Raw genomic sequence first — 72,089 nt, forward strand, 5'->3', positions numbered from 1 at the left:
CATTCCAGAGGAGACAGCGATTTATCGCCCGTCCAAACAAAGGATTCACAGGCCCTGGAGTCGCGCGCAGAGAAAGGAATGCAGGAGAAAGAAACATCGCTTCACCGAGCTGTTTCCGTGGAGGAACTAGCATCGGACGACGCAAGGGAAAACTGCAGTGCTCCAGAGAATTTCAGTGCATTGGGATTCAACTCAGCACCACCCTCAGCTCTTCTTCAGAGCCCAGGACAGGTGAGAAGCTCTGAAATAATTCGGGATGAGACTATGGGTTTGCCAGAAGAGGGAGAGCAAGGGATTTTCCAAAACATTCAAGCAATTGGTGTGACCGAGAGCCCTCACATCAGCTTAGAAGCAACAGCAGTTCAAGGGGGAGTAAGATACCAGCAGGATGATGTAATAGAGACTCAGCTCAATTCTTTGTCAGGACTTGTGTCAGCAGATCTTGATGCATGTCAGATCTCAAACAACCCCCCTTCTCTTAGCCCTGAGGGAACAGTGAAATCAGACACTGTTAGGTTGGCAGGGACCCCGTGTACTTCATGGCAGTTTGGGAGTAATGAGATTTACCATGGGGGTGGCCTACTCAGTGCACAGGAGCAGTCTGCTGAGAAGGCTGGAGGAGTGAAGGTTTTTTCAGAGTCATTGCCAAGTGCCATAGAAGTTGATCGTGGAGCGGTTTTGCAGCATGGACTTTCACATTGTTTCAATAGTACAAGTGAATGTGGGGCTAATTCTGTAAGCTTGCTTAAAGATAAGAAATTGCATTTAAACCTGTCAGATTGTGGGACTGTTTCTAACACAACCAATGAAGGGGGAAGCGCTAACTTTTTGGGATTACAAAGTACTGATGTTTCTCCAGAGACTGAAATCATATCTGGAAACTTTGGCCCAGTACCACAGTTAAACTTCTCAGAAAGATCTTTAGAAAGAAAAGCAGAGGTTTGGGACCATACTTATTTTCAACAGCCTATTTTCCAAGGAAGTGGTAAGAATGCTGATACTGTTTCTGAGGCTATGCAGAGTACTCCCGAGGGAACTTTGATGCAACAGCGGCCTCTTGTGACCAAACCTGATAGCACAGCTAATTCAGCAATACAGGTATTCAGGGGTGTGGCATTTCTGGACCAAGGCGTTCCCAATATTGTACCTGCGGTTGCAGAGGTAGACAAAGAGAATAATGAACAAGGTGGAGGAAGTGATGTGGAGGTAGATACTGGCATGGAAAGCATTGATCAATTTAGCCCAGGACAGATATTGGAGTCTGTGTTAGCTAATCACCAAAACGTCTTCTCGAATTCACCGGGAGAAACTAATGTGGTGAAACATTTTATTACAGTCAAGGATGGTTTGACTGCTGTTTCTATTCCTATGGACCTAGAAGGGACTAAGGGCAATTTAGTGACTGGAACTGTTGAAAGTCTTATTTCACAAGGGGTGATTGAACCATGTAGAACAGCTGTATTCAATACTATTTCAGTGTGTCAAGGCAAACAGGATGGTCTCAAAGTGGAATTAGATTTTAGCCAGTTAAATAAGTTCACGGAGACTGAGACAATTCCTACAATCAATGTTGAGACGTTGGTAGAAATTGTTGCAAATGCTGAATACATTTCTGTGATTGGAATAAAAGGAGGGCTTTATCAGATTTTAATTAAAGTGGAACATCGCCCTTATACATCATTTACTTGCCCTCAGGGAATTTACCAACTCAGAAAATTAGCACCTGGAATGGAAAATACCTATGTTACTTTTCAGAAATTGGTTGATGACCAAGACTTGGTTTCGAAGGGCCAATGAGGAGCCGTTAACAGGACAAAAGGCCTGCCCCTACATGGTTGACACCGCTCCTTTTGGAGGGAGGGGGACAGGTAGGCCTTCAGGCAGTGGTGGGATTCAAATAAATTAACAACCGGTTCTATGTCCTAATGATAGATAGATAGATAGATAGATAGATAGATAGATAGATAGATAGATAGATAGATAGATAGATAGATAGATAGATAGATAGATAGATAGATAGATAGATAGATAGATAGATAGATAGATAGATAGATAGATAGATAGATAGATAAATAAATTAATAAATAAATGCCCAGGACAGTGGGATCTGATGAGGGTTTCTTCCATAGTGGTCTCCCTACTGCCTATTATCACAACTACCTCTCACATGATTAAGACATCTGGATAACTGTACTGTATCTCTTTGGGCATACCACTGCTGTTACCCTCACCATGGGCTTGTGCCAAAAACGCACACACAAACACACACACACCTCACAGTGAGTGCTTATGACCAAGTTTGACAGAGAACTGACACATCTTTCCTTTACCTCCAATTTCGCCCTATAGCTCACCAGTAAAAATTGCTTCCCTCCCCTTTCCTGCTCCTGAAATGACTGATAGCTCAGTTTGTTGTTAACTGGAGGCCACCTTTGCACACCTGCAGAAGTTGTTGCTGACAAATCCATTAAAGCTGTTAATCAAATTTCTATTCCAAAGAACTCGACCTCTCCATTTCCCCCCATATCAAAAATCAAGGAACTGTCATACCCTAGTGACGAACCCTGTCACATCTGCTCTGTGGATCTCTGTACTTCTACTGCAACACACAAAGGAATTTGACCAGAAATTTAAAACTTCAGAAGATTCCTGGTGAAAAGAATGTGAACAACTGCTCTTCCAGGTGTAGGGATTTACCTTACAAAATATCTACAGGGCCCTTTGGCATTACTGAGCATGCGCGCGCGTGCGCGCGCGCACACACACACACACACACACACAATAACTCTTTTTGAAAACCAGAATTAGAATTCTAGCCGCTTTGGGAAGAAGAAGGAGGTGGACTTTGCAACTTACAGACTTTGCGGCAAAAATTGAGACCAGGGGCAACAGACGTTGCTCACCCCTGCTGTACATAGATATTATATTTAAATTATTCAAGATAATTATGCTTCTCATAAGTTTCCTTAAAATGCTGTTGTGCTACACAAAACTTTAATTTGCTAAAACCCAGTCTGTGTCTAAAATATAGAAAATTAGACACATTTTTCTCCCCATATCTGCACACGTGGGAAAATAGTAAAACCGCATAAGAACCTAAGAGGAGCCCTGCTGGATTAGGCCAAGGGCCCATCTCAGTCCAGCATCCTGGATCTCTCAGTGGCCCCATCAGATGCCTCTGGGAGCAAAGAGACAACTAGACGCCTGTCTCCTGATCCCCCTTCCCTGCATCTGGAATTTGAAGGGACCTTCCTTTTAAGCCTGGAGACCTCAGCAACCACTGCCTCAGGGTCAAGCCTGTAGTTATGCAGAGTGTGACAACTACCTCATGTCATGAAATGGCAGGAAATTATTAGTAACTTAGGGTTACTTGTTGTATTTTTACTGACAGGATTGGGGAGAGGTGCTTGCAGGATTTTCTGCTTCATGTGTCATTAACACTGCTTCACAAATTGTCTTTGGGTGGCCCTGAATGATTTCACATACCTTCATCAGTACATTATTATCTACTACAGCACTATCTAGTTATGGAAATATACAGATTGAACAAGGAGCAAGACAGGGATGTAAAAACATGTTGACTCAGCAGTAGGCTGCCAGACACTTCCTCCCCCCGCCCCCCACCCCCCAATTCACCAACAATGTGGTTGTCGAAGTTCCTCTGGCTTTTGTTCTCTTAACTGCAGTTTAACATTATCAATGACTTGTTTCCATAAATGTTTACTGGAAGCTACCTCTAGACTGCTCCTATTTCATGCCCCAAAGCTACCACATTTGTAACGAAATTGTAGGCTGGTAGTATTAATGATGACAGTGAAGTAGAATTCTCTCCAGAGAAATTTTTCAAGAGAAATCAATTTTTTCACAGAGACAAAATAGGACATGCTTATATGCTTGCAAATAATAACATCCTGCCTTTCACAACAACCCTTAACATTAAGTAATGCAATTCAGAGAGGGACAGACTGGGACTCCAGAGTCCTGCATTCGAATTCCCATTCAGGCGTGGAAACTCACTGAGGGCGTGGAACTGGTAAAACGTAAAGCCACTCCTTAGATATCTGAAATATCTTTAAATATCTCACTTGCCTTGAAAGGCCCATTAGGGTCATCTTGAATGGCACATAACACACATGTAAAGCAAAGATGAACTTGAGAATAACTCTCAAATTCTCTGACCCCTTCTGAAGAAAAAGTTCTTACTACAAAGCAACAGTAACAAAGCTTTTTCTGTAGCACAAGCAAGAGAGGGCTGCCACCCTGGGATTTGGAACTGGTCTCTGAACAACGTCACAATCATTTAATCCCTCCCCATTCCAGGTTCTGCAGAAAAGCTGGAGGCAACAGGAAAAGAGGAAAACCAAATGTGAGATGGATTGACACCATCAGAGAACCCACAGGGTTGAGTTTGCAGCAGCTGTGCAGGGCTGTTGAGGACAGCACAAAGGGGCAATGTTGATACCATGTAACAACAACAGAAGCTTAAAACAGCTTGCTGACACAAAGAGGACTGTCCCAATTAACAAAATTACGATCATCTTTGCAGACACCCTTGGCCTGATCAGATCGTATGGCAGATACCCTGGACTGCCAAAAAAGATGAGTAAGTGGGTTCTCGATCCAATTAAGCCTAAATTATCTCCAGAGGCAAAAAGAAAAAAAAAACACAAACAAACAAACCTGAGGCTGTCCTACTTCGGGCACATCATGAGAAGGCAGGCATAGATTGAAAAAGACCATAATATTTGGAAAGGTGGAAGGCAGCAGGAAAAGAGGAAGGCTAAATGCAAGATAGACCTACTCCCTAAGGAAACCACAAGCTTGAGTTTGCAACAGATGGGCAGGGCTGTTGAGGCCAGGCCATGTTGGAGATTGCTCATTCCTGGGGTCACCCTAAGTAGGGGTGGAATTTGACTAACAGAAACCACAGGCTTTGTATGGATTCCCTGCATCTAACTGCCAATTCCAAAAAAGTTGAAAGGTTATTCCCTTAATTGGTTGTTGTGAGTTTTTCGGGCTCTTTGGCCATGTTCTGAAGGTTGCTCTTCCTGAAAAACCCACAACAACCATCAGATCCCGGCCATGAAAGCCTTTGCAAATAAATGCCCTTACCAGCTTTTAAATTTTTTAATCATCATCATAATAAAATATAATACCATCCCCTCCTCCTGACCAAGCCTGGTTCCCCATTAGTTTTTCCATAGATCCTAAATACTAGATTTCTGCATACCAATGAAAAAAGTGGCATGTTATGCCCTCCCTCCCTGAAAATCTAAACATAGTGGCCTATATCATAAATGTTCATTTTCCCTTGAAAGGACATCACTGGAGGGAGGCAAATTAACTTCATGTTAAAAAGCATTAACTCATGGTGGCAAAATTTGGTTATGTTTCTTGGGGCACCTGATGAACACAATTAAACTTAAGCATGTGTTAATCACAAATACAGGAATAGTCTGGCATATTAGGACTCTGGAGACCAGGGTTCAAATCCTCACTCAGCCATGGAAATTCACTAGGAGTGGAAATTGTAAAATCACTCTTTAAAAACATATACTTTCTTTGAAAACCTAGTTGCTGTAAGTTAATTTTGCATAACTAATTAATCACCAACAGGCTTCTGACCTTTTTCCTCCAAAGTTCAGATATTTATTTATTTCAAAAAACAGAAGTATCAAATTTTCTAAACTCAAACACAATAACAATTACATAAATGCTAAAAGGTCCTAAAGGGAATCCTGTTGAAATAATTTTCAAAATATATTTTACATGATAAAATATTTCATTTTCCTCCTTCCATTTCTCAAGACTGCATGGCAAACAGCTAAGGCAGGGAAATATTTAATAAAAAGCGGCTTTATGCTCAGACATAGTCTGCTTTATGTATTATACTTACCTACTTACTTGAATAATCTTAAAAATGAAAGCTTGTGAAAGCCAGTTTGAACAGTCCTCTGAAGATGCTGGTCACAGAGACAAATGCAGCATGCATGCTTGAATTAACATGCTCTGTGTGCCCTTTCCTCCTCTTCCTCTCAGTCCCTCCGGCCCCCAACCCCACCCCCACCCTGAAGGTCTGGATAGGTCAGATTTCCCTTTGATATGTTGATCTGCTCTGCTTTAACCCTGGCCCGGTGGTAAATCTTACTAGTGTTAAAAACCTGATAGCTGTCTTCCTGTTTTTGAGTGAGCGATCAATGTGTGCCATTTGTCTCCACAAATTGTCAGAGCAACAGCCTTAGTTACGTTTAACTTGGGAAAAAAAACATAGTCCCCCTCCCCCCCCGCTCCTCGCTGGTCACCTGGCCCTCCTTCATTCATCTCAGGCCAGCTACCAGATCGGCGAACTATTATCAGATTTATCAGTTTAGGAAACGGTTCGGCGAACTATTATCAGATTTAGGAAACGGTTCGATGGAACCGGTGCGAACCTGCTGAATCCCACCTCTGCCTTCAGGGTGTCCTGAAGAATGGCTGGGTCCTGAACTCTCTCCCGGGCAACCCCAAAGCGAACCCTCACCCCCCTGGCCAAGAGACACCCCTCCTTCAGTTCAACTGCAATCATGCAGCCTGAAATGCTGCTCCCCTCCTGGGGCTCCATCTCAGGGAGGTTCCCTCGGTCTTCCCTTTGTCTGAGGTGGGTCCACCGAGCAGCCAGCTCCTTGGGGTGGGGTGGGGACAAAGGGGATCCAGTGGCTTTCTTCCAGCACAAAGCCTTGAGCAGAATACCCATAATAGCCAGATGAGTGGGGAGAAAAACGGGACTGCATACCCCGAGGCTTTCATGCACCCCCCACAGAGGCAGAAGAATGGAAACCAGAACTCTTTCCATTTGAAAAGGAACTTGCCTGGATGATCAATGACTCTGGGCAACCTGGTGGGACTGATTAACATGTGGCTTTGCAGTTCCCAGCAGGGAAATTCCCTCTGGCTTCCTCTAGTGGCCAGCTCTGATATGGCAACTTGGACAACTAATCACAGAAAACAGAAGCCAAAGAATCTGTCTTTCCATAGCCAGATGGGACTGATAAAAAGATATCCTAAAACCCAAGAAAACACATTTCAACATGGCTCTAAACGGCACAAACAGGCCCTTGAAAAGTAGTTTTCTTAAAAGTAAGCAGGTGTTACTTTTTACACCTGTGCAACTTAATGTATCACTCATGACACCCAAAAGTAACTTGATCATTACTAGTTACATTAGTTGTTACCCTAAAGTAACTAATTACAGATAATGGCTTGCTTCTCATTTCTTTCTCCTAGATGAAAGGCAAGGTGCCTCATACAGTTGGCCTTTCATGTTTACACAGAAACTTTCTCTACTGAGGAACTAAGCCAGAAAGGGCCGAGACGTGCAGGGAGGGAGCTATCTTCCAAACGGGTTTCTCTGGAAAGAAAAGAGATATCTGGGCCAGACGAGGAGGGCACAGGGGAAGAAAGAAACATGTGGATGGTGCAGGACCTTGCTCTTAATTCACCCCGGTCCAAATGAAGCTCATCCAGCTGCAGAAAGCAGGAGACCTTTGCAAGAGAGGAGCAGAAGCCAAGGCCACCTGGAAGTCAACCCGTGGGTGATCCTTTCCAGCCAAAGTCTCTAAATGAAGGGAAGGAAGGGAGGAATTATGGTGCAGAGCAGCCCAGCTTATCCCTTTGTGTTCCAGACCTGTGCGGCTTTTATTATTATTATTTTATTATTATTATTATTATTATTATTATTATTATTATTATTATTATTATTATTATTATTATTATTATTATTATTATTATTATTATTATTATTATTATTATTATTATTATTATTATTATTGGTCTTGTTGTTCTTGTTGTTCTTGTTGTTCTTGTTCTTGTTTTAATAGGCAGGACACCCAAAGTGCTCTGTGAGACAAAAGACCCAATCTGTAGATGTATTACCTAGCCTGTTGGTCACTCTGGAGACCTTTCTGACCTGCCCCAAAGTCCATGGAGTGGATCACGTTTCACTGTGCATCGATCATGTTTAGAAACCATGAGTAGTACATCCAAGAATCCCCCGATTGCCTCAGATCGGTGATCAGAGATGACAACAGCAATTTCTAGGGCAGGGTGGAGTTTGCTGTGTCACTTGGTCTCATGAAAACCAGGAATGGACCCGGGTGGGACCTTCCCTTCTGCAGCGCCCCCTTCAACAGATGCACGAGGGGGCAGGCAGTCTCCTCGGACAGTCTGGGATGGACAGGAGGGAAGGAGAAATGCCTTTTTGGATTTGATCCTGCCTTATTCACACACCCCAAGTTGGAAAAGGGAGAGCGGTGGGACTGATCAGATCCCAGGGCCTTCTGCTCTACGTGCCCTTAGTCACTCTGATGGGGAGCTATCAGAGAGCATGGTGGCCGCCACGCTGTATAAACTGGCTTTTGATCTGCTGGTGCCCTGGCAAGATTTGAGCATTTAAGCAGGAAGGGTGGAGGGGAGAAATGAATCATGAATCGGTTGGTGGGTTGGTGGGTTGGTGGGTGTTACCCCACCTTTCTCCTTGAAAAGGACCCAAGACAGTTGACAACAATAAAATACCATATTCAAATTGTAAAACAATAGTGGTTAACCTCATTAAAATACAATATTTAAAAATGTGAACAATAAATAAGGAGACATCTTGCATCATTAACAGGCAATATTAAGGCAAAGATCGATAAGTATATTTTTAAAAAGTCACCCCGAGAAATGGAAAACACAAAAATGGAAAACACTAGTAGTACTAACAATCCAGTCAAAGCAGTAATTCAGAACAATTAATCTAAAAATCATGCACAGGTAGCTGGTTACTGAGAGAAAAGTCTTGGCCTGCAAAGACGGAAGGACAGCCAAGAGGAGGCCAGCTTGGCCTCCAGTGGGAGGGAGTTCCAAAGTCTGGGAGAAGCAACAGAGGAGGCCCTCTCCTGTGCCCCCACCCAAACACATCTCCTGATGTTCTTAACCCCCAAGCAAGGCTCATCATGGGAGACGTGGTCTTTGAGATGGCTGGGACCCCACCCATTTAGGGCTTTCTACTGGTTAAAACCAGAACTTTAAATTGTACCCAGTAGCAACTGATCAGCAGCCAGTGGAGCTGCTGTAACAGGGGAGTTATGTGATCCTAATAACCAGCCTGAGTCACCAATCCAGCTACTGCCCATGCATTTACACTTCTTTTAACCTGGGAATGTATTTCATAGAAAGATTTAATTGCAGTTTGATGTGCATGTTGTGGTTCATTGTGATTTGGAATACATTTATGCTTTGGCAGACTATGGACACTGTGTGAGGATGAGAGTAACCCTAGGGATACTCTCCAGGGTGTATCATCCATCTCCCATATCAGAAAGGGAGAAGAGGAGGCAGAAACCATTGAAAGAGTGTTTAGACAACTGTCAAATAGAAGGGGAAGATATGGAGGCAGTGACAGATTTTACTTTCTTGGACTCCGTGATCACTGCAGATGGTGACAGCAGCCACGAAATTAAAGGACGCCTGCTTCTTGGGAGGAGAGCGATAACAAACCTAGACAGCATTTAAAAAAAGCAGAGACATCACCTTGCCGACAAAGGTCTGCATAGCCAAAGCTATGGTTTTTCCTGTTGTGATGTATGGAAGTGGGAGCTGGACCATAAAGAAAGCTGACCACCGAAGAATTGATGCTTTTGAATTGTGGTGCTGGAGGAAGACCTTGAGAGTCCCCTGGACTGGAAGGAGATCAAACTTATCCATTTTGAAGGAAATCAACCCTGAGTGCTCACTGGAAGGACAGGTCTTGAAGCTGAGGCTCCAATACTTTGGCCATCTAATGAGAAGAGAAGACTCCCTGGAAAAGACCCTGATGCTGGGAAAGTGTGATGGCAAGAGAAGGGGACGACAGAGGATGAGGTGGTTGGACAGTGTCATCAAAGTGACCAACATGAATTTGACCCAACTCCGGGAGGCAGTGGAAGACAGGAGGGCCTGGGGTGCTCTGGTCCATGGGGTCACAAAGAGTCGGACACACCTTAATGACTAAACAAGTCATTTGGAAATAAGTGCACAATCAGTTTGGCAGGAAAAGAGGGGGACAAGGGGGGAGCGCAGTTGGAAGGAGGAAAAGGAAGAAGTGTCTTGTGCTGAGGAGGATATTGCAGCAGAAAGTAAAGACTCAGTAGGATTAGTACAGGAAGATCTATGGACTGGGGAGTGGGTAGAGTTTTGAGGAACCCGGAGTATGCGGAGAAAGAGTGAAAAAGACATTCTTGGACTTTTGAAAATAAGCCTTGGAAGCATGACAAGAAAAGGGGAAGTGAAACACAGGGAAATATTTACACAATAAGGAGAGAAAGCAATAACAGCCTTCCCTGGGGAATAATCATGTCAAGCAGAAAAATGGGAGGGGTGGGTTGTGTTGACTGAAAAAGCTCTGGTCGAAATGGTTGAGAAAGAACGAGGGGGAAGGGGATCCCAATGCCGGTTGGAGAGACCATTTCTGGTGTGTGTGTGTGTGTGTGTGTGTGTGTGTGTGTGTGTGTGTGTGTGTGTGTGTGTGTGTGTGTGTGTGTGTGTGTGTGTGTGTGTGTTTGATGAAGCAACAGTCTTTTGATTATGGCGATATTTTATAGAGGGCCATGCATGCAAAGCCATTTATTTATTTACTTATTTATTGCAAAAAAGGCACTTCCTTCCCACTGCCACATCCTCTGAAGGCTCCTTACAGTAACTCTGCATAAGGGGAAATGCAACTACAGTGGTGCCTCGCATAGCACTTGCTTCGCATAGCGAAGAAATCGCTTTGTGATGCTGTTTTTGCGATCGCAAAAGCGATCGCTTTGTGATGGCCCCTATGGGGAAAATTCGCTTTGCGATGATCGTGGGGAAGCGATTGCGAGCAAACACGGTGTTTGAAAACATCCGCGTAAGCCTGGACAGAGAGCAATCAGGAGTTTGCACACGCTAAAATGGGCTGAGTGAGTCCAAGCTCAGCTAGCCATGCTACAACACTCCCTCTTACAAGTCTGCCCACATAAGAACACCCTTGTACTCTCAGATATTACTGTGAAAAGATCAAGTGGGCTTTGTAGTCCTTAGACTTAACTTGCACCACTGGCTGGACTCCTTAAGTATGCTAGGCCAAGGCAGCACTCTCAAATGACTCTAAGACAAGTGTACTGTTCAGGAAACCAATTGATTTTTATAATCTTTAATTTATTAAAGAATAAGCATGTTACTAGGTATCAAAACCAAACTAAGCCAAAGCAAGAAAATAAGCATTGTGTTAGTTATTCACAACTCTGTAGTGAGGCAAAGAAAACATGAAAAATAGAAAAGTGTTCAAAAACCTTACAAAAATACAAAAAGCCATTAAAAAGAATAAAAACAGTTCCAGTCCAGTATTTCATTAGTAAAAACAAAATAATCCAAGTAGATTATAAAAAGGCTATAGTCCTCAGTGATCCTGTAGAACAAGAATCCTGTACTAAAAAGAAAAATTCAGTAAAAGTCCCATTATCCTTAGAAAAGTCCAAGAGTATAGTCCATACGAAGTATTTCAAGAAAAGGAGTTCATAAAGGGTATTCCCTAGGTAACAGTCCATAGAAAATAGTCCACGCATAGTCCTTAGGAAAAAGCCCATAAGTCCAAGGGTAATCCAGTATAGTAAAGGTTAGTCCCATGTGTCACGAATGAATGAAGAGTCGGTCTTGAATGACAATGTCCATAGGCAAAAAGTTCCTTTTTCAAGAGTAACTGGCAAGGGCTTATCGCACCTTCCCACGATGTCGTCCAATCAGAGTTCGTTACTAGGCAAACAGTCCTGTCGCACCACATGACTTCTTTCCCATAAACACCAGATGTTATTTGGGTTACTGTAGTTTATCAAAGAGTCACAACAATTCCCATCTAATCACACCGAGTCCTTTTCTCAGGCTATCAGAATAACATTCTCTCTGCTCGCCTACAAAACAACCTGTCAGCATAGCAAAGATACTTTATACAAAGAAACAAGATGGAACCTCTCTTGCTCATTTCTTAATTACCAACCCCATATTTCTTACAAGACTTTAACTCAAAAACCCATCTCATCACAGCGATCATCGCCAACGCACCATTTTTACCAGCTGATCGGCGGGGGCTTTGTGATAATTGCTTCCCCGCGATCATCGCAAACGCCCCATTTTCGCCAGCTGATCACTTAAGCATAGTATAAAAAGCTCATTTGGAAGAAATGGGAGAAATAAAGGGTCTACAAAGAAACTGGAATATTTCACAAATCATTAAGACTATTCAAAAATTAAGAGTAGATGTGTTGTTACAGGAGACTCATCAAAATAAGAACGAGAAAGAGATCATTAAGCACCCAATGTTAGGTGAACAGTATATCACAAATGGAACAAATAAGGCTATAGTGGTGGCAATAATCTTTATGTAGAATTCAAAATTTGAAGGGATTGGTTATATGGGAGACCCTGAAGGGAGATATGTTATAGTAAAAGGAAAATTGGAAGACAAATTATTAACTACTTGTTCTTATTATGCCCCCAACATAGGTCAAGCAAATTTTATGCAGAACTTTTTAAGAAAGGTAAAAGAATCTGCCTGCAGAAAAATTATCTTCGGTGGAGACACAAATTGTATTTTAAACAAAATTGATACAACATCAAAAAATAGAAAGGTATCAAATGATGGTAATAAAATTAGGAAGCTAAAAGAGAGATCATGTTTAATTGGTGGGTGGAGATATTTAAATCCTAATATGAGAGAATAGACATTTTTCTAAATGATATTGTACCTATTTAAGAATTCATCACTTCCTTATTTCAGAGACTTTGGTCTCATATCTTGACAAAATACAATCTGCCCCAGAGACAGCCTTTGGCCATGCACCATTAAAACTTTCTTGGGTCAATGAAGCAAAGAATGAATATAGAATTTGGAGTTTGAGCTCTAACGTATGTTTAAATATAGAAATTGGAATACTGCAGAAATAAAATCAGCGTTGTTCTGGGATGCCCTAAAAGCCTACCTAAAAGGAATTTTTATTATAGAAATATCTAAGATAAAGAAAGAACAAAATAAGCTCCAAGAAACAATTAGAAAGTAAAATAAAAGAACTATCAGAACAACATAAACAATTAGGAACCAAGAACATACTTAATTAACTAACAAAAACTAGAGCAGATTTAGAAGCACTGGATACTGCAAAGGTTCAGACTGATATGAACTGTTGGTGTGAGTGAGCAGAGTTTTGGTCCCAGTCCAGTTGAATCACACAGACAAAGACAGCTTCTTCCTTCACCAAGTGTATTTACAATATATACAGAAGTTCAGCAGTACAAACCAGCAACATGACATTCATCAGAAGTGATCCATACATCTTCTCCACAGGTCCACACAGTTATACACTTGCACATTTACATACAGCCAATCATTGCATCATCCAAGGCTGCAGGATTCAGCATTTTGCACACCTGTCAAGCATGGCTGCTGATTATCATGGGCCTTGTTCTGCCTCAGTGTGGAAATTATCCTTGACATAAACTCTTTGAAGAGAGAATATTACAAACAACAGCCAAATCATCCTTAATTGTAATGGAATGTTTCACCATACTAGCCTCTCCAGGTAGATCAGAAAAAACGCTTTGGTAATTAGCTAACACAGATTCTAGTATCTGTTCTGGGCTAAACTCTCCAATACCTTCAATTCCACCATCTCCCTCATTACTTTCTCCATCTTGCTCATCATTTTCTTGGTCTACCTCTGTTACCAACCTGTCAGCATAGAATAGATCCTTTATACAAAGAAACAAGATGGAACCTCTCTTGCTCAATTCTTAATTACAAAACCCATATTCCTTACAAGATTTTAACTCAAAAACCCATCTCATCACACTTATGATCCTAAAGGAGCTGAGGAGAAATTTGTGCCTCTTGTGTTTGTTCATTTAACGTACAAGAATTGGATTGGGTTCAAATATGTCCCGGTACACGAAGGAAATCCTGATTTCTTACTTGGAAATGATTTGGCCTTTCTTAATTACCAGAAAAGTTTAGAAACTCCAGCTATACGGGTGGTCATGCGTTCACAAAGCAAACTAATTCAGGATGATGAATCTGATTTTTCCTCTGAGGACAGCTTAGATGGAAAACTAATGCAACAGCAGCCTCTTGTGACCAAACCTGATAGCACAGCTACTAATGAAATTTCCAACAGCATTGGGTCTAACGATGTATTTCATCAGGATCAGCTGAATTTAAATCCAAGCAGCTATCAGATTCTACCTTAACTGCTTTAAGGTCTCAAGCAGATAATTATGCAGTTCAACTTGTGCAACAACAAGTTAGCTTTTTATGAGGACAGAATGGACTTTTGTACAGAGAATATTTCCCCAAAGCCAAATCATATGCTCAACCTGTGCAACAGTTGGTTGTTCCAAGTGAATACAGAGAAAAGATTTTAGAGATGGCACATAACAACCCATGTACTGGACATCAAGGAGTGTAGAAAACCTTAAGTAGAATCTCACAGCATTTTTACTGGCCTGGTATTTCAAAGACTGTTGAGGACTTTGTTGCTTCCTGTGATTATTGCCAACAAACTGGTCATCAGACTGACCATACTAAGGCCAAAATACAACCAGTAGCCATCCCAAATCAAGTGTTCCAGTGCTTACAAATGGATGTATTGGGACCTTTTGTTCCTACTAAGTCTAAGAAGCGCTATATAATCTCATTTATCTGCCAAGCAAGTAGATGGAGCGAGGCCTACCCTATCAGCAACATGTCTGCTCAGACAGTAGCACGTGTTGTGATGGATTTGTGTTCATCTATTGGCATACCTTCTCAAATCGTTTGTGATCAAGCCGGTGCTTTCAAAAGTGAACTGATGAGGAAGATTTGTGAGATAAGCGGAATTCAATTATGTTTCAGTATATTCCTGGAAGACTGAATGTTGTGGCAGATGGTCTTTCCAGAATGTATTGTGAAGATCAAGATATAACTGACCGTTGAAACACTGTTAAAGTTTCACTGTTTCTTTACTCTCAGAGTAACTACTGTATTGGTTCTTACTAACATGACTGTTTTCTATTTTTCAGATAGTAGAAGTGCTTAACCAAAAGAATATATTGACTTGCTGCTATTAGAATGTTTTCTACCTCGATGCTTTGCTAGATTAATTGCAATTTTGAATGTATTAATGTCAATCGTTAGTATTTACACTAGTTCCCTGAGTTTGTATTCTTCCAATTTCCATTTTTCAAAATCTTGGGAGCTTTTGAGTACCTGGTCTTTCTGAGGCACCCTCATCAGTCTCCTCCTGTTCCACTGGAGCCAGAGGGTCTCCATTTCCCTCCACTTCCTGAGGCAAACTTTGTGCATCCTGACTCCCTTTTTGGCTCTGTTTGGGTGGCATGTTTAAGTCTGAGTGAATTAGTCTTTAATGTCTGTAGTGCTTTTAAAAAGGACCTGTCATTCTGCTGTTCATTCCAGTAACTATGTTGTTCTTGCTTCGCTCAGCTTTTTCTGCAGCTCACCAGCTCACAACCTTTTAGTTACTCTCTCTCTCTGTCTGAGCTATTCTTGCTCTCAGACACCAACATAATTTTATTTTCAAGCCTCTGCTTTTTATTTTCCTATCACCTCAGATTCACTCTGAACCTGGCTTCTACTCTTATCCAACATTTTTTCCTTTTCTCTCAGAGCCTTGGATTTCAAGCTAGTGCACTGGGTCTCTCAAATCCTGAGGTAAACAAAAAAGATTCCCTATCTCAAGTTCCCCAGATCTGGGTTCAGAAGCCCCACCACTGAGCTTTTCCACAAAAGCTCTAGCAGGTCACCCACTTCTTCACCACAGACCTCAGACTAAAGGGTACCCACGACTCCAGAAAATGCACATTTAAACTTTGGCTTTACTGGATTATTTTGTATCCTGCCACTAAACACAAATTGTGGTATTTACCCCATGGCCCCTGCTTGTTTCACCACACAAAGAGCTCACGTGAGTATCCCAACATGTTCTTTACCATGCTGCCACCAGTTGATCTCTTTATCAACCTATATTTCCTATGAAAGAGTGAGGTCCATTCAGTACTTAACTCTGAAATAAGAACAGGTTTACTGATTACAAGTTGTTTCAGGAATAATTCTTAAGCACATTCCAGAAAAAGCCCAACTTGGCGGCAGATGACAATCTATAGACATCTCCAATGTTCCTTTTATGAGCAAGCCAGTGAAGAGAGTGATGGCCTATCAGCTTCCAGCACTCGTGGAGGAGTCCAATGCCCTTGATCTATTCTAGTTCGGGTTAAGGTCATATCATGGCATGGAGACAGCATACAAGATGACCTTTTGAGGGAGACCAACAGGGGCAAAAGGTCCTTGCTGGTCCTCCTTGTAAGACTGTGTTAACAATTGTAAATAAATACTTACTTGCTGGTCCTTCATCTACCAACGGCCTCTGATATATTCAACCATGGGTCCTCCTTCCTGGTGGACCGTCCCCAGAGAGTGCAGCTTGAGGAGATCCTGTCCACTCTTCTGAGTGTCCACTCTTCTGACAATTGCATAGTCCTGTAGGGGTCAATCATCTACCTAATGCTATTTAATATTTATATGAGGCCACTGGGAAAGGTTATCAGGAGTTTTGGAGCTTCGTGCAATCAGTATGCAGATGACACCCAGCTCTATCTCCATCCTTTTGCGGTGGATGCTGTCCCGTTCCTTGATCACTACCAGGATGCTGTACTGGGATGGATGAAGGATAATAGACTGTGGCTGAATCCGGACAAGATGGAAATCCTGCAGGTGGGGCCCCCTAGAGTCTGTGGTTTGGGAGCCTCCCTTTCCTTCAGTGGGGTCTCTCTTACCACGAAGGATGAGGTGTGCAGGTTGGGTGTACTCTTCATCCTAGTGCTATCAATGGAATCCCAGATAGCATCTGTTGTCCACAACACCCTATTTTCAAGTAAAGCAAATTGTTCAGCTGCATCTCTACCTTGACACTGGGTCCCTCACTACGCTGGTCCATGCACTGTTAGTCTGTAGATTAGATTACCGCAATGCTGTCTACATAGGGCTGCCTTTGGGGATATCACAGATACCCCACCAGGTCCAGAACTCAGCCGCCAGACTGCTAAGTCTATTACTGTTAGCAGCCCAGAGTAGCCTTTGGTCTAGATGGGCGGGGTATAAATTTAATAAATGAATAAATAAATAAGTGGGCTGAGGACATCAGTATTTCCCCCACCTTGACTGCCCTGCACTGGTTATCTGTTCATTTCCATGGCAGCTTCAAGGTAGTCGTGTTAACATACAAAACCCTAAACGGTTTGAGACCTCATTATCTGAAAGACCACTTTTTCTGACTAGATCAGCTCCTCCAGTAAGATCTTCCCAGGCTGGGAAGTTGACTCCTCCTACTGTTGACTATTTTGACTCATCTTATTGTTCAAGCCCACCATCTATTTGTTTCGCTTTTTAATATTGTTTATTGATATTATTTTTATTTGTTTAATTTTGTTTAGAGCAATTTATACTTTGTCTCCTTACTGTATTGTCTGTTCTATTATGTTGTTTAAAGCACCCAGAGTGGGTTGGGTTCCCAGATGGACGGTTTATAAATCAAATAAATCAATCAAATAAATAATAACTTCCCTCATCCAATTCATTAATAATGTTGAAGAGTACCAGGCCCAGAACTGAGCCTAGAGTTATCCCACTTCTTACCTCCTCACAGTTAGAGAAGTAACCATTAATCATCACCCTCTACAATTGCAACCCCTCCTCCCCTCTCCATTCACTGCCCCAAAGACAATATTGTCCACCCAAAACTCACGAGGAGGCTTCTTGGCAAGTGTGGTCCTGGGAGACCATAAAGGTTGTGATGAGATGGGTTTTTGAGTTAAAATCTTTTAAAGGCATATGGGTTTTGTAATTAAGAAATGAGCCAGAGAGGTTCCATCTTGTTTCTTTGTATAAAGTATCTTTGCTATGCTGACAAGTGTTTTCCAGACGAGCCGAGAGAATGTTATTCTGAGAGCCTGAGAAAGGACTCTGTGTGATTAGATAGATGGGAATTGTTGTGACTCTTTGAGAAACCACCGTAACCCAAATAACATCTGCTGTGTATGAGAAAGAAGTCATGTGATGTAACAGGACTGTTTGCCTAGTAACGAACTCTGATTGGATGACATCGTGGGAAGGTGCATTAAGCCCTTGCCAGTTACTCTTGAAAAAGGAACTTTTTACCTATAGACATTGTCTTTCCAAGACCGACCTTTCAGTGATTCGTGACCTACACTTCAGCCATATGGGACTTACCCTGATGTCTTTAGAGAGAGTTTGGTGGCCTACCTACATGGACTGGTTTCTATGCTTTGCTGGATTACTTTTAGACTTATGGGATTTTACCTAAGGACTGTGCATGGACTATTTTCTATGGACTGTTCTATGGAATATTCTTTATGGACTTCTTTTCTTGGAATACTCCATATGGACTATGCTCTTGTAATTTTGTAAGGACTATGGTATATTCACTGGATTTTTCTTTTCTAAGGACTATGGGACATATAATGGATTTTTACTTTGGTTAAGGGATTTTTATTCTATAGTATCACTGAGGACTATAGCCTTTTTGTAACCTACATGGATTATTTTGTTTTACTAATGATTTCTTGTACTGGAAACTGTTTTGATTCTTTTTAATGTCTTTTTGTATTTTTAATAAGGTTTTTGAACTCTTTTATATTTTTCATGTTTTCTTTGCCTCACTACATCTGTGTAACTAAACAGCACAATGCTAGATTATTTGTTTTGGTTTAATTTGGCTTAGTAACATGCTTTTTCTTTAATAAAATAAAGATTATAAAACTCATTTGGTTTCCTGAACAGTACACTTGTCATAGGGTCATCTGAGAGTGCTGCCTCGGCCTAGCTTACTTAGAGTCCTGTCAGTGGTGCAAGTTAAGTCTAAGGACTACAAAGCCCACTTGACCTTTTCACAATAATATCTGAGAGTACCAGGGTGTTCTTATGTGGGCAGACCTGCGAGAAGGAGTGTTGTATCATGGCTAGCTGAATTTGGACTCTTCAGCCCATTTTAGCATGTGCAAACTCCTGATTGCTCTCTGTCCAAACAAACACGTGTGTTTTCGAACCCGTGTTTGCTTACAAATGTGTTTTTTTTGGGGGGGGGAGGGTTAGAAAGAGAAAGACAGGCAGGGGCAATTCTTTGATGTCTGGTTCCTGTTCGACCAGTACCAAGGAGAGAAGCTCCTCTACTGCCTTCCTGACTTTATGATCCCACCCCCGTATGGGTGTCTGAAGGAGTAGCCCCTCCCCATCATCCCCACTTGGGGGAAGGGGGATGGAGTGGCTCCGTGAAGCATGGGCAGGGGGCAGAAGGAGAAAACAGGGATAACACTTAGGTGTATTCAGTCTTTCGCTGGGGTAGAAGATTGGGGCTTCAGAACAGAAGAAGCCCCCCATCTTTCCTTGCCGAATCCCAATGGGGGCTTTCCACCTGAGGGGGGATGACTGATGAGGGGAGGGGTGCCCAGAGTGACAAAGGAGAATGAAAGATCTCCTCAAGAAGGAACCCATGGCTGCCTCTGCACAGGAACCGGAGGAAGAACTAGGTGGGGCCTCCACCTGCTTCCCCTGATCTCTTGGGTCTCCCAGGGGGGGAGCTGCAGGGGGCTTGGCCTCCCTCCATTATGTTGGTATATTACAAGATATAACATTCTACCCACTGTGGGTTAATATCCTTAAAGACCTCACCTGTCCCTTATAATCAGTTAGGCTCTACAAAGTTTTGTCTCTCTCGCTCCCCTTCCCCCCTTCAATGGTGCTGACTGATCGAGAGAGGCAGAGACCATGTGTGCTTACCTGAGTTTGTGGGCATTGCCTGAGCTGCCCCCGCTTTTAATTCCCTTTACTGTTTGGTATGTTTTGGAATGTATTTTAGTACTTTATTGCTTTCTTAGCATGTCCTGTTTACCGTTTTCCTAAGGGAACTAGATAAATATAATAATTAATATTTTGTCTCAGTGTCTCAAAGCCTTTTTTCCAAAACATTAGGTGGGAGTAAAAAAAAGGTTTCTGGCGGGGGGGGGAGAGAAGACCCAGAAAAGGGTGAGGCTTCCTGCCACCTGACCTGCAAACCAGAGGTCTTTTCCAGGCACTGAGTATACGCACCCCTGCCAGGTAGACTTTGCTGGAATCGAGGCAGGTCCAGTGGATGCAATGCTGGCCTCTGCTTCTCTTGTTTTCATGGCCGGATTTGAAGGGAAACAAGAGGAAAGTAATGTGGCAGAATGATACAAGTAGTTGTGATACAATGAATTAAGCAGAGTTACTGTAAGGGGCCTTCAGGGGATGTGGTGGTTCAAGGCTTTCTCTCTCCTTCCTTATCTCGGCATGTTGACGCCCTCTGGCTCTCCCTCTGGCTGCAATGCTCATCTCTGCTTTTTCTTTCCAGGTCTAACAGCTTGTCAGCTCTCTTTTGCTCCTCTTCAAGAAGTCTTCCATTTATATAGTGCACAGTGAGGTCCTCTTCTGCCATTGACTCAAGGCTGGTCACTAACATGTCCCATGTGCTCTCTAGAGAGCTTAGCATGATGTGAACTTTATGAGATCCATGGAAAAAAATTCCTGGTTCTTGTAGCTCTAAGAAAGTTTTGTTCCTAAATTGGAGATGATCTGAGACACTTTCCCCAGCTCTCAGCTATGCTCTACATAATTTTCTTGTTAGAGATACCTTGCTGCTGGCAGTATATCTTACATAAATCTGCCTCAGCACAGTCCAGCACTGTTTAGCGGAATTTTCTCCTCTCACATGGACCAACTGTCTTCCAGATGTCATGATATAGGTTATTGAAGCTAGAATGTAATTTCTAAATGGGATTTGTAGCCATGGGATTGTGTAGAAGGAATCCATCTTAGTCTGAGTGTCATGTAACTAGATGCTTCGAGAAGCTGTTTTCTCTTAGAGCTAGTTGGAATTTTCCATGTAGCAAGCTTGGCCAGAGACGATAAGAGCCAAGGCATAACATCAGGAAGAATGTCAACACCACCTGCACATCCCGTGAGAAAAGAAGGTGGAGAGTGGTGAGACAGTCCTTCATCCTGATTGGCTTTTAGATATCAGTGGAGAGTGAAGAAGAAGGTGGTTCCAGCATGAGAAGAAAATGGAGGGATGCTGACAGAGAGAACTTTTAAACTTTTTGGATTTTACTTTGGACTTTGGATTTTTGAATGGACTTTGGAGTTCCCATTGCTATTTTTTAGTAAACTGCTAGGATGTACTTCATAGCAGGGAATAAAGACAGGGGGACTCAGCCTTACCCACCTTTCTAGCTATTAATTAGAGTTTTCTTATTTTATTTTTGTACTTGGAATTTGCTAAAATTCTAACTGCCTTAGTTTACAGAAATATACTTGAATGCTATGCTTTGCAACAAACCGAATATCTCTAAATCCTTTATTTTTCTAATAAAACAATAATTCTTAAAAACTTATGTTTGGTCTCTTGAGCAGATAGCCTGCATAATTATTTTTCCTTTTTAGGCCACAATTAAGCTACTGAATCCATTTAATTATCTGAGTTTGGAGAACCTTGGCAAATTCTAAGACTCATGGTTTTTATCTTTGTATTGCTCAGTTAATTGCTAATTGGGAACAGACTTGGGAAAAGGGTGTCAGTGGGACGGCCTGGCTGTGAAAAGGACTCATCACAGCTATTATAGGAGTACACTGGAGCCTGGAATCTCTCTGTTCCAGCCGCAGAATTCTCTTAGGAGAGCTGTGTGCCCACACCAGACACAATTTTATACTAGCAAGAGCTTTCTCATTTCATTCACTTTCTTCCTCATCAAATCAGGGAGGAGGTTTATCAACAATAGACCAGAGACTCTGTCTACAGGGGTACATTTCCATTTTCAAGCTCCATGATAAATAATTAGTCTCATTCCGTCTATGCCCATTCAAAGCCATTCTTTTAAACTTTGGGCTGTGTTCCTCCTCCTTAACAATTTCCTTACTACCTCCTTCTCCCATAAAGCCCTCCTGGGCTCACAATGGAAGAATATCTCACCACTTTCAAACTGGAGTTGGAGACCTTCTAATCTTCTGGGCGCATAACCTGTCAAGAGTGACACCATTTTTAGCAGCATTTGTTGCCAAAGCTCCTTGTTCCAGTCCAAGCAGTCAAGAAAATCAGGCAGAGTTAATAGACTTTGAGCAACCAAGTCTATTGCCAAATTTGTTATTAGATAAAATTAAAGATAAATCAGTGGGCAAAAGTGATGATGTGAATAAACGAAATACAATACTGAGTAAGATGTTTAATGTAACTGATCTTAAAGACATATGGAGATAGCTGAAAGGAGATGAAAGAAGATATACAGTGGTGTCCCGCATAATGAGCGATTTGTTTAATGATGAATCCGTATAGCGATGGCTTTTTTGCGATCGCAAAAGCGATCGCATTGTGATGTTTTATATGGCAAAACATTGCTTTGCGATGATCAGTAAGCATTTCACTTACCGATTATCACATAACGATGTTTTTTAAACAGCTGATCGGTGGTTCCAAAATGGCTGCCGGGGAAAAAAAGGTCACCCGCAGTGTTTTCGCTCCCTTTCCTCGCTTACCGGGCAGTGAAAATGGCAGTCGCATGGAGAATTTCCGCAGAACTGTGAGTTTTTCCCCCATAGGAACACATTAAACGTGTTTAATGCATTCCTATGGGCTTTTTTGCCCCGCATAGTGACGAATCGGTATAGCGACGATTTTTTCAGCATGGATTATCGTCGCTATGCGGGGCACCACTGTATTTATTATTATTCTGTAAGTAGCTATTCTAGAATAGATTTTATATTTGTATCTCAAAATCTAATCTCAAAAAAAGAGATACTGATATTAATTTAATAAAAATAACTGATCATGCATTGATGTCGATAGAGATGAGGACTAAAAAGACTATAGGGAAGCAAAAAGATGGAAAATAGATATCAGTATTTTGTGTGTTCCAGGACCGCGCGCCGTTAGGCGCGCGAAATTCTCAAATTTTATATCTGGCCTTAATATGGTAAATAGGAAAGCCAATGAGATTTGCATAAGCCTGGTAGTCAGGAAAGTTTTAAGGATCAGATCATACTTTTGCACTATTAAAGAGCAGGCCGGGTAGGTGGGGCTCGTCAGCCATGGAAGGCAGCCCATCCAGGAGAAGGAAAACTCCAATTTCAAACCTCCACTGCCTTGTGGCTATATCCACTCATGGAAAAGGCTTCAGGAGTTAACCTCGAGGCAAAATCCGGAGCTGGAGTCCCGAAGGCAGCATGTGTCGTTCTGCCAACTCCTGCGACATTGCTGGAACCAGTTGTATTGGCTCTTGCCTTTCCATTGGACCATTTCAGCAATGTGGAGAGGGGGGATCTGCTGCTTGGGTAACAGCTATCCTCCATATTACCTTACCCGGGCTTCATGCTCTGGAGCGGACACTCCTCGATTCAGAGCATGTTACCATGGTCTCTCGAGACTGAAGGATGCCTATGATGATGATTTTCCAACATACAGATGTAACAGATAGGGTAAAGAAAGAATTGATGGAAATATGGACAATAAATGAAGTGGGAGGAACCAAAACAGGAGTGATATGGGACACTATTAAAGCAATCATGAGAGACATTACCATAAGGGAATGATGTAAACAAAAAAAAAATAAGAAAATAAAATATTAAAAAAACTGGAAGAAACAATGAAAGATTTAGAAAGTAAATATTTTATAGATAGAGATAATAAGAAATTACAAGAGATTCAAGCTAAAAGAAAAGAGTGAGAAAGTGTTGAATTAGACAAAGTTTATTTGATGTATTTAAAGAGATTTTTTAAAAAAATATAGTAATAAGAACTCAAAGTTTTTGGCAAGGTTAACTCAAACAAAAAGATCAAAAATATAATTGGACTAATTAAAGATGAAACAGGAAAAATGCAGTTTGATGAAAGAAAAATTAAAGATATTTCCAAAAAAGGAGAGGAGGAGCTTCATCATGGTGAAGCCAGCAGCTGCTGGGAATAGCTCCCAGGGAAGCTAGAACCGCTCGGCCTGGGATTCCCCTAGAAATGGGGGAATCGAAGGGGAGGTCAGGAGAGACCTTTCTGGAGCAGATGGTGAGCCACAGAAGGTAGAAGGTTGGGCAGCAACTCGATTTTTTTTCCTTCTGAAAATTCACACAAGCACAAACCCAAGACGGGAAGCCAATTTTGGCAACCAGCCAGGACAGCTCTGTTGCCGAGGATAAGAGAACAAGAAGCACGGCGAAAATATACAACAAAGTAAGTGGAAGCCCTTGTTCTATGAAAAACCCCATTAAAATGAAGAACAAGTGAGTGTGAAAATTTATGACCGAAAAGAGATAGAAGCGGCATACTTATTTATTTATTAATTAAATTTATATCCCGCCCCTCTAGACCATATCTCCTTGGGGCGGCTTACAAGCATGACTTAGCATGTCAGCTCGTGCTTCAAAATGAAAGGAAACTAGATCTGTGTTCAGAAAACTGATTCAAGGTCGAACTGAGGGAACAGTCAGACAGAAATAGCTCGTGCCTTTATAAAAAAAAATCCAGGATAAATTAACACTAGACAGGCTTTAAGGGACTAAAACTTGGTGAAAGCTGTGCACTTTGGACCTTTTTCTTCCTCTTCTATTTTGTGTGGGACTCTGATTAAAAAACTGAGCCCGGTCCCCTTTTCTGGGGAAGGCAGAATAAGCCTTTGGAAGTTAAAAAAAGAAAGACTGTGATCTGAGAGCCTTACAATCTGAACTGAACAAACTGAGGACTTTGATAAATGGCACTCTGCTAACACAGCCTTGCCGGGTGAAGATGGAATAAATTCTGGGAAGCAAAAAAGAAAAAGAAACAGAAATGGTCTGGAAATCAACAGCGAGAGAAAGGACTGAATTGAGCAGCTCACAAAACCTGGACAGGAGCCAGAGTCGGATGGAATATAAAAACATTTGAGAGACTCATTTCCTGTGCTTGACTTCTTGTTTGAGTTTTCCTGTTATTCTCTGACAATATTGCCATAGTTGTAATTTAATACATTGGACCAGAGGTTGATTTATGCATTATATATATCTGGGTAAGGGGGAGAGGAAGTATCAGGTGAGGGTTTGGTTTGTTGATAAAATAGTGGAAACTAAAGAGTGTTATATATACAGATCATATATACTGGAAAGATGGAACTGCTCCCCGGGAAAACGGGGATCAACGGTCAGAGACTTGGTCAGATAAAGAGTGGCAAGTTACTTTTCAAATGACAATGTTGACAGGATTTAAGCAGTTAAATGAGCATCTTAATCAGATCAAAGACTTAATCAAAGATTTTAAGGAATAGAAAATAGCAGATGTTAAACCACAGCTAAAAGAAATGCCAGAACTGTGTGTACTGAGGGCAATACCAGATAATATAAAGGGGATGATGTGTCACCCAGTAAGCTATGTAGCTATAGCAGCTAGAAAAACTGAAGTTAAAAATCGAACTATTGCTCTGGATGTGGCTTTCCCTTTCAAAATATGGAAAAAAACAGAGTCACAGAAACAAAAGAAACACATTGAGAAAATGGGAGAAGTGAATGGAATATATACTATGTTAGGCCTGTCGAATGTATTTCTAAGACATAAGGAGGGTGAAAGAGGGGATGTATCTTACAACTGGTCTTGGTGTTCTGATGGTGTTGGAATAACTTAGATTTAAACTATAATATAATTGCAAGTTGAAAGCTAGGGGGATTAACAAATAGTTTAAAAAAAGGAGTAGAAAGATGAGCTCTTATTGGAATATGAATAGGTTATATGCTTATATACTTAATATGAAAAGATTGAATGATTATATATTTGATGTTCTCTTATTCTCAAAACCCTTTTTCCACCCCTTCCACCACCCTTTACCTTCTGTATTCCTTACCCTACCCTTAATAGTTTTGAAAATAAACTTTTAAAAAAAGGAGAGGTTCCTGGCATTGGGGGCTTTGGTTTTTAGGAAGCCATTTCGATCTTTTCAATCTCAATATCTCAGTTTTTCCTACCGCTGTCTCTGAATGGACTTTGTACAACTTATACCATATCCTTCACCAGAATGTCTAACCCTGAAATATACCACATGCTCTTTCAGATGTTTCCACTGTTTTAACCAACAACCAAAACCAACAACCCAAACCCTCCCCCAGGTTCTTCCTCCAATTCTTACACAGGTATTCTGATATGTAAATCAGCTTATAGCCCAACAGTTTAAAATACAACCATGGCAAAAATGGTCCTTCTTCTCAAGAAGCCTAGTGGAGTTATTATGTCTCTTGAACTCTGTTACCAGAATCCCACACAATCCAAAGAGAAGGCCCAAGCTAACAAAGGTCTCATGCTTTTAGACCTCAATATTTGTACAGTTCACCTCAATATGATATTCCAGAGTCTTAAGCAGCGTTCCACATATCAGATCAAAGCTAGGAAAAACTTCAGGCTTTCCCACCTCAATATTTGTACAATTCCAACCTCAGTGCCATGTTCCGGAATCCCAAAAGGCTTTCAATATATCAAATCAGATATATTTGTAATCCAACCTGCTCCTTAGGCAATATGAGAGGTGTGTTGAGGTTGTAATTCAGTTTTTCCTCCAATAGGTGTCCTTATAATCCACCGTATGCTCTTTCCATTAATCCATGAATCCAGTCAACCACTCCAGTCCTGGTTTTCCCAGTTCCACAGTCCACCCTTTGCGACAATATCTCTCCCCTTGGAATGAGTTAGCATCTTCCAATATATAATATAGCCCTTTACAGCCGTAGCCTCTGAGGGGGATCACCCCCCCGGATATTATAAAGTTCCAAAGTTTTGAGGAGCTCTGCCTATACTGTTGAGAAATCTGGCAGCGTCATGTTATGTTTTTCACACTGTTTTCCTGACTGATAACAGCTTTAAGTCCAGCCTGTAGTTGTATTATGTCACCCTGGGATTATTTCCAGAATGCTTTTTTCTCTCAGTTTCTCAGTGTTCAGCCTTGACCAATCTGCAAGTTAGAAGTTAGTTTCACTTTCTGAGACAGCAAGACCGGTAAGCAAGCTAGCCACCTCTTCCCTTCAGCCAAATATTCTGCACTCTAGTTTCTCTTTTCACTTTATGGGGCTGTTCACAAATCAAAGGCTTCAATTTTCTTTATTGTTGTCAATTTTCAACAGAGTATCTGTTTGTTCTCCTCTCCTCCATAGGGGCTGGGTTACTCACAGCTTAACTGCCCAAGATGGCTCTGGCATCCGATCTGTCCTCAGGTGATTTCTTCAGAGGGAAGAAATACCAGGTTGCTGCTCCGGCTTCCTTCCCCTCTGTTGCTCAGCAAATGCTTAAGGCCCTTTGGCTCTTCATCTCCTGAAGGACTCCAAGACTGGGCAGTTCCAGCTTCACCTAGAAGCTTCTCTGGGAGATTCTGGCAACACCACAACAAGCCCCACCTCTCCAGCCACATTCCATTCATTTATATCATTTCTCATCAGAGTGAGTCCTATGATGTAAATCAGTGGTTCTTAACCTTGGGTTACTCAGATGTTTTTGGACTGCAACTCCCAGAAGCCTTCACCACCAGCTGTGATGGCTGGGGTTTCTGGGAGTTGCAGTTCAAAAACACCTGAGTAACCCAAGGTTAAGAACCACTGATGTAAATGAAGGCAACAGCTGTAATGGCAGCTCTTTCCACATTCACTGTTTTTCCCCTGTGTGAGTTCTCTGATGTGAACTAAGTCTATGGTTTTGACTGAAGCACTTAACACATTCCATGTATTTATATGGTTTCTCTCCAGTGTGAGTTCTTTGATGTGAACTCAGGTGACTTCTGTGAGTGAAGCTTTCCCACATTCCATGTACTTATATCGTTTCTCTCCTGTGTGAGTTCTTTGATGTGACCTCAGGTGATTGCTCTGACTGAAACTCTTTCCACATTCCATGCATTTATATGGTTTCTCCCCAGTGTGAGTTCTCTGATGTGATCTCAGGTTACTGCTTCGACTGAAGATCTTTCCACATTCCATGCACTTATATGGTTTCTCCCCTGTGTGAGTTCTTTGATGTGAACTTAGGTGAGCTCTCTGACTGAAACTCTTTCCACATTTTATGCATTTATATGGTTTTTCCCCAGTGTGAGTTCTTTGATGTGAACTAAGGTTAGTGTTGTGATTGAATCTCTTTCCACATTCTATGCATTTATATGGTTTTATCCCTGTATGAGTTCTCTGATGTAAACTAAGGCTATAGTTTTGACTGAAACTCTTCTCACATTTCATGCATTTATACGGTTTCTCCCCAGTGTGAGTTCTTAGATGAGAACTTAGCTGACTGCTCCGATTGAAGCTCTTTCCACATTCAGTGCACTTATATGGTTTCTCCCCTGTGTGAGTTCTTTCATGTGAACTCAGGTGAGCTCTCTGACTGAAACTCTTTCCACATTCCATGCACTTATATGGTTTCTCCCCAGTGTGAGTTCTTTGATGTGAACTTAGGTGAGCTCCCTGACTGAAGCTCTTTCCACATTCCATGCATTTATATGGTTTTTCGTCTGTGTGAGTTTTTCGATGTAAACTCAGGGAACTGCTGTGACTGAAGCTCTTTCTACATTCCATGCATTTATATTGTTTCTCTCCTGTGTGAATTCTTTGATGGGAATTCAGCTGATTGCTCCGACTGAAGCTCAATCCACATTCGATGCATTTATATGGATTCTCCCCTGTGTGAGTTCTTTGATGTGAACTCAGGTGAGCTCTCTGACTAAATGACTTTCCACATTCCATACATTTATATGGTTTCTCCCCAGTGTGAATTCTTTGATGTGAACTAAGGTTACTGTTGTGATTGAATCTCTTTCCACATTCCATGCACTTATATGGTTTCTCCCCTGTGTGAATTCTTTCATGTGAACTCAGGTGAACTCTCTGACTGAAACTCTTTCCACATTCCATGCATTTATATGGTTTCTCCCCAATGTGAGTTCTTTCATGGAAACTGATGCTACAGCTTTGACTGAAGCTCTTTCTACACTGTAGGCATTTGTACAGTCTCTCACCTTTCAGGGAGTTTTCACGTGAAGTAAAATCACTGTGCATCATGATGCTCTTTCCTTGTTCTATGGATTGACTCATTTCTCCTCTGGGTGAACTGTGTAAAGCATATTGTCATCTGAGGTTCCCTTGAATATTTATCTGCCCAGGGAACTTTTCTCCTTCCTGTTCCCTGTTGATTTTTTCAGATGGTCAGAAGTGTATCTTCATCAACAGCAGAAGCTGGAGATTTATTTTTCTCTCCTGTTTTCTGACTTCTCTTCTTCCCTTTTCCCTTCTTTTAAGAACGTAGAATTTTTTTCTGCTTCATACGTGAGTTTTTTTTTAGTGAACGAACAACTGGCTACATAGAATTCCAGTTGTCCTCTTCATGACCTGTTGGGAGAAGAAAAGAGAGATGAAAGAGGAGTCCTATCTTCCAAAAGTGGAACCAGGGAACTGCAGACCTGTCAGCCTCACTTCAATCTCAGGGAAAATTCTTGTGCCGATTATGAAACAGACACTCTGCAAGCACTTTGAAAGCAATGCAGTAAGAACTGAAGACAAACATACAAAGACTGAAAGGATTGGCCATGTTCAGTTTTGAGAAAAGAAGTCTGAGGAGAGAGACCTCATAACACTCTTTTTAAAAGATGGGCCTGAATTAATTTTGGCCCAACTGACAAAATTCATGGTAACAGAATCACCGGTGTGGCGCATAAACTCCCACACCCCACAGGCCAGCAGGGCCAATTATGTCTCATCGTTCACTGCTGGGGTCTTTGTCCACCAGTGGGTTGATCCAGAATGGAGCTCAGCTGGCCCTTCCCTGCCTCCTCCTGCAGTCCACCAATCAATAGCTCAATGGGGACAATCCTTGGCTAGCTTCCTCATCAAAGTGGTCAGCTGACAGAGGAGGCAGGGAAGGGCTGAGCCACTTCGCAGACTGGAATGCAAATTAAGAAGGACCTTGGGGGTGCATGATGAAATGTGATTGGCCCAGCCTGTCCAGAGGGTCGGAAGAGGTTATGAATTTTGTTGGTGAGGTCAGAATTAATTTGGGCCCATCTGTACTTTTTTGATATGATAGCACTGAACAGGGAACGTGAGGCCCCCTTCAAAGTCAATTTATTTTATCATTTTGACAGCATGGCTGGGGAACTCACAGTTGCAGGATGGGAGATGTCAGGAACATCCTCTTCATTCCTAATCAGGAATACAACCAAACCATATCTGCCAGGTGACTAAGCTTTTCCTGAATGCCTCCAGTGTTGGCACACTCAAAAACTTCTGAGGTACCGTGGTGCCCCGCATAGCGACGTTAATCCGTTCGGGATTAATCGTCGCTATCCTGAAACATCGCAATGCGGGTGGGAAAACCCCATAGAAACGCATTAAACTTTGTTTAATGCATTCCTATGGGGCGAAAACCCACCATTATGCAAAGATCCTCCATAGCGCTGCCAATTTCGCGCCCCTGGTAAGCGAGGAAATTGCGCGAAAATGGTTGCGGCGGCCATTTTGGAGCTGCCGATCAGCTGGCCAAAAATGGGGCCGGCGCTCAGGCAGGAGGGCGGGGGAAGGCTCCCCCACCCTCCTCCCAAGCTCACGCCGGCTTTTTCGGCTGGCTGACCAGCCAGCGCTTGGCCAGGAGGGTGGGGGAAGCGCTTCTCCAGGAGAAGCCGAAACGCCAGCCGTTCAGAAGAGCTGAGGGGCGGGCGTTTCAGCTGCTCCCAGAGAAGCCCTTCTCCGGGAGAAGCCAAAATGCCAGCCTTTCAGAAGAGCTGAGGGGCGGGCATTTGGGCTTCTCCCGGAGAAGCGCTTCTCCGGGAGAAGCCGAAACGCCAGCCTTTCAGAAGAGCTGAGGGGCGGGTGTTTCGGCTGCTCCCAGAGAAGCCCTTCTCCGGAAGAAGCCGAAACGCCAGCCTTTCAGAAGAGCTGAGGGGCGGGCGTTTCGGCTGCTCCCAGAGAAGCCCTTCTCCGGGAGAAGCCGAAACGCCTGCCTTTCAGAAGAGCTGAGGGGCGGGCTTTTGGACTTCTCCCAGAGAAGCGCTTCTCAGGGAGAAGCCGAAATGCCAGCCTTTCAGAAGAGCTGAGGGGCGGGTGTTTCGGCTGCTCCCAGAGAAGCCCTTCTCCGGAGCAGCCCCAATGCCTGCCTTTCAGAAGAGCTGAGGGCTTCTCCCGGAGAAGCGCTTCCCCGCGAGCAGCCCAAACGCCCGCCCGTCAGCTGTTCCAAAAAGCGAACCTTTGGGCTGCTCCCTGGGAAGTGCTTCCCCACGAGCAGCGCAAAGCCTGTTTTTTGGAACAGCTGACCGGCAGGGCCTTTGCCATGATCGTAGGGGAGCGCTCCCCCACGATCATCACAAACCGAATTTTCCCCATAGGGGCCATCGCAAAACGATCGCTCTTGCGATGGGAAAAAGTCCATTGCAAAGCGATTTCATCGCTAAACGGAGCGATCGTTGTGCGAGGCACCACTGTAATTGGTTCCACTGTCATACAGCTCTAACAGTTAGGATGTTTTCCTGACATTCAACCAAAACCTGGCTTCCTTTAACTTGAGCCCATTGTTGCCTGTCCTGCACTCTGGGATGATCAAGAACAGATCTTGTCCCTGTGCTGTATGACAGCCATTCAAATATTTGAAAAGTGCTATCCTATTTCCCCTCAGTCTTCTTTTCACAAGGCTGAACATGCCCAATTCTTTCAGCCTTTACTTGTAAGTTGTGGTTTCCAGTGCCATGATCAATGAAGTTTATTTAAAAGATTAAAAAGTTGTAAAACATCAGATATTCAAAAGAGGTACAAGATGTACTATTAAAATACCAAGCTGGTAAAGATTAGCTGAGCTTTTGGAAGCAGTTCATCCCATAAAACAATGAAAGCTAGCTCCCTAGCGTATATATATATTTGAACTTAAATATGATATAGTGGTTCCGGTTCTGGTAGGGTGTGGCAGCAGCATTCTCTCCCTTGCTTTTCTCTTCTTTTTTTAATTCAACCCTTTTATACATGTCTTTTTTTAAAAAAAGCTCCCTCTAAATAGCTTCTAAATAGCTCTTGAAGAAGCTTTTGAAGCCAAACATTTAGGGAATCAAAACAACCTCCAGAATTCCTGTTGTTTTATCAACACGACAAGGAAAAGGGGAGAAGAAACAGCTGAATTGCTTACCTGCAACCCTGAATTGTGTTCTTCCTATCTAGTCTCCCTCGAGTCAATGGTAAAAACTTATCTTCAGGCAGAGGTTGGCCGAGGCAGCGCCGGGCCATCACCTTCTCCTTTGAGACAAAAGGCCACCAGGGAAGGCAAGCGAGACAGAGATGCAGGTTCCTCTTACTTACTTACTAGAGTAAGTGCAAAACGTGGCCAGAGATTTACAGTTTGCATTCTGGTGAACTCCCAAGCTCTTAGAATCTAGTGGAAGCATATTTGCTTTTACAACTTTGGATGAAAGCTGTACACCCTCATGGCCTCATTACTAAGCAAATACTCACAATCAAGCAGCAACTCCACTGTGCAAGAACATCAGGCACGGTAAGCAAACAGAGTTTTCTGCTGTGCTTTCCCCTAACTTTTTAAAAGACTTGCTGGAAAGTCTAAAGCAGCCTAAGATAGATTTGCTTTATTTATGGACAAATGGGGGTAAATGGGATCTAAGGCAGACACTTGACTGTGGAATCTTCAAGTTCTCCAAAGTAACTGAGGACTTGCCTATTTTGTGCTTGCATCTGCACACCTACTTCTGGGGTTAAGTCAAACAGTGACAGGATAATGAAACTAAAAAACCTGTGCCTGAGAGCTATACCCATTCTCCAAATTTTAAACCTGCTTAGAAAGCTGCTAGAAGACTGAAGAAGCCAGACCTGACAGGACTATCTCAACAGGGGAAACACGATATTAGTATGATACTAGTATATTCTCCCCTTCATGGATTGCTCCCTTGTCATGGTGAAGGGGCTTGAGGAATTCAGAAAAGCAATGGGCTATGTTGTGCAGGGACACCTGCGAAAACACCGCCCATATCTCCAAGGAGACGTTCGCGGGGTTCCGGAGAATGGGATGGATCCGAAAGACAGACAAACCACAATACTGCTGAGCAGAGCCCAGGGGATCTCAGCCGGGTCTTGTCTATTCCTTCTTCTCCAAAAGCCACACTCCTTTAATAAGCCAAATAGCCAAAACAGACATAACCATGAGATATACTCAGATTAATCTGGGCTCTAGAAATCTTTGGTAGCGAACATATAAGGCCAATTAATATTCCTCAGCTAGTCTGAACAAGAAACAATGCTTCTAGATAGAAATCAATCATTACTGTTTTATTAATAAAAGTTGTTAAAGTAAAGAAACCAAATGTTTAGTTGGTACATTTTCAATACAAGGCACAGATAATTCCTCCCCCACTCCAGCTAGAAAAATAAAGAAATGAAACTATGCTAACTAATATAAAGGGTAACATAGTCCATCTCACGTGTCCTGGGTTCACAAGCTGTTGTAGATGCAATCCAGGTGTTTTCCCTCAGTCCATGGCAGAGGAAACTATTTGTAATCCATGATGGAACACACACTACTTTCTCTCCCCCATCGCTTCTTCTTCCCAGAGTTCCCAAGGGCCAGAAACCTCTGGACAGGTCACGCCCCATATTCCCACGAGAGCTACAGAAATGCTTTGGCTACCAGGAATGTTTCTCCTTAGCAACTAGATAAGAGATAGCCACGGTGGCTCATCTCAGAAACTACACAGAAATCCTAATTTAAAATGGATTCTATTGAGACAGGCTTACCCATAAAAACACATCTCATCACAACCCAAGACAGACAGGTCATAGTCAAGAGTTCTGACTAAATGTGATCAACCTGTAGCAGGAACTGGCAAGCCACTCCAGTAACTTTGCCAAGAAAACCCCACGAACAGAAACAAAAAGCTGAAAGATATGATGCTGGAAGATGAGCCCCTCAGATTGTAAGGCGTCCAACATGCTACTGAGGAAGAGCGGAGGACAAGGACAAGTAGGTCCAGAGCTAATGAAGTGGTTTGGTGAAAGCCGAAAGGACACTCAGCTGCGGAGGCGCCTGGAAGCGAAAGGAAAGTCCGATGCTGCAAAGAAAAATGCTGCATAGGAACCTGGAATGTAAGATCTGTGAACCTTGGTAAGCTGGATGTGGTAAAACAGGAGATGGCAAGAATAAACATTGACATCCTGAATGTCAGTGAACTAAAATGGACAGGGATGGGCGAATTCAATTCAGATGATAATCATGTCTACTACTGTGGGCAAGAATCCCTTAGAAGAAATGAAGTAGCCCCCATAGTCAACAAAAAAGTGGGAAAAACTTTACTGGGATACAATCTCAAAAATGATAGAATGATTTCAATACAAATCCGAGGCAGACCTTTCAACATCACAGTAACCCAAGTTTATCCACCCTCCACGAATGCTGAAGAGGCTGAAATTGACCAATTCTATGAACACTGGGGGGCAATGTGTAGCTTGCATAACTAACTTGTAAACTGCCTAGAGAGTGCTTGAAGCACTATGGGGCAGTATATAAGCAGCACACTTTGCTTTTTGCTTTACCTTCTAAAACTGATACCAAAAAAAGGATGTTCTTCTCATTATAGGAGACTAGAATGCTAAAGTAGGGAATCAAGAGACAAAAGGAACAACAGTTAAATTTGGCCTTGGAGTTCAAAATGAAGCAGGGCAAAGGCTAATAGAGTTTTGTCAAGAGAACAAGCTGGTCATCACAAACACTCTTTTCCAACAACACAAGAGGTGACTCTACATGTGGACATCACCAGATGGGCAATACTGAAATCAGATTATGTTCTCTATGGCTAAAGATGGAGAAGCTGTATGCAGTCAGCAAAAACAAGACCTGGAGCTGATTGTGGCTCTGATCATCAGCTGCTTATAGAAAAATTCAAGCTTAAACTGAAGAAAGTGAGAAAAACTGGGCTAGTAAGGTATGATATAAACCAAATCCCTTATGAATACACAGTGGAAGCAAAGAACAGATTTAAGGAACTTGATTTTGTGGACAGAGTGCCTGAAGAACTATGGATGGAGGCTCATAACATTGTACAGGAGGCAGCAACAAAAACCATCCCAAAGAAAAGGAAATGCAAGAAAGCAAAGTGGCTGTCTAACGAGGCTTTACAAATAGCAGAGATGCGAAGAGAAACAAAATGCAAGGGAGATAGGGAAAGTTATAGAAACCTGAACACAGACTTTACTACAAAGCTTCAACAGAGTTTCCTGGAGACATCCAAGATCGAAGCATTGGCTCGATTTGATCCTTACTAGACATTCTAGTCTTCCTAGCATTATGATCACACACAGTTACCAGAGTACTGATTGTGATACTGATCACTCCCTGGTATGTAGTAGAGTAATATTGCAAACAAAGAGATTGTATCACACGAAAAAGGAAGGAAGACCACATATCGACATCAGCAACACTTGCGATCAAAGAAAATTTGCCCAAGCGCTTGAGGAAACCCTTCCAGGCCCAAATGATGCAAATGTACCTGAATTATAGGAACATTTCAAGAACGCTGTTTATAATACTGCCTTTTCCACATTTGGCAAGAAGACCAAAAAAGCAGCAGACTGGTTTGAAGCTGATTCGGAGAAGTTGATGCCAGCCATCGAGGATAACAGGAGAGCTCGAGCAGCATACAAAGCCTGTCCTAGTGAGTACAACTTGCAAGCTCTTTGAGCTGCTTGTAGCAAAGTCCAACAAGCTGCCAGATGGTGTTACAACGATTATTGGCTTCAGCTCTGCTCTCAGATACAGATAGCAGTGGACAGAGGTAACATCAAGGGAATGTATGATGGTATCAAGCAGGCCTTAGGTCCAATACAGAAGAAATCTGCTCCCTTGAAGTCTGCTAAGGCGTGATCATCCAGGACCAAGCACAGCAGATGGAATGCTGGGTGCAGCTCTACTCTGAGCTATAGTCCAGAGAGAATATAGTACAGTGGTGCCCCGCATAGCGAGTGCCCCGTTTAACGATGAATCCACATAGCGATGCGGATTTCGCGATCGCAAAAGCAATCGCATTGCGATGATTTAGATAGTAAAACATCGCACTGCGATGATCGGTAAGCGAAACGCTTACCGATCTTCGCATTGCAATGTTTTAAAAACAGCTGATCGGGGGGTCCAAAATGGCCGCCGGGTAAACAAAATGGCCACCGCAAGCATTTTCGCGCAGTTTCCTCGCTTACTGGGCGGCGAAAATGGCAGCTGGATGGAGGATTTCCGCAAAGCGGTGAGTTTTTCCCCCATAGGAACGCATTAAACGTGTTTTAATGTGTTCCTATGGGGTTTTTTGCCCCGCATAGCGAGGAATCCAGATAGTAATGTTTTTTTTAGAATGGATTAACGTCACTATGTGGGGCACCACTGTAACTGAAGAAGCAGTAAATAACATTGACTGCCTATCTGTCTTGGAAGAGTTGGACATGTTACCGCAAGAACCCGGGAAATCAAGCAGAGTAATGTTTTGAGGTCCTGATGGCAAAATAACTCACACAGACACGTTCAGCTTCCTCCAGCACAACACATATATTTACAGCATATACATATACACAAAGTGGCAGCACGACAGCATGGAATCATCAAAGTGAAGGGTGGTACATCTTCTCTGTACATTTCATATATATACACTAAACATCTGCCCTTGTCCAATCAGAGCAGGTGTTGCATCATCCAGGCACCACCTCTCCAGAGTCACTGTGACTCAGCATTTTGCACACCTGGATATCATGGCAGCTCATTATTGCTTCTGTTCTGTTCTGTTCCATTCAGGCCTGTACATTTTTAATACTCTGACACCCCTCGTAATTTATGCCTGAACAGAAACCATACCCAATTCCTTGGTTATTTCATCATGTCTCTGTGCATTCAAAGGTTTTGTCATAATGTCAGCAACATTTTCCTCTGTTTTGCAGTACTGTAATTCTATAATTTTTTCTTTTATGGCTTCTCTACATTATGATACTTAATGTCTACATGTTTTCTCCTATTTCTCATTTTTCCCCTGTTATAGCCATTTGTATGTGTAGCGAACAGCCCTCCCCTCACCTGTCTGTCACAGAAGAACAGTGAAGAAGGAGCCAATGAGAGGATGGAAAGCGGAGCCAAGGGGGGAGGGAGCTGGATATAAAGGCTGGTGTGTAGAGTCTCAATGAGATTCTGGTGTAAGCTACCCCCGTCTCCAAGGAGATTTAGGGGAGCCGGAGATAGAGAGATTCCAGAGATTTAGTCAGTCCTTATGTGGTTAAGACGAGCCCAAATTCTCAACCAGGCCCTGCACTGAATCTCTTTCCTCAAATCCATCCCCATTGTTAAGAAAAGGCAAGAAACACAGACAAACCATGAGTTAACACTCAGGTAAAATCTGGGCTCTATGTGGTAGCAAAATATTTGTGGCCAACTAGTTAGGCTAGTTTGTACAAGAGACCAATGCATGCGATCTTAAACATTATTGCTTTTATTAAGAAATATAGTTCTAAACAGAATTCAGATTATAGCATAGTAAATCAGTTAGTAACATTTCCATCTCAAGTCAGATAGACCACCCCACAAACTCCAGCTAAGAAAAATAACACAAGAAAAACATACTAAGCTAGAATTATGCATAGCTGTTGTCTTTCTTACGTATCCAGTGACTCCATAGTCCATAGTCCATCAGGAAAGGTTAGAGTCTCGTTGTAATCCAAACGTCCATGTTGGCAAAAAGGCTCCATTCAAAAGTTATAATCCATTTTGGGAAAAACTGCATGTCTCTCTCTTCTCCTCCCTGTCTTTCTCAGTCAAACTCCATTTTACAACTCTTCCCCCTCCTTCTTCCTCCACAGGATGAACAATTAGGAACAAGCAACAAGTATCTTGTCCCGACTATCCCCAAAGAATCTTGCAGGTGCAAGGACTTGTTATGACTACAAATTCCTCAGCTCTCTAGTCTCCTAGTAACGAGATAAGGCTGAGAGCTATACCGTTGAAAACAGCATGTGAAATCCCTGGTACAGACACAGACATATGATTCAATATGGATGCCATTAAGACAATCTTATGACTACAAAACCCATTCTAACAAACACAGAAATAGCTTAAAAACACATATCATTACATGCCACCCCTGATAATCATTAAAATCCAGAGCAGTTAATCTGATCTAATTTTAAGTAATCAATCAAAAGTAATTGAAAAGTAATTCAAAGTAATTAACTGGTTATATATCAAAATCCTACAGATTAACTATAATAATACTGATACATAGCACACTGCTGAATACATTGTTTCAACGTTCAGGATCATAAGAATCTTCACAGTACATTCTAGAAAGACCATCGGCTACAACATTCAATTTTCTAGGAATGTGTTGAACTTCAAAATCAAAATCTTGCAATGCTAGACTCCATCTCAACAATTTTTGGTTGTGAGATTTCATCTTCTGCAACCAAACTAACGCTCTGTGATCTGTTTGGAGTGTAAATTTAGGTCTAAGTAAGGTCTAAGTAAATTTAGAGACCAAAATATAGAAAGTGCCTCTTTTTCAGGTACGACGTAATTTCTCTCTCTTTCCAAGAGTTTTCTAGAGAAGTATGAGATAGGGTAGAGGTTCCCATCTTCTCCTTGCTGTAACAATGTGGCACCAAGGCCCAATTCAGAGGCATCTGTCTGTAAAATAAATGGTTTGTCGAAATCAGGGGATTTCAGTATAGGTGCATCCATAGTCTTAGCTTTTAAAGCATCAAAAGCATGTTGACACTCTGGTGTCCAATTTATCTTGACAGGCTGTCTCTTATTAGTTAGCTCTGTCAGAGGTGAAGCCAAATGATTGAAATCAGGGATGAATTTCCTGTAAGAGCCAACTAGGCCCAAAAACGAACGTACCTGTTTTTGGAATAGGCCAATCATTAATAGCTTGTACTTTGGTATGCAGAGTCTGAATTTGTCCTTGCCCAATCAAATGACCTAAGTACATGACTCTTCCTTGCATCCATTGACATTTGCTGGCTTTAACTGTTAGTCCTGCTTGCTGAAGTCTGGACAAAACAGTTTCAATGTGAGTCATATGAGAATCAAAATCAGAACTGAAAATAGCAACATCATCAAGATAAGCACTTGCAAAAGGGAAACCCTGTAAAAGTTTGTCTATCATCCTTTGGAATGAAGCACCAGCATTCTTCAAACCAAAAGGCAAACGTCGGAAACAAAAAGTTCCCACGTGCGTGATGAAAGCAGTCTTATCTCGTGAATCTTCAGCCAAATCGAGCTGCCAATACGCATTCTTTAGATCGAGAATGTTGATAAACTTAGCCTTTGAAAGATGTTCAATTAAATCATCCATTCTAGGCAATGGGTATGGATCTGGAACTGTACCACTGTTTAACTTTCTGTAATCAACACAAAATCTTACTTCATCGAGAATTTCACCCATAGCATTACGTTTTGGCACCAGAACCACCGGAGAAGCCCAAAGGGAGATTGATGGTTCAATCACCCCCAAAGATAACATCTTTTGTATCTCTTGTTCAATCTGGATAGCATGATTACCAATTGCTCTATATGGGCTAGACCGTATGGGCTGGGTATTGTTCTCAGTAGTAATCCTGTGACTGATCAAATTGGTGTAACCTGGTTTATCTGAGAACACATCTTGGTATTGTTCTAAAATTTGAAACTACCTTTCTTTCTGATCAGTGGTACCTGTCAAGACAAGATTATCAGACCATGTACCTGCATCTTGTAATTCAGTTAACATATCAATAGGATCACTTGCAGCATGAAAATATTCAGCATGACATTGAAAAACCATTGCAGATCTATCTTTGTACAGTTTCAAACTATTGACATGATAAAGAACAGGTTTCTTATTAGAATTCAACATTTTAACAAGATAATTGACATTTCCCAATTTTTGAACAATTTCTCCTGGACCTTCCCAGACAACTTCTAACTTAGAAGGTCTGAGTGGGTTCAGAACAAGTACCAAATCACCCACAGAAAATTCCCTGTGTCTGGATCTCTTGTCGTGGAAGAACTTCTGGCTTGCTTGAGCGTCCAACAAATTGTCTCTGGCCAACTCCTGGACAGCCAAGAGTTTCTCTTGAAGTTTTCTGACAAAATCAGCAACTGGCACAGAACTACCACACCTTCCCAATCAGATTTCAGGAAGTCCAAAGGTCCTTGTAGATTTCTCCCAAATACCACTTCACTTGAAGAAAAGCCCCCTAGTGAAGAATGGGCTGAACTGCGGTAGGCAAACAAAGCAAAAGGCAAAAGTTCATCCCAAATGTTTCCATATTCTTGAACCAAAGTTTTAATCATCCTAAGCAAAGTTTATTGACCTCTCTCCACCATACCATGAGATTGAGGATGATGGGCTGTGCTAAAACTGATGGTTATGCCACTTATCTCACAAATCTTACGCATAAGTTCACTTTTAAAAGCTCCAGCTTGATCACAAATTATTTTAGATGGTACTCCAATACGTGAGCACAAGTCCACAATGATACGAGCTATGGTGGTAGCTGTAAGGTTGCTAATAGCGTAAGCCTCAATCCATCTGCTGGCTGAACAGATGAAAGAAATGATGTATTTCTTCTTAGATTTAGTAGGAACTAAAGGTCCTAGCACATCCATTTGCAAATACTGGAACACTTGGTCAGGAATCTCCATAATCTGCATATCGGCCTTTACCTTGTCAGTCTGATGCCCGGTTCGTTGGCAATAGTCACAAGAACTGACATAGTCCTTTACAGTTTTTGAAATGCCAGGCCAGTAAAAATGTTGAGAAATTCTCTTTAAGGTTTTTTGTATTCCTTGGTGCCCACTACTTGGATGGTCATGAGCCCTTTCTAGTATTCTCAGTCTATATTCAGAAGGCACAACTAACTGCTGCACAGGTTGCACATCCACGTTAGATTTGGGAAAATATTCTCTGTATAAAAGTCCATTTTCACCCCATAGAAAACTAACTTGCTGTTGTATAGGTTGCTCAGCATAGCTGTCTGCTTGTGACCTTAAAGAAGCTAGAGTGGGATCATTAAGCTGCTTCAATCTAAAATCAGCTGATCCCATTGGGGTCACATCCTCCATTTTAGTCTCTGTAGTAGCTGCATTATCAGGTTTGGCCACAAGAGGCTGCTGTTGCCTACGATTTCCATCTGAGCTATCCTCAGTGGATTCTTGCTCCATTTCAGGATCATGCATCTCCCGACTTTGAGAACGGGTGACCACCGGCATCGAAGCTGCATTCTGACTTTGCATGTGATCCAAAAAAGCAAGATCATTTCCCAGTAGAAAATCACGTTTTCCCTCATGAGTTAAAATATGCTTGAACCCGGACCAATTTTTGTATGTTACGTTGACATACGCTAGAGGAACATACTTCTGCTCATTCTCTTTAGAACCATAAGTTTTTACAGGACACCTTAGATTGTTCAAAATTAAGGTGGGGTCTCGAAATTGTTTACTTATCGAAGAAATATCAGCTCCCGAATCCCGAAAAGCACTTAAAGCAATATCACCTCCAGGTGTGTGAAGAAAAACAACCTCAGAAAAAGTTCTAGTTGCCAAGTCTCTTTGTGCACTAGGTACTATGCAATCAGGGTCCATAACTGTAAATCTCTCTCCTGATTCTGTCTGTTTCACAAATTCTGATGAAATTCCAGCAATTTGTAAGTCCAAAACCCTAGGCACATATTGATTTACTGTTGCCTGCATTCCATTGGCTTGTGAAGGGATTACAGTTAAGTTAACTCCTTCCTGTCTCTGTGTAGGCACAATGCTTGACTGGTTAGGCACAGAAACTGCATTGCTTTCGGCTGGCACTTGTTGAGTTCTAGAGAGAAGTCCAAAAATGGAAATTAGAGAAGGATCAGGAATTCCAGATAAGACAGCTAGAGAGTAAAACTAAGGCTAGATCTGAGGAAAGACAGCAGGATTTAGAAATAGAAAAGGAGAAGATGACCTCAGAAAGGGAAGTGGTGACCAGCGGTGGAATACGATTTAATCCAGTAATGCCTAGAAACAGAAAGGTTCCCACAGCAGAAAAATATATTTTAGTCAGGGGATCTGAAGCAAATGAAGTGGGTAACTTCCTAGAGCTTTTCAGGGGGAAAAGCTTAGTAGGGAGGCTCCTAAGCTCAGATCGCGGGGGGCTAAGATAGGGACAGGCTCTGAGGAAACCATTTCCGGAAGGAGTTTACCTCAAGCAGGGAAAGGGCCAGTTGGCTAGCTTGTCCTGAGCTCAAAGAACAGCATTCTGAGGGGACTAAGCGGAGGCCAAAGGTTAGAGAAGCTGAGGTGACTCAAATCAGCAAAAACTGGAGTTAAAATTGATATTTCTGTTTATTTGGTGCCTAGAGGTGGGGAGATACTTTGTCTCAGGAAAAAGGCCTGGCTGGGAGCCAGAGGTCTAAAAACACAGTAGCCTGACAGTGGATGATTGCTGGAGAAGCTACTATATTACACAGACTCTAACTAAAAAGAGAGAGGGGGAGAAGTGTACCTTTTAAATCTGAGTCTTGTAAATTGAAACAGAAGACTAAATACAGTGGTGCCCCGCATAGCGACCGCCCTGTTTAATGACGAATCCGCATTGCGATGCGGATTGTGCGATCGATTTTGCAATCACATTGCAATGTTTTAAATGGCCGAAAATCGCATTGCGATGATCGGTAAGCGTTTCACGGGGTTTAATGTGTTCCTATGGGGTTTTTCATTCCATATAGTGATGATTCCGGATAGCGATGTTTTTCCTGGAATGGATTAATGTCGCTATGCGGGGCACCACTGTAAATAAATATGCCTTCCACGCGGGGGGAAAAGGCAGCAGAGGTGCCTCTTGAGGGGGCAGATGCCTCAGATCAGGAGGGGGAGTGAATTCAAGGAGGAAGTACCTAAGACATAAGACATAAGAAATTTATTTGTCATTGCACTCACAAGTGGGTGCAACGAAATGAGGTGCTCTTCCCCAAGGTAAAACTGGACAACACCACTACAAAAAAGTTAAAAATATACACAACACTCACCATACAAATATAGATACCCCGTTTCTCCCAGCAATTAAAATTCCACCAAAAACTTATGACCCTGCATTTAAACTCAATACTGCACTTGGAGGAGGACAGTAAAAAGGAGCTCAAGGTTTACTTCCAGCAGGCAAGTGGCAGCCATTTTGTAGGCAAGCCCACAGAAGAGAGCCAGCCAAAATACAAGCACTGGGAAGGGACAGGAGATAAGACTTTTAGCCCAGAACAGAGAAATTCCCGATCGTGTTTTGGTTGTGGACAGAAAGGCCATTTAATTTCACAATGTGCCAAAGCCAGAGAAGGGGGTTAAAGGCAAATTTACCCAAGCCTAAGTCAGTGTACTGTGTGCAGCAAAACGAAGTTACCTCAGAGAATGGCGAAACAGTAACTCATAATACAAATGCAGCTAGGGCAGAGGGTCAGGAAAAGCAAGCAGAACAGCTGCCTGTGGCTCAGATTGTCCATTGCTATTTAATAGGGGCCAACCAGGAACTTTTTAAAAGTTCTGGGGACAGTATTTGCGTAAACGGGACAAAATGTATGGCTCTGAAAGACTCGTGCTCTCAATTTACTTTGTGCCATCCAGCCATAATCTCTCCAGAGAACATATTGAAAGGTGAAAGCCTGACAATTAAAGGGATGGGTGCAGAACTAATTACCATGCCAGTGGCTGAGGTACCTATAAAATATCAGGGATGGAAAAGATTATGAAGAATAGGCGTAGCTGAGCGGTTGCCTGCGCCTTGTTTGATTGGATCGATCTCACTGAGCATGTCAAAAGTGTTTTAGTGCAGATCTGCTCCCAAGAGAAAGAAGCAAAGCGGAGGATAAGGGTGAAATTCAAACAGAGCTGGTGAGGGGAGAAGTTCCCACAGATGGATTAATACCTGTTAAGGTTCCACTAGAAAGTACAGTGATGCCTCGCATAGTGATCGCTCCATTTTACGGCGAAATCACTTTGTGATGCTGTTTTTGTGATCGCAAAAGCAATCGCTTTGCGATGGGCCCTATGGGGAAAATTCGCAGGGAAGCGATCATCGCAAAGCCCCCATTTTCGGCCAGCTGATCGGCAGTTCCAAAATGGCTGCCGGGTAAACAAAATGGCCACCCGCTGTTTTGTCTTGCTTTAGAGGCACCGAAAATGGCCGCCACAATGGAGGATTTTCGCATAAAGTTAGTTTTAAGCCCATAAGAATGCATTAAACACATTTTAATGTGTTTCTATGGGCTTTTAAAAATCGCTTAGCGATGAAATCGCTTAGCAGTTATTTTTGCTGCACCGATTAACATCGCTAAGCGAGGCACCACTGTACAGTTAAAATGGAATAGAAAGCACATCCCACATTGGATCAAGGATTTAAGAAAGTTGGTGAAGGCCAGTTAACCCCTGAGAGTCCTGAAAGGGTCTTCCTAAAAAAAAGACATTTTGGACAGGGAGGCCTGTGTGAATCCCAGAGGAGGAGGGGAGACTCATCACAAGCAGCTGGTAGTGCCTCTCAAAGATCAAGTGGGGATACAGGAGCAGGGGCACATTGCTACCTTTGCAGCTCATGTGGACATCACAAACACTGAGCATAGATTAATACAAAACTTTCACTGGCTTGAAATGGAAGAGCAGTTAAAAGAATTTGGCCAGAGGTGTGAAGGAGGTCAGAAGCAAGGGGATTGCAGTGACAAAACTGACGCCGAGCGGTGTCCTTTACCGGTCATTTTGAACTCAGTACAATGAATTAGTTTAGACATAGTTGAACCGTTGCCCAGAGTTACCCTGAAGGGAAACAAATTCAGTCAGAATATTGTTGACTGGGCAACACATTACAGTGGGGTCTCGACTTACGAACGGCTCGACATACGAACGTTTCGACTTACGAACTGCTCTCATAGGAATATATGGACTCGACTTACGAACTTAGATTCGAGTTACGAACTCTTTTTCCCCCTTTTTTAAAAAGCTAAGTCATCTTAGGTTAAAAGGAAAAAGAAAAAAATATCCCCCTCTAGTGGCAGAAGGTGGAATAGCAGCTTCCCAATAGTTTCTATGGACGAAAAGAGCAGATACGGATTAAATGGTTTTCAATGCATTCCTATGGGAAATGCAGATTCGACTTAAGAACTTTTCGACCTGAGAACTGCCTTCCAATACGGATTAAGTTCGTAAGTCGAGACCCCACTGTATCCCGAAGCAGTTCCCCTGAGAAATATTGAGACTCAGACCATTGCAGATGCTCTGCTGATGTATATATGTAGCAAAGGGTTTACTTCTGAGTTAGTTAAGTTTTTAGGAACCTGTTTCCTATACAAGATGATGAAATTAACCTCCCAAGTGAATGAGGGAGATTACGTTGAACTGTTAAAGGGGAAGACAGGCAGGATAGTGGACTGGGTGACAATGATCAAGTCCTACTGTAGAAAGGAAAACGTTGCCTGGCTGGCATTGAAAAAAGCTGACAGTGAAAGCCTCGAGTTACCTTTTGGGGAAAGGAGGGGCGAACTCAAATACACATCAGAAGAGGACCAAATCAGTCCCCCAGTTTCACCAGAACAACAAACAGAAGCTATAGCCATGTTTAGAGAGTGCAAGCAGGTTTTCTCCAACAAGCTCAAAGTAGCCAAGGGTGTATTGCACAGGTTTGACACTGGAGATGCATGCCCACAGGCGGTTACACCTTATACAGGACGAACCTATCTAGCCAAACTTTGGGGCCGGAAAGCAAAGTTTGTCCAAGATTAGAGAAGGGGAAAGCCCAAAAGAAAACATGCATGGCCATATTGGAAAGGCAGAGGGGTGACCTATCGAAAGCTAAATAGGTTGAAATGTAGCCTAACCCTGCCAGGGGGGCAAAATGCAAAAGGATTGAGAGTTAGGCTCTATTTTGCTAGGCTCTACCTAAAGGTTTTAGGTCAGAGGCTCGGAACATTGTCCAGGAGGCAGCAACAAAAACCATCCCAAAGAAAAGTAAATGCAAGAAAGCAAAGTGGCTGTCCAAAGAGGCCTTACAAATAGCAGAGAGGAGAAGGGAAGCAAAATGCATGGGAGATAGGGAAAGTTACAGAAAATTGAATGCAGACTTCCAAAGAATACCAAGGAGAGACAAGAGGGCCTTCTTAAATGAACAATGCAAAGAAATAGAGGAAAATAACAGAAAAGGAAAAACCAGAGATCTGTTCAGAAAAATTGGAGATATTAGAGGAACATTTTGTGCAAAGATGGACATGATAAAGGACAAAAATGGGAGGGACCTAACAGAAGGAGAAGACATCAAGAAGAGGTGGCAAGAATACACAGAGGAATTATATCAGAAAGATTTGGATATCCCGCACAACCCAGACAATGTGGTTGCTGACCTTGAGCCAGACATCCTGAAGAGTGAAGTCAAGTGGGCCTTAGAAAGCCTGGCTAACAACAAGGCCAGTGGAGGTGATGGCATTCCAGTTGAACTATTTAAAATCTTGAAAGATGATGCTGTTAAGGTGCTACATTCAATATGCCAGCAAGTTTGGAAAACCCAACAGTGGCCAGAGGATTGGAAAAGGTCAGTCTACATCCCAATCCCAAAGAAAGGCAGTGCCAAAGAATGCTCCAACTACTGTACAACTGCACTCATTTCACATGCTAGCAAGGTTATGCTCAAAATCCTCCAAGGTAGGCTTCAGCAGTATGTGGACCGAGAACTCCCAGAAGTACAAGCTGGTTTCCGAAGAGGCAGAGGAACTAGAGACCAAATTGCTAACCTGCGCTGGATTATGGAGAAAGCCAGAGAGTTCCAGAAAAATATCTACTTCTGCTTCATTGACTATGCAAAAGCCTTTGACTGTGTGGACCACAGCAAACTATGGCAAGTTCTTAAAGAAATGGGAGTGCCTGACCACCTGATCTATCTCCTGAGAAACCTATATGTGGGACAGGAAGCAACAGTTAGAACTGGATATGGAACAACGGATTGGTTCAAAATTGGGAAAGGAGTACAAGGCTGTATATTGTCTCCCTGCTTATTTAACTTATATGCTGAATACATCATGCGGAAGGCTGGACTGGAGGAATCCCAAGCCGGAATTAAGATTGCCAGAAGAAATATCAACAACCTCCGATATGCAGATGATACCACTCTGATGGCAGAAAGTGAGGAGGAATTAAAGAACCTTGTAATGAGGGTGAAAGAGGAGAGTGCAAAAAACGGTCTGAAACTCAACATCAAAAAAACTAAGATCATGGCCACTGGTCCCATCACCTCCTGGGAAATAGAAGGGGAAATTATGGAGGCAGTGTCAGATTTTATCTTCCTGGGCTCCATGATCACTGCAGATGGAGACAGCAGCCACGAAATTAAAAGACGCCTGCTTCTTGAGAGGAAAGCGATGACTGCAAGATCCTTCATCCTAGGTCGTTCCTGAGAGGGAAGCTGCAGGTTGGCGAGAGACCCCAGCTGTTAGGAAGTCGTGAGTATCATGAAGGTGCTGAGGAAGGGGGACTTCACCATATCTCAAGCCACGCAGGGGGGGTAGGACGTTTCCTTTATGAGCACTACCACTCCACCATGACTACAGTTTTGGACTTTCGAAGAAGACAAAAACGTGGTGGTGAGAGAGATCTCATATGTCATAGAACTTAGACTGAGAAAATTTGAAATGTGGACAAAAGAGACTCATAATGTTGTGGCAGGCGCCCTGGTGATGCACGCCAAAGACCGAAGAAAAAAATAGACATTGGAAAAATGGCAAAAGCGATAGAATGCGTAATTGCACCTTGTTAAATCTATCTATATCTGTCTATCTGTCTGTCTGTCTGTCTGTCTGTCTGTCTGTCTGTCTGTCTGTCTATCTATCTATCTATCTATCTATCTATCTATCTATCTATCTATCTATCTATCTATCTATCTATCTATCTATCTATCTATCTATCTATCCCCTGCCCATCTGGTCCTACGACCACTCTAGGCGGCTTCCAAATACAGATAAAAACATACAAATATACACAAAAATTATAACATCAGATAATGATTTAATAAATTATTCAAGATGGCAAGAAAAAAAGAAGGAATCAAGGGTTAACTGGAGGGAAGGCCTGCACGAACATCCATGTTTTTAGTTGGTTTTTGAAGATACCTCCAGTGAATCACTGGAGGGAGATTGTTCCAAAGGCGAGGAACCACCGCCGAGAAGGCCCGGTTTCTAGTTCTTTCCTTACAGGCCTCTCTCGGCGTCAGGCTCCTTAGCCTCACCACCTCACTCGTGTGGGTGATACGGGTAGACCTTGGTGGGAGCAGGCGTTCCGCCAAATATTGAGGTCCTAAACCATTTAGGGCTTTATAAGTAAGCATTAATACTTTGAAGTCAGTGTGGAACCGAATGGGCAGGCAGTGCAGCGCAGCCAGAATATGAGAAATATGTTGGTGTTTTCTCGCTCTGCTAAGGAGTCTGGCCGTCGCATTCTGCACCACTTGGAGTTTCCGCATCAGCCTCAAAGACAGCCCCACGTAGAGCGCGTTACAGTGATCTAATCTTGAGATTACAAGCGCATGCACCAAGGTAGTGAGCGCCCCCAGATCGAGATAGGGTTGCAGCCGGGCTATCCACCAAAGGTGAAAGAAGGCGGTGCGGACCACCAACGCCACCTGCATTTCCATCGTGAGCGCCGGGTCCAGATGGATCCCCAGACTGCGAACCCCACTCTTTGCAGCCAGGGTCACTCCCCCGAACGAGTCACCGAGACTGCCAACAGTGGGGGCACCCACCCTCAGAACCTCCATCTTGTCCAGGTTCAGCCTCAGCCCATTTTCCTGCATCCATTGCAGTACGGTCCCCAGGCAGCACTGACGGGACAGGATGGCATCACCTGCAGTTGATGAAAAGGCGATGTAGAGCTGGGTGTCATCAACATATTGATGACACGATGCCCCCACACCCCCTGATGACCCCACCCAGCGGCCTCATATAGATGTTAAACAGCATTGGGGAGATAAATGACCCCTGCGGAACCCCACAATTGAGACTCCACGGGGCCTAAACACTCTCCCCAAGCTGTAGTCTCTGGAGACGGTCCTCCAAGAAGGAACGGAGCCAGGCAAGCACCAAGCCACCAATTCCCAACTCAGAGAGCCTCCCCAGGAGGATACCGTGGTCAACGGTATCGAAGGCCGCTGAGATGTCGAGGAGGAGCAACAGAGACATTTTATCCCTGTCAGCCTCCCTCAATAGGTCATCATACAGGGCGACCAATGCTGTATCTGTACCATGGCGCGGCCTGAAGCCCGACTGAAATGGATCCACGGCATGTTTCATCCAAATGTGTCTGAAGCTGATCAGCCACCACCCTCTCAACCACTTTGCTAATGAAAGAAACATTGGTGACGGGCCTATAATTGCCAATTTTGTCCACCACCAAATTAAGTTTCTTCCTTATGGGCCTGAGTGTCTCTTGAACACACATTTAATGTTATATAATGTGTGTTCAAAAAAAATGTATGTAATTATTAAAAGTGTTAGGTGATGTTGTTGGGTAAGCACCTGGTTAGATGGTTGAAGTGGTGAGGATTGTAATTGAACTGGTAACTGAATTACAAGGTTAATGTAGAGCAAGCATATAAGTGGCTTAATTATTACATATGTTCAAAGATGGTAAGTTCTAATTGCAATGTTGTTGTCACGTTCCCAGGGGTTACAACAGCCGAAGTCCGATAAACCAGTCCAAAGTCAGAAATACTAAGAATGCAAAGCCAGTATCCAGTTACCAACCAACGCACAGAACGCAGTCCACGGTCAAAGTCCAGAGTCAAACACACAACGTAGTCCACGGTCAGAGTCCAGAGTCAGGAATTCAGGAAAACACGGTTCAAGTTGTAGGAGCGTGGATGCAAGCCAGAGGTTTTGACTTGTTGCTTTCACGAAATTCTAGCTGACTAGGAGCTGTTTTTATAGTAAAACAGCCCCTTGAGCTGCTGGAAACCTTTCCATCCTGTCAGTACTCAGGGCTAGTTGAACGAATGTTTCTGTGGACAGCCTTTGAGCGATCCTCTGACCTTTTTGCCATAAGTCTTCCTCGAAGCCTGGCCCGAAGCTTGTCTGCTGGGGAAGGAGAATCTGGAGATGATTCAGGTGTTTCTGATTGCTCAGCATTCTCCTCAGCCTCAGTTAACCTTTCTGGTTCCAGGTCTTCAGCTGCACTCATGACAGTTGTGAAGTTGATGGGGTTCTACTTTAAAGCTCCTCGTTGTTCATGAGGGTAATGCACTCTAGGTTTTACCCCATCAAACAACTTTTTAAGGGGGGAGGTGTGTAGCGAACAGCCCTGCCCTCACCTGTCCGTCACAGAACAGTGAAGAAGGAGCCAATGAGAGGATGGAAGGCGGAGCCAAGGGGGGAGGGAGCTGGATATAAAGGCTGGTGCGTAGAGTCTGAGTGAGATCCTGGTAGAGAGAGACTGTGTGAAACTTAAAAGTGAAATAAGAGTGAGTTAGAGATCTCTAAGAATGAAGAATGGAATAGAGAATTAAAAGAGGTTTAAAGTTATAGCTGTTTTGATTCAAATACTAGTGATTATCAGTCTGTGATTTACCTATTGAATATTAATCTTATATTAACTACCCTGATATAATAAATGACTTAAGTTTTAAAAACACACATGTCTCCATGATTAAATGGTATTAAAGCAGCAATACCTAGTGGCAGCAAAGAAAGAGGAGCGAGATCCTCGTGAAGGCCTGGGGGAATAAGGGCTTCAGAGGAAATCGCCATAGTATGCAAGTTGTGTTGTCTTCTAATACCTTTATTGCATTACGTGTTTCAATCTTTAAATTTTTAATCATTTGCTTATACCAAACTACTTAGCTGCCTAGAGTGGTCCGTGTGATGATTTGTGTTTTTATGAGATGCTAGAATGGGTTTTGTAGTCATAATATTGTCTTGACAGCATCCATCTTGATTTAAAGTCTGCTCTGTAGTAGGAAAGTTTTTCATGCTCTTTCAGAGAAGCTTCACTCTCTGGTTATCTCGTTGCTAAGATGAGTAGAGAGCAGAGACTTTCGTAGTCAAAATAATTCTGCCACAAAATATGATAACAACTCTCAAGTTCCCATGAGAAAGTTAGGCGGGACAACAAGACCCAGGAGGGGGTGTTCCTTATGAGGAATTCTGGGAAGAAGAAGGAGGTTGGTAAGAAGTTAAAAAAAAAAGGTGGAGTTTGACTGAGAAAGGACAGACGTGCTTTTCCCAAAATGGACTATAACTTTTGAATGGAGTTTTTTTCAACATGGACTTTTGGATTACAACAAGAATCTAACCTTTCCTGATGGAATGAATTTTCTGTAGTAGCCAGCTAGGCCCAAAAATGAACGTACCTGTTTCTTAGTTCTTGGAATAGGCCAATCATTAATAGATTGTACTTCGGCTTGCAGAGTCTGAATTTCTCCTTGCCCAATCGAATGACCTAAGTACATGACTTTTCCTTGCATCCATTGACAGTCCGATGGGCCAGATAGGTGGGGTAATAAATAAATAAATAAATAAATAAATAAATAAATAAATAAATAAATAAATAAATAAATAAATACTTCAGAACATAGTTCTGATAAAGCAGCAAATTCAGCTTCTGCTGTAGAAGTAGCAACTGAACTTTGTCTCCTGAATTTCCACCCTACGTATTTGCAAACATCACTACAAATCCAGACATTGACTTCCTGTCATTTTCATCATTCGCCCAATCACTATCAACATAGGCCATTAAATTCAATTCTTTTGAAGGTTTTATGAATAAACATTTGTCACTTGTTCGCTTTAAGTATCTAAATACTCTTTTTACACCTTGCCAGTATTTCATAGTTGGCTTAGACACATGTCTACTTAGTATGTTCGCTGCTGCTGCAATGTCTGGCCTAGTCCAATTCACTAAGTAAATTAAGCTGCCAATTGCAGATTGATAAATTTCTTGATTTTCAAACTCTTTGCTAACTCCATCAGACTTTTGAAAATCTATAACCATAGGGGTTTGTACACTTTTACAATCTTGCAAATTGTATCATTCCAACATCTGCTCAATTTTTATCTTTTGGCTTAATACAAAACCTTTGTTTTCTTTCTTTATTTGCACCCCTAAATAAAAGGGCCGTGGTGGTGCTGTGGGCTATACCGCAGAAGCCTGTGCTGCAGGGTCAGAAGACCAAGCAGTCGTAAGATCGAATCCACATGACGGAGTGAGCGCCCGTCACTTGTCTCAGCTCCTGCCAACCTAGCAGTTCGAAAGCATGCAAATGCAAGTAGATTAATAGGGACCACCCCAGTGGGAAGGTAACAGCGTTCCGTGTCTAAGTCGCACTGGTCATGTGACCACAGGAGATTGTCTTCGGACAAAACACTGGCTCTATGGCTTGGAAACGGCGATGAGCACTGCCCCCTAGAGTCGAACATGACTGGACAAAAATTGTCAAGGGGAACCTTAACCTTTACCTTTACCTAAATAATTTTGTATTGGGCCCAGGTTTTTCAATTTCAATTCTTTCTTCAGCTGCTTTTCAAATAAGTTTATCTGACTCTGTCCAGGTCTATAGAGCCTGTGTCCAGGTCTACAGAGCCTGTGTCCTGAGCACACTCCTGTACTGCAGTGAGTCCTGGACCCTTTGTGCACAGCAGGAGAGGAAGTTGAACATGTTCCATATGTGTTGTCTCTGACAAATTTTTGGTATCACCTGGCAGGACAAAGTTCCAAATACAGTAGTCCTAGAATGAGCTGGAATTTTTTTGCATGTATACAATACTGAAACAGTGACATCTATGTTGGCTTGGGCATGTCATGAGAATGGCTTATGGTTGGATTCCAAAAGATCTCCTGTATGGAGAATTAGTGCAGGGAAATTGCCGCAGAGGGAGACCACAGCTGTGATACAAGGATATCTGCAAGTGGGATCTGAAGGCCTTAGGAATGGACCTCAACAGATGGGAAACCTTGACATCTGAGCATTGAGCCTGGAGGCAGGTGGTGCATCATGGCCTCTCCCATTTTGAAGAGACCCTTGTCCAGCAGGCCGAAGCAAAGAGGCAGTCCTGAAACCAGCAAAATCAGGGAGCTGGACAGGGGACAGATTTTATTTGTCTTCAGTGTGGAAGGGATTGTCACTTTCGAATTGGCCTTCTAAGCCACACTAGATGCTGTTCCAAGTTCTCCATAGAGAGCACGTTACCATAGTCTTTCAAGACTGAAGGATTCCTAAACTCTGTTCTGTTTGCAGTCCAGGGGACTCTCAAGAATCTCCTCCAGCACCACAATTTAAAAGCATACATTCTTTGAGAGAGGGGGAGGAGTCAGGACCAGCGTGAAGCAGCAGGAATCAGGGGTCTCCTGGTAACCGGCTGCTGTCATGGGATCGACCCCCCCAATTTATTTTGGGGGGTAGGGGGTATAACGACTCTTATTTACTTCATTCAGTTCCTAAGAAGCTGTAATAAAGTAATTAGAGAAGCACAAGTAGGGATTTGATAAACAAACAAAGCAATCCCCTCTCTCTGCTGTCCGTCAGCCCAAATACAAACAGTTAGGAGCTTTACTCTTGTCTGTTTCAAAAAGCCCACTTGATTTTATGTAACACAACACAGACATATAAGATTTTAATTGGTTGGGCTGAATCATCAATTAATTAGGTAGCGTAAATTCAGTACTCAAAATGCATTCGGTTTGGTCAGGAAAGAACATAATTTTAAACTGTCAAATAGACAGAAGTATTTATTAAAGAATTAAATCAACATAACTCTAATATAATATAAATAGATATTTGTACAATTTTTTACTCTAAGCAGTTTCCCTCCCCTTCATTGCATTTCTCTAGAAAAATAATTAAACACATTCTCTAAATAAAAAAAAATTATTATCTCACGTCCTTGAATACAGCTGGTAAAGCACAGAAGTTTTTTAGTTGTAGGGATATTTCAGCAACGACTATAAAATCAATCATGTAAATGTTTCTTCAGTCCATCATAAATCTCCATCTTGTCTTCTTCCTCCCAGCAGCAAAAACGAACTCTCTCCTTGCTGTTTTTTAAACTGTCTTTTTATCTAGGGAAACTCCCACTCCCTTCGGCCAGCTATATTTTTTTTTCCAGTTACCAGATAAGCAATGTGCAGAAAAAACTAGGTGAAAGTTCTTGCTGCCTAACTTAATTCCTCACACGCCCCCCGAAATTACACAGAAATTCAGATTAGTCTACTTATCTAATTTATAGTAATTTGATACAAGGAATTAAGAAAATATAAAACATGTTATATATCAAAACTCTACTACAAAAGTATATATGAAATAATGAAACACTACGTTCTATGAAATTACATCAGATATCTAAGTCAACGCTCAGTGTTGCATGAGTTTTCTTCTTCATACATTCTAGAAAGACTATCTGCTACTACATTCAATTTTCCTGGAATATGTTGGATATTAAAATCAAAATCTTGTAATGCCAAACTCCATCTTAACAATTTTTGGTTATGAGATTTCATACTTTGTAACCACACTAAAGCTCGGTGATCGGTTTGAAGCGTGAATTTGCGCCCCCATAAATAAGGTCTCAAAAGATTCAATGCCCAAAAAACTGAAAGTGCCTCTTTTTCAGGAATAGCATAGTGTTTCTCGCGTTCCAGAAGTTTTCTAGAGAAATAGGATATCGGATAAAGGTTTCCATCTTCTCCTTGTTGTAATAAAACAGCTCCTAGACCTAATTCAGATGCATCAGTTTGTAATACGAAAGGTTTGTTGAAATCAGGAGATTTCAAAATAGGCGCATCAACAATTTTAGCTTTTAAGGCATCAAAAGTCTTTTGACATTCAGGAGTCCATTTTACTTTGACAGGTTCTCTTTTTCTAGTTAGCTCTGTCAAAGGTGCTGCCAAATTACTAAAATCCGGAATAAATTTTCTGTAGTAGCCAATTAGACCTAGAAACGAGCGTACTTGTTTCTTAGTTTTAGGAATAGGCCAATCATTGATAGCTTGAACTTTTGCTTGTATAGTTTGAATTTCTCCTTGCCCAATCAAATGTCCTAAATACATGACTTTTACCTGCATCCATTGACATTTACTGGCTTTTACTGTCAGTCCTGCTTGTTGAAGTCTGGACAAAACAGTTTCAATGTGTGTCAAATGAGATTCAAAATCATTACTAAAAATCGCAACATCGTCAAGATAAGCATTAGCATAAGGTAAACCTTGCAAAAGTTTATCAATCATCCTTTGAAATGAAGCACCTGCATTTTTCAAACCAAATGGCATTCTGCGGAACCGGAAAGTTCCCACATGAGTGATGAAAGCGGTCTTGTCTCGTGATTCTTCTGCCATATCTAATTGCCAATAAGCATTCTTTAGGTCAAGGATACTTATAAATTTAGCCTTAGCAAGGTGTTCAATCAAATCATCCATTCTAGGCAAAGGGTAAGGATCCGATTTGGTAACACTGTTCAACTTCCTATAATCAACACAAAATCTCACTTCTTCTTGAATTTCACCTGTAGCAGTCTTTTTAGGGACTAGTACCACAGGTGAAGTCCAAGTAGGGCTGATTGCCTCTTCAATAACTCCTAGAGATAACATCTTTTGAATCTCTTGCTCAATTTGTTTAGCATGATTACCAATTGCTCTGTATGGGCTCGACCGTATAGGTTGAGCATCACTATCTGTAGTGATTTCATGACTGACTAAATTTGTGTAACCTGGTTTGTCTGAGAACACATCTTGATGTCGTTCTAGGACCTGGTACAACTGATCCTTCTGATCTTGATTACCTGTTAAGATAATATTATCAGACCAATCACCCGCATCTTGCAATTCTGACAACATATCAATTGGTTCATTGGAAGAATGGAAATACTCAGCATGATTTTGAAAAACCATTGCAGATCTATCTTTGTAACGTTTCAGTCTATTGACATGATAAAGAACAGGTTTCTTTTTAGAATCCAGCATTTTAACAAGATAATTAACATCTCCAAATCTTTGAACAATTTCTCCTGGACCTTCCCAGACCACTTCTAACTTAGAAGGTCTGAGCGGGTTCAGTACTAACACCAAATCACCCACTGCAAATTCTCTGTGTCGGGATTTCTTGTCATGATAGTATTTCTGTTCAGCTTGAGCGTTCATCAAGTTGTCTCTAGCTAACTCTTGAACAGCTAAAAGTTTCTCTTGAAGTTGTCGGACGAATTCTGCAACTGGTGCTGAACTAGATTTGACCGCACCTTCCCATTCGGATTTCAGGATATCCAAAGGTCCTTGAAGATTTCTTCCAAATACCAACTCGCTCGGGGAAAATCCACCTAGTGAAGAATGAGCGGAACTTCTATAGGCAAATAAAGCAAAAGGCAAGAGTTCGTCCCAAATGTTCCCATACTCTTGAGTCATCGTCTTGATCATACGAAGTAAAGTCTGTTGACCTCTTTCCACCATTCCGTGTGATTGAGGATGATGAGAAGTACTGAAGCTAAGGGTGATACCACTTATTTCGCAGATTTTCTTCATGAGTTCACTAGTGAAAGCTCCTGCTTGATCGCAAATGATTTTGGATGGAACACCAATACGTGAGCATAAGTCCACGATGATTCTAGCTATGGTGGTAGCTGACAAGTTGCTGATTGCATAAGCTTCAATCCATCTGCTTGCAGAACAAATGAAAGTGATGATGTACTTCTTCTTGGTCTTAGTAGGGATGAATGGTCCTAACACATCCATTTGTAGATATTTGAACACTTGGTCGGGTATCTCCATAACTTGCACTTCAGCCTTGGTTTGGTCTGTTTGGTGTCCTACTCTTTGGCAAACATCACAGGAACCAACATATTCCTTTACGGCTTTGGAAAGACCAGGCCAGTAAAAATGTTGAGAAATTCTCTTGAGTGTCTTTCTCATACCTTGGTGTCCACTGGAAGGATGATCGTGTGCCATTTCAAGAATTCTCAGTCTATAATCTGAGGGCACTACTAACTGTCGCACGGGTTGAGCTGCCATAAAATCCTTGGGATAGTACTCACGGTATAACAGTCCATTTTCTCCCCATAGAAAGTATGCTGACTGTTGGACAGGCTGTTGAGCGTATTCGTTTGCACGGGTTCTTAAAGATGCTAAAGAGGGATCATTAAATTGCTTTTGTCTAAAGTCCTCCGATCCTTTAGGAACGATTTCTTCTATTCCGGCCTCAGTTGTAGTTGAGTCATCAGATTCGGTCTCAAAGAGCTGTTGCGGTGTAGACTCTTCTCCTTGAATATCATCAGGAGTAGGCTCTTCCTCTGGAATATCATCTGGAAATACTTGATCTTGTTCATATTCTGAATCTTGTTCCTCATCTGGCTCATAACTTTGATCTGGCTCCTCCTCTTCTGGTTCTAAGTCTAGTTCTTCTATTGGTTCAACTTCTCGCATCTTCTTGCTCTGGGATCGGGTAACTACTTGAATTACAGGTGGACCTTGGCTTTGTATTTCGTCCAACACAGCGAGATCATTTCCTAGAAGAAAGTCAGGTTTCCCCTCATGGGTCAAAATATGTTTTACTCCAGTCCAGGACTTGTATGTAATTTTCAGATACGCGACAGGAATATGTTTTAGCTCATCTCCTTCGCTTGCATAGGTTCTTATGGGGCATCTCAAGTTATACAAGACCAAAGCTGGATCAAGAAACTGACGGCTTATTGAAGAAAGTTCAGCTCCAGAATCTCTGAAAGCACATAAAGCTACATCTCCGGATGGTCTATGCAAGAAAACAGTCTCGGTGAACTTCCTTATAGTCCAGTTCCTTTGGTAATCTGGTATTATGGTGTCAGGATCTAAAATAGAGTATTTTTGTCCATCAGCAGTTTCTCCGATGTAGTCTGAGGTTACAGAATCCATTCGTAAGTTCAAAACACGAGGTACACCATAATTAACTTTAGCTTGAGCCCCATTAGCTTGAGTTGAGGTTCTAGTTGCTCTTCCACCCTCTTGACTATGTGAATGTCGAATGCTTGACTGGAAGGGTACTGATGATGTAGTACTGTGAATATGGTCTTGAACAGTTCCTATTGACTCTATACTCGTATAAGCCATCTTAGGAGCACTAGGTCTGCCTTTGGGTTGTACTGGAGCAGATGTTCTTCTCCCAGGCTCTTTCTCTTGTTTAACCGGAATGTTTAACTTCGGACAGTCTCTTCTCAAATGAGAACCACCACACTCGAAACATTTGAGAGGTGGTCTTGTCTGTCCCGGAGCTATACTCTTACGTGTATCTTCTGTCCTTCGTCTGGGATCTTGCTCAAAAGACTCTCTAGTTAGAAATGAACTCTGTTTCCTGGGGAACACTGGTGCAGTCTTCGGCCTAACCGTCGGGTCAGGTCGTTTGAAGGAAAGTAACTCATCGGTTCTTAAGGCCAATTCTTGCAGATCCTTGAACCTCTTCTGCATCAAGACACTTCTGATCTCTGCAGGTACTAAAGAAAGAAAATGTTCTTGGTACATCAGTGTTCTCATGTCTTGGAAAGTACTGGCGCCTACTGAGTCTAGCCATTGATCCCCAAGTTTTTCTAATCTATCAGCCATTGCAGAGTAGCACTCATTAGGTTGTTTTTTCAGTTTCCTGAAATTTTGTCTCAAAATTTCTGGAGTGTATCCAAATTTTCGTTTGATATATTCACGAAAAATCTCCCACTCGACGTCCTCATTAGGTACAGTTGCCACAATCTCAGCAAGAAGTCCACTACATTGTGTACGAATCAAAGGTATGTACCATTTCTGAGGGATCTTCAAATCTTGGCAAACTTTCTCATACAAAGATAGGAATGATAAAACGTCCATACCCTCATGATAAAAAGGTAGGTTATTTCTGTTCACACTGGCAATCGATTTGTCATATTCCTCTTTTCGCTTCCTTTCCTTTTCCATTTGCTGGAGTTTTGCTTCTCTGTACTGTTTGGACAACCTTAACTCCAATTCTCTGATTCTCTTCTCTTGATTTTGGTTAGCAATAAAACTAGCAAACATCTTGGATAGTTTGTCAATTGGGTCTAATTCTTCATCCAGTTGGGATGCTGCTGCTGCTGCTGCTGCTTCTTCATCATCTAACCTTACTTCTTCTCCTCTTTGGTCTTCCTCTAAATTGGTATGCCTGGGTCTTGGGCGCACAACGATGTCTTCAATAGCTTGATCTTCTTGAACTCCAGCCATCATCTCACTTAGTTGCAACCGTCTGCTTACTGGAGATAGATGAGCTGCACTTTCTGTATCAGCTTCGTAAGAATCTGAAATGTCATGCTGCAATAATGTCTGAAGACCACCAGGTGTCACTTCGACATCTCCTCGGAGCAATGTACCCCGTAGACCACGAGATGTCGCCCTTCTCCTTCTCTCTGATGCCAAAAAAGATGCAAACTGTCCATGTGCTTTAAAAATGAAATTAGCACATAGGGAAAAAAAAAATCACTGCAGAAATGCTTGTGAAGTTCAAGGAATTCACTCAGAGAAAAATGTACATTTAATAAGCCAATTTAACTTTAAAAACGTTCTTTCCTACCAAACTCCTGCATGGCTAATGTTTTTATCAAAGAAAACCCATTAGCTTTTCACTTACTCACACAGCTCTGCTTTAAGCAGACACTGCTTTTAATGCCATAAATCAAATATATAGTAGGCTAACGTCTTACTTTTACGATCGTTGCCTAGCTATAAATCTTCAAACTGTTGCCAGCAAAAATAAACAAAGCACGTGTTTCATCCCACCGCTGCCACCATATAACGACTCTTATTTACTTCATTCAGTTCCTAAGAAGCTGTAATAAAGTAATTAGAGAAGCACAAGTAGGGATTTGATAAACAAACAAAGCAATCCCCTCTCTCTGCTGTCCGTCAGCCCAAATACAAACAGTTAGGAGCTTTACTCTTGTCTGTTTCAAAAAGCCCACTTGATTTTATGTAACACAACACAGACATATAAGATTTTAATTGGTTGGGCTGAATCATCAATTAATTAGGTAGCGTAAATTCAGTACTCAAAATGCATTCGGTTTGGTCAGGAAAGAACATAATTTTAAACTGTCAAATAGACAGAAGTATTTATTAAAGAATTAAATCAACATAACTCTAATATAATATAAATAGATATTTGTACAATTTTTTACTCTAAGCAGTTTCCCTCCCCTTCATTGCATTTCTCTAGAAAAATAATTAAACACATTCTCTAAATAAAAAAAAATTATTATCTCACGTCCTTGAATACAGCTGGTAAAGCACAGAAGTTTTTTAGTTGTAGGGATATTTCAGCAACGACTATAAAATCAATCATGTAAATGTTTCTTCAGTCCATCATAAATCTCCATCTTGTCTTCTTCCTCCCAGCAGCAAAAACGAACTCTCTCCTTGCTGTTTTTTAAACTGTCTTTTTATCTAGGGAAACTCCCACTCCCTTCGGCCAGCTATATTTTTTTTTCCAGTTACCAGATAAGCAATGTGCAGAAAAAACTAGGTGAAAGTTCTTGCTGCCTAACTTAATTCCTCACAGGGGGGAGCTAGGAGAAGTTCCCCCCAAGTCGGAGAGGGGCTGAGAAAGCCGAGGAAGGAGTGGCTAGCAACTTTCCCTCCCTCGTGAAATCTCTCCCTCACATAGAGATCCTGCTGGCACCATTTCTATACGGCGTTTTAGCTGCGTGACTCCGCAGAAAGGACTTGGAGACTTCAGCCTCCGGTGCTTAGAACCTCCCCTGAGAAAGTAACTGATAAAACTTAAAAGGCCCAGATGTGTATTCAGTGAGAGACTTTATCGACTTGGAAATAGTAAGCACAATCATCCACTTTAAAAAAAAACTTCGGCACGCTTCCACAGTGCTGCTACCTACGCTGAAGAAAGAGGAAATAAGCAGCTATAAGCAGAGTTTTTTTAATCTCCCACGTATGCCTGGAGGAACTAACAAAATACCCGCCCGCCACCCTCTTTGTCTTAAAGAAACTGGAATAACAAAGAAAGGGAAGATTGTTCTGAGCTATTAGCAAGAACTAAATGGCAGGGGGGGGATAATGGCGGCAGCTGGCTGTATAATACCATGGAAGAGGAGCTTGATATGCTAAGGTAACTAAGAAGGACTTTCACTTTCTAATTTAACCTGTGCAGCAAAAGGAAGAATACAAGCCTGCTAGAGACTGGATTTTAGTTGTAATGAGTAAAAAAGAAAGAGAAGAAACAACAACACACAACCCTTTTGCCATGGAATACAATTTAAGGTCCTGAATCTGGTCTTATTATCAGCCAGTTCAGGGCGAAGAGGGGGGTGTTTCATTGTTCTTTCACCTTCAGTAAACTAACTGCCGACAGTGTGTGGGAAACCGGCAAGGTTCCCAGGACATACTGCAGAATAGAGAGGGGACTTCAACAAACAGACTTCACAGATCTGTTACAGATCATCTCTTCTAGCCTCTCTCTGATGGGAATACAATTTAAAGTCTTCAGTTAATGCTTTCAAGAACAGATGGTTTTCCTTTTATGGGAATATAATTCAAGGTCCTGAATTTGGTTTTTGGTGTCCTGCCAGCCAAATTTTGGATGAAGATTGGCCTTTTTTTTTTCCCTTCCTCACAGAATAGGATAACTCCTGTCAACGTGCAAGTTGTGTAAGACTCACAGGACATTTAGTGGAATATAGAGCCTATATTGACAGATAGATTTTCGGGATTGCTATCTTTGACTGGGAAAGGAATAAAAGAGAAGCTTTAGACCAGCCCAAGACACTGAGGACATCTAGTGGTCTGTTTTGGAATATAAGCTAGAACTCTTGTTTTCTGTTTGCTTTCAAATCAGGTCATGTTAATCTGTGAATAATTAGGCATCTGTTTATGCTGATAACAGGGGAATTATAAACTGGAAATATTCTGGGGGGAGGAAAGCACTAAGCTTGAGTGATATGGAAGCAGTTGAAATATCAAGATGAACTCTAAAAAAGAGGACTTCCCGAGTCAAAGTGCAAACCTACTTAAATTAATCAATCAAGATCCTTTTAAAAATGCAATGCAGGAAATGCAAACAAATATTGTTAAAAATTATTGGAGCAGATGCAGGAATTTAGAAAGGATACTAAAGCAAGTGCAGAAAATACTAACAAGAAAATTGATGCCTTCTGTGAAACAGTACAAAAGACACAGCACAGACTAAGGTTGAACAAGAAATACAAGAGATGAAAGCTGAAAGAGATGAGATGCAAACACGTCTTGCAACATTAGAGATGGAAAAAGCTTCTTACTTTCTATGAATCCAGAATGTGGCCCAACTAAAGGGAGAGTCAGAGGATGAGCTGTTGACATTAATATCTGAAGAATTGACTGAGCAAACAGGGATAGACCAACAGGAATTTACTCAAGCTGTGGAAAGAATTTTTTGAGTTGGCAACACGTATACCAGGTGTGATAATCTTCCGAAAGAGATCCATATAAAATTTCTAAGGAGAACAGTAAAGAAAAGCTGCTCAAAGTAAACAGAGAAAAAGAGCTCACAATAAAAGGAATCAAAATCAACATACTCAAACAGGTGCCTTGGAGTATGAGAAAGAAGAGACAAGAATATTCCTTCCTAACTAAGATATTACTAGACAGGAAAATACCATTCCAATGGAGAATTCTGGAGGGGCTGTTTTTGAACTTCCAATCCAGGAAATAAAATCTTAACAGTAAAATGAAAGCCAGAAACTTCGTGAGGGAAATGAAGCATAAATTAAATCTATCACAAGAGGATTTACAATTCTCGAGTGAAGAATCAGAAGAGGAAGAAGAGGAGGAGGAGGAACAAGAAGCAAGAGGAGATGGAAGTCAAAGGAAATCATCTCTAGGAAGGAAAATTAAGGGAAAGAAACAGAGAGATTAAAAAGGTAGTAAAGATCAGCAAGATGTCTAAACAAATCAAGCTTCTTTCGGTGAATGTCAAAGGACTTAACTCACCCCAAAAAAGAAGGAAAATATTCACCAAACTTCCCAAAGCCAAGGTGGATATTATATTTATTCAGGAGATCCATATTAGAGAAAAAAGATAAAAATTTGTTAGAAAATCCAAAATTGGGTAAAGTCTTCATAGCTTCAAACAAACAAAAGAAAAAAGAGTGGCCCTGTACATTAAAAAAGAACTAGAACCAGAATTAATGTTTGCCACTGAAGATGGGAGACTATTAATAGTAGAAATCTTTAAGGAAGGAGAAAAAGTCCTGTTGGCTAACACATATGCACCGAATGAAGCCCAAGACAAATTTTACTCCCAATTGAAGAATCAGCTATTACAAAGATCAGAACCAAAATATGTATTATGGGAGATTTTAATGCAATAATTGATAAAGAGAAAGACATATCCAAAGAAACTCAGAATGGGAGGAAAAAGTCGAGGAATGATACCCAAGGTCTTCCTCGAAATGGCAGAAGAATTAAACTAAATCGATTTATGGAGACTAAGAATCCGAACAGAAGAGATTATACATTCTATTCCAACAGACATAAATCATGGTCAAGAATAGACAATTGTTGGATATCAGCAGAAGCTATACACCAAGCAGAAGACTTTGAAATCCTACCAAACGTCTTGGAGACTTAATACGCAACTGCTGACAGAAGAGACCTTCGTAAATAAAATTAAAAATGAGATGATTTTTTTTCAAACTAATAAACCTCAAGACACAGGAATGACAATGGTATGGGATGCAGACAAAGCATACTTCCAAGGGTACGCAATAGAATTTAATGCACAAAGAAAAAAGGAAAGGAATAAACAATATCAAACTCTAATAAATTTTTCTTGAACTTGTTATCCTTTATGTTGTAAGATGCCTAGAGTGGTTGAAATGACTAGATAGGTGGGGCATAAATACAATAAATAAATAAATAATATATATCCCCAAGATGGCGCCGATGGCGGCTGGCTAGCATGTCTCTCCGCAGCCTCGGTGCCCCTTGGCTTTTATTTATTATTTTTCCCCTTTTCTGCTATCTTCTTTCTTTCTTTTTCTCTTTCTTTTCCTTCCCCCCATCTGCCTTCCCCTCCCTCTTTGATATCTGGCCGCTGGTGTGTAATCAGGGCTGCGTGGCTGAGCAGGAGCCCGCGAGCGGGGATCGGAGCTACCCCGGCTTCCTAGCTGGGCTCGGAGGCTCAGGAGGTGGTCATCTGAGGGGAGAGGACATACGGACTAGTGCTGAACGTCCTTCCTCTTTGGAAAGTGAGCCCCGATCGTGCTGGTTGTTGGGCTGAGCCGGCTCCCTGGGTTGTGGTCGCGGAGTTGCCGTGCTGGAGTGGACGGACCCGAGAGGAGCAAACAGCTGAATCCGGAGCTCGGAGGCGCGGTGGAGTCGTTCTCCTCCCCCCATCCCAAGGCGCTGGCGGCTGAGTGCGGAGAGAGCTCTGAACCTGGGTTGCGAGGAGCTGAGCCAGCGCGGGCGGACGCAGCCAATCGGGGCCGGAGTTGGAGACTGGGACGCGAGGGCTCCCCTGCCTCTTCCCTGCCTGATCTCAGGAGGCACCCTAGCGGAGGCTTCTGGTGGAGAGCCTGGTGGCTGCCACCCAGAGAACAGCTAGGTCTCTGGCGGAGTAGGTGGACGGAGTCGGAACGCCGAGACTGGAGGCAGCCACGAGGTGCAGGGTCTCAGAGGGAGCCAGAGGGTGCCTGTGGGGTTGTTGGAGTGCCGGGGCGTTCAAACGCCGGCGCCATGTTGCAAGATCTCCCTCCAGGTCCCCCTCTCCCCGCTTGTCTTTCAACTGCTAAGGATGCCCCCCTAATTGTTTCTCCAGGGTGGGAAATGGCAGGGTTTGAGTCTTTTCCAGCCTGGTACCTGGTCACTCTGACTCTGTTGATTTTTAACATTGTGGACCCTGGGCTCATTGCTGAAAACTGTGGCCGGCCCTTTAACAAACTGCAAATCAGCGCCGCCATTACCATAATTAACTCTAGCTACATCAGAAAGAACAAGGCCACGCAGGGGAGAAGGACTGTGCTGGGTGCCGTGTGGGGGATAATTAGTATGGTGTGTGTTTTTTTTAAAATTGTTATTATTATTATTATTTTTATTTTCCTCCCCAACACTCTGGTGTTTTGTTTTCACATGTTTTTCACTGATGTATTTTATTTTACTTTGGCATATTGTATATTTGTATATTTGTATATTTTTCTTTTTTGTTACTTGCTTTGTTTATATTAAATAATTTGTATTTCTTTTCCCCTCTTTCCCTTTCCCCCTTTCACTCCCTCCCCTCCCTTTTCGTCATGGAATGGAAGGCCTGCCCCCTCAGCAAGGGGCCCCATAGCATCTCTGTGATCATGGGTAGAGGGCGATATGGCATTGGCTCCGTCCCCACTCGTGCCAGAAGAACGGTGGACAGATGCCTAAAGGCTGTTCATTTTCTGAGACGGTGACCAACCCCCAGCACCGAGGTAGCCAGACCAGTCAGCTGTCCACTCTACGCCTGATGTTGTTGAACGCCTGGTCTGTATCCAATAAGACCCAGGTGATCTACGACCTTATCCTGGAGGAGGATGCAGACCTGGCTTGCATAACCGAAACATGGATTGGCGGAGAGGGGGGTCCCCCCCAGCACTCATCTGTCCGCCCGGTTATGCTATCCAACACCAGGGTAGACTGGAGGGTCGGGGGGGGGGAGTAGCCATTGTCTACAAATCCATCCTGGAGATAGCTAGGCGCTCCTCGGTGATAAAGCCGGGTCTTGAGGCTCTCCACGTGTCAATTGGGGCCAGGGATGGTATTGGGATCTTGCTGGGTTACCGTGCTCCCCGCGACCCAGCCATTTCTCTACCGGAGCTGGTGGACTTTGTCTCCGCGGCACTGTTGGGCTCCCCGAAGCTATTGCTTTTGGGGGACTTCAACGTGCATGCGGGGGCAGAGACTTCCGGGCCAGCTCTTGAGTTCCTGGAGACTATGGCCTTCTTGAACATGCCCCAACATGTCAATGGCCCTACACACGTGGGTGGCCACACACTAGACCTGGTTTTTTCCACTAATGGGAGTGAGAGTGGTCCGATGGTGACTGACCTTGAGTCGGTCCCTCTGTCATGGTCGGATCACCACCTAATAAAATGCACCCTCAAAATGGCTCTCCCCCCTCGCAGGGAGCAGGGACCTATTGTTATGGTCCGCCCTCGAAGGCTACTGGATCCGGTTGGATTCCAGGAAGCCATGAGAGGTGTTACGGCTGACCTGGCTGGCGCTCCTGTCGAGGCTCTGGTTGACGGCTGGTCTGCCGCCGCGGCTAGGGCTGTAGACACGATCGCTCCTAAACACCCTCTCCGCCGCAGAGATCGCTCGGCGCCCTGGTTCAACCAGGATCTCCGGGCGTTGAAGCGGGTCAGGAGACGGCTAGAGCGCAAATGGAGAAAGGACCCGACTGATTGTAATTGTATAGCTGTCAAAGTCACTACTAACCTTTACCTAGCTAAGGTAAAGGCTGCTAGTCGAACATATCTCGTTAACCGGATAAGCGAAGTGTCCAATCAGCAGGCGGAACTATTCCGTATAGTACGTGACCTATCCGGAATTGGTCTGAGTGATGGGCCTCCCCCTAGCTTTTCACCGGACCAATTTGCAGCATTTTTAAAATCAAAAGTGGAGGCCATCCGATGGGACCTCTCTCCTTTTTTGAATACAGTAAGTCAAGCAGAGATGTCCAGTGCTCTTTCTTGGCTGGTGAATTTTGACTCCTTTCAGCCTGTCACGCCTGACACTGTGGCCAGGGCGCTTGATCGCTGTCGTGCCACCACCTTCTCCTTGGACCCTTGCCCAGCCTGGCTAATCAAGGCAGCCAGGCCTTCAACAACAGAATGGGCCACTGTAATAATTAATGGGTCTTTCCTTGAGGGCAGATTTCCTTCTGCCCTCAAGGAGACACTCATTAGGCCCATTAGAAAGAAACCTAGTTTGGCGGCGGACGAAATTGGCAACTATAGGCCCGTCGCCAATGTTTCTTTCCTAAGCAAGGTGGTTGAGAGGGTGGTGGCCGATCAGCTTCAGGCGCTCCTGGATGAAACAGATGCCCTGGATCCATTCCAGTCGGGCTTCAGGCCGTGCCATGGTACAGAAACGGCATTGGTCGCCCTGTATGATGACCTATTGTGGGAGGCCGACAGGGGCAAACTGTCTTTGCTGGTCCTCCTCGACAGCTCCACGGCCTTTGATACCATTGACCACGTTATCCTCCTGGGGAGGCTCACTGAGTTGGGAATAGGTGGCCGGGCTCTGGCCTGGCTCCGTTCCTTCTTGGAGGACCGTCCCCAGAGAGTACAGCTTGGGGAGAGCGTCTCGGCCCCATGGAGTCTCAATTGTGGGGTTCCACAGGGGTCGATAATCTCCCCAATGCTGTTCAACATCTATATGATGCCGCTGGGTGGGGTCATCAGGGGGTGTGGAGCTTCATGTCATCAGTATGTGGATGACACTCAGCTCTACATCTCCTTTTCACCAACTGCAGGAGATGCCGTTCTGTCCCTTCAGCGCTGCCTGGAGGCCGTACTGGAGTGGATGCAGGAGAACAGGCTGAGGCTGAACCCAGACAAGATGCAGGTACTAAGGGTGGGCGCCTCGACAATTGGGGATTTGGGAAACTCCCTCTCTTTCGGGGGGGTGACCCTGCCCGCCAAGGATGGGGTCCGCAGTTTGGGGATCCATCTGGACCCGGCGCTCACTATGGAATCCCAGGTGGCGTCTGTGGTCCGTACCGCCTTTTTTCATCTTAGGCGGATAGCCCAGCTGCGGTCCTACCTTGATGTTGGGGCCCTCACTACCTTGGTGCATGCGCTTGTAATCTCAAGATTAGACTACTGTAATGCGCTCTACGTGAGGCTACCTTTGAGGTTGCTGCGGAAACTGCAGGTGGTGCAGAATGCGGCGGCCAGATTACTCAGTGGAGTGAGAAAATACCAACATATCTCCCCCACTCTGGCCGCATTGCATTGGCTACCCATCCGATTCCGCATCGACTTCAAAGTGTTGATGCTTACCTATAAAGCCCTAAACGGTTTAGGACCTCAGTACTTGGCGGAACGCCTTCTCCCACCAAGATCTACCCGTGTCACTCGTGCGAGCCAGGAGGTGAGGCTGAGGAGCCTAACGCCGAGGGAGGCCCGGAAGGAGAAGACAAGAAATCGGGCCTTCTCGGCGGTGGCTCCTCGCCTCTGGAATAACTTACCTCCTGAGATTCGTGTGGCCCCCTCGCTGGGTATTTTTTAGAATCAATTAAAACCATGGATGTTTAGGCAGGCCTTCCCACCAGATAATTCCTGACACCCTCTTTTTTTCTCCTCCCCCTTTCCTTCAGCTCTCCCATTCTGTTCAGTATTTCTGTTATGTAAAATTGTTTATACGTATACTTATTGTATTATCATTTAATTGTTGTTAGCCGCCTAGAGTGGTCCTGACACGACCAGATAGGCGGGATATAAATGGAATAAAATAAATAAATAAATAAATAAATAAATAAATAAATAAATAAATAAATAAATAAATAAATAAATAAAACATCTTTTAAAAAAGAGGAAGCAGAGCTAAAGAAGGCACCAACAAAAACAGATTACTTAATAAAATAAATGTTTTACAGCATAAAATCAGCCTATTAGAACAGGAAGAGATGGAGAAGATCAAATTTGCAAGGCAAATTTTTTTTGAAAATGCAAACAAATTGGGAAGATGGTTAGTCTATAGAATAAAAAGGGAGAGAGAGAAAACGATGATCACAGCAATATTGGATAAGCAAGGAAAAGTAGTATATAAACAAAAGGAGATTGAAAAGGAGATTCATGGATTTTTCACCGAACTATATAAGAAAAGAGAAGGAGAAGAAGAGAGACAAAAGAATTATTGGAATAATATTCTACAATGGAGGCTGAATCAGCAACAACTGGAGAAATTGAACAAACCAATCACAATGGAAGAGATCGGAGAAGCATGGAAGAAAGAAAAAAGCAGCAAATCTCCTGGCCGAGACGGACTACCAGCAGAATATTATAAGACATTTGAAGAAATTTTAAGCCCACAATTTAAGAAACTAATTGAAGATGTACAGACCAAAGGGGAAATTCCTAATTCATGGAAAGAAGCATATATCTCTCTAATACATAAAGAAGGCACGGATAAAAGGCTAATCACGAATTATAGACCGATCTCTCTACTAAATGTTGATTATAAGATTTTCACAACCATCCCAGCAACTAGATTAAAGGAGATACTCGAAATAATAATACATAAAGACAAAACAGGATTTATATCTATAAGGAAATTATCATCAAATATAAGGACAATAATAGACATACTGGAATACTATGAGATGCATCCCGAAAAGCAGATGATGCTAATCTTCCTTGATGTAGAAAAAGCTTTTGATAATGTAAATTGGGAGTTTATGCTATCACTATTGAAGAGAATGGGCTTCCAAGGAACATATCTACAAACAATCAAGGCAATTTATACTAAGCAAGTAGCCAAGATAAAAGTTAATGGCAATCTAACTGGGAATATACAGACTGAACAAGGAACAAGACAGGGATGCCCACTATACCCCCTATTACAGTGGTGCCTGGCATAACAAGCACCCCGTTTAACAATGAATCCGTATAGCGATGTGGATTTTGCGATCGCTTTTGCGATCTCATTGCAACGTTTAGATAGGGTAAACATCGCATTGCGATGATCGGTAAGCGTTTCGCTTACTGATATTCGCATTGCGATGTTTTAGAACAGCTGATCAGCGGTTCCAAAATGGCTGCCGGGTAAACAAAATGGCCACCGGAAACGTTTTTGCGCAATTTCCTTGCTTACCGAGGTGGCAAAAATGGCGGCCGGATGGAGGATTCCCGCTTAGCGGTAAGTTTATCCCCCATAGGAACGCATTAAACAGAGTTTAATGCATTCCTATGGGGTTTTTATATCCGTATAGCGATGTTTCTGGATAGTGACGATTAATCCGGAATGGATTAACATCGCTATACGGGGCACCACTGTATTCATTTTAGTATTGGAAATACTTAATAGCCAGATCAGGGTCAACGAAGCAATTAAAGGACTTAAAATCAGAGAAGAATTTAAGCTACAAGCGTACGTGGACGATTTAGGGATAATACCAGAAAATCCTTTGGAAAATCTTGAAGGGTTACTGGAAGTCATAGAGGAATTTGGACAGGTGGCCGGATTTAAAGTAAACTATCAAAAAACAAAATTTATGACAAAAACAGAAAGAAAGAAGTTGTCAAAAAATTAGCACGGAACTCCAATTTTGAGGCAGTGAAAAAAGCTAAATATTTAGGAGTGGTCATCATCAAAAAACCAAGCAATTTAATGAAAGAAAACTAGTTAGCAATACAGAAAGAAATTCAGAAAAATCTTGAGGAATGCAGCAAACTACATCTCTCATGGGAAAAATATCAACAATAAAAATGATGATTTTACCCAAACTTCTATTCCTATTAAAAAAATCTCCTAATACTACTGAACTTTAAATATTTCAAGGACTTGGATAGACTAACATCAAATTTTCTCTGGAAACCCAAGAAGCCAAGAATAAAACTTAAACTGTTACAAGATCTGAAAGAAAGGGGGGAGTGGGCCTACCGAATTGGCTACTATATTATAAGGCATGTTCGATGACCTGGATTAAAGAATGGATAACCTTAGAAAACCAAAGACTTATGAAATTAGAGGGACATGATTTAAAGATGGGATGGCACACATACGTATGGTACTGGAGACATAAGGAACACTCACAATTTGGAGAACATATCATCAGGAAGGCCCTAGGGATGGTATGGCAAAAATTTCAAGCACAAACCTATAAGAAAATCCCATTGTGGGTGGCACCTGTAGAAACATTTACTTTAAAAGCCCTCAACCAGAAAGGATTGCTGACCACATATGGAAATTTGTTAACTAAAGAGCAGAAGATAAAGGACAAACAAGAGCTTGAAAAAATGGGTGTAGCTGTTGATTGGTGGTCAATGGTAAAATTAGAATCAAGATACAAAAAAGACAGGACTGTTGGTTTCTTTGAGGGCAAAGTCCAGGTGGATAGACTGTGGATATATACGGATGAAAGAATAATTAAGAAAATGTACATATTAGAATATGACTTAGAGGATGAGAGGGTGAAAGAGACAATAGTAAAGTGGGCAAAAATTCTGGATATAATGTAGATCTTGATGATTGGACTAAGATGTGGAAAGAAAGCCATAAGATGATAAAACCAGCAAATCTTAGAGAAAATATCCTCGAAATATTCTACAGATGGCATTATACATCTGTAAGACTAGCGAAAATGTCAGAGGGTAACAGCAATATATGTTGGAAGTGTTTAAAAAATGCAGGAACTTATTATCATATGTGGTGGACATGCGAAAAGGTCAAAAATTATTGGACACAGTAAAATCTGTCACTGCCCCCACATCTTCCCCTTCTATTTCCCAGGAGGTGATGGGACCAGTGGCCATGATCTTCATTTCCTTGATGTTGAGCTTCAGATCATTTTTTGCACTCTCCTCTTTCACCCTCATTAAGAGGTTCTTTAATTCCTTCTCACTTTCTGCCATAAGAATGGTATCATCTGCATATTTGAGATTGTTGATATTTCTTCCCGCAATCTTAATTCCATTTTGGCATTCCTCCACTCCAGCCTTTCACATTATGTATTCTGCATATAAGTTAAATAAGCAGGGAGACAATATACACCCTTTTCGTACTCCTTTCCCAATGTTGAACCAATCCGTTGTTCCATATCCAGTTCTAACTGTGTGCTTCCTGTCCCACATATAGGTTTCTCAGGAGATAGATCAGGTGGTCAGGCACTCCCATTTCTTTAAGAACTTGCCATATTTGTTGTGGTCCACACAGTCAAAGGCTTTTGTGTAGTCAATGAAGCAGAAGTAGATGTTTTTCTGGAACTCTCTGGCTTTCTCTGTAATCCAGCGCATGTTAGCAATTTTGTCTCTAGTTCCTCTGCCACTTTGAAATCCAGCTTGTATTTCTGGTAGTTGTCGGTCCACA

The 72,089-nt window shown here is 42.4% G+C and overlaps 1 protein-coding gene across 1 annotated transcript; it reads right to left on the bottom strand.

Annotated features, from left to right (window-relative positions):
- Positions 1-8,537: 8,537 nt before the first annotated feature.
- Positions 8,538-53,491, bottom strand: LOC110070458 (uncharacterized). The gene is given in 3 exon segments (XM_072984835.2): positions 8,538-27,871; positions 27,874-29,452; positions 51,445-53,491. Coding segments are annotated over 2 exon segments (1,431 nt in total). The 5' UTR covers positions 29,159-29,452; positions 51,445-53,491; the 3' UTR covers positions 8,538-27,725.
- Between the last annotated feature and the right edge of the window lie 18,598 nt (positions 53,492-72,089).

The sequence above is a fragment of the Pogona vitticeps genome, chromosome 7 (assembly GCF_051106095.1).
Source record: "Pogona vitticeps strain Pit_001003342236 chromosome 7, PviZW2.1, whole genome shotgun sequence".
NCBI classification, from domain to species: Eukaryota; Metazoa; Chordata; class Lepidosauria; order Squamata; family Agamidae; genus Pogona; species Pogona vitticeps.